The sequence below is a fragment of the Taudactylus pleione genome, unplaced genomic scaffold, assembly GCF_031769625.1.
Source record: "Taudactylus pleione unplaced genomic scaffold, aTauple2 ptg000499l, whole genome shotgun sequence".
In the NCBI taxonomy this organism is placed as follows: domain Eukaryota; kingdom Metazoa; phylum Chordata; class Amphibia; order Anura; family Myobatrachidae; genus Taudactylus; species Taudactylus pleione.
The window spans coordinates 81,087-153,175 of NW_028284901.1; the positions used below are offsets into that span (position 1 = coordinate 81,087).

Here is a 72,089-nt window from a genome sequence, read left to right on the forward strand (position 1 = left end):
AAAATGGCCCAAATGTACCTGTCATATAACGAAAAATAAATAAAATAAAAAGATAATAAAACAAAAAGATAAAAAAAAAAAATGGGAAGTAAAACCAAAACACGTAAAACAGAAGACAAAAACACATATAGAGAATATAGAACCCAAAAGACCCAGTATATCGGGCCTTAGTAGTTGCCGCGAAAAAACATTACGGCAAAATAGTTAACATGTGGGGGAGGACTGTGTCATTCCTCATCCCTGAGACCTATTATAAAACATAGTATAACAAAGACCAATAAATCACATTTACCATCCCTCTCTTGTCCTAAATACAGAAAAATAATCATAGTAAAAAACTGTAATTTTAAAGGATGAAGGGGAGAGGGAGGAATCTATGGTCATAATTCTGAAAAACATTTACTTTAAGCAAAACATTAATCTGAAATTGTAAGGATGCAACAAACCTTACACCGGGAACACTCACATCGTATAAAATGCAGCAGAGAATGTTCACTTTAATGAACCAAAGCTAAATATACAAAAATAATAATGTTCTTGAGGAAGGAACTTAATTGTAGCAAATGCTAAAATGTTCCGAAATGGCCCAATGTTGAACCGCTCTTGGCCAGTAGGAAACCAGGAAATATTGAAAAAGTCCTAAAAGACCAAAATGACCAAAACGACACTGCCTCATCCCACTCGAGACCATTCCGGTTGTAGAAGGGGACCCTGGGAGGATGTTGGGATCGAGACAGGTATTTCCCATTCAGCCAGTAATTTGGCGCCAGCTTCCAAGGAGGAGATAATAAACGTGGAGCCATCCTTTCGCACCAAAAGCTTTACCGGGAAACCCCATCTATATTGAATATCATTATCCCAGAGTGCTTTCGTGAGAGGTTGGAACGTTCTTCGCTTATTAATAGTGTGGACCGAGAGATCAGGAAATAATTGAAGGTTATTAAGAACTTCCGTATCCTCCGATTCACGGGCAGCCCTTAATATATCTTCTTTGATGTGGAAGAAATGAAGCCGTAGAAGGACATCTCTAGAAGAACCTGCCGGAGCTGATCGGGGCTAAGGTAGGCGGTGGATGCGATCGATCAGCAAATCACGAGCTTCCACGGAGGGCAACAATTTTTGAAGGATATTCAAAGCAAAGTTCTGGAGGTCGGCATTAATTATGGACTCCGGGATGCCTCTGATTTTAATATTATTCCTCCTGGATCTATCCTCGAGGTCCGCCAATTTATCTTTAACAGCAACCAACTCCGTTAAGACAGAGTTATAGGATGTCAGCAGGTCATTGTGGGAGGAAACTAATTCTTGCATCTTAGTCTCCAAGTTATTCGTGTGATCCCCGATACCGGTCACTTCACTGGTCAGCTGTTTAATGGAGACTTGAAAGTCGGAGGTAAGGTCCGTAAGGAATGCCTGAAGCATTTGATGGAGTGTACGGACTGTCAGCGGAGTATCAGTAGTTAGATCAAGAGAATCTGCAGGGCTAGGAGTGGGAGTGGCTTTGGTTTTCAGTGAAGATCTTTCCGCAGACAATGAATCGGCGGTTTTCTGGGGTACAAATTTGATTGGAGGCGCAAGAGTGGCTAGCTTACTCCGTTTGTTAGGCATGATGGCTTCTTCGGTAATTAAGTATAAACGATGATGAAAAGGCAAATGGTTTCCGTTGCGGTCAGTGCATTAAGTAAACATGAACTGTAGAGGTCTCATAGGGATGGAAAATAGATATCACTGAAAAAACATGGCAAAGTAGAATATTTGTACCTTGCTGGTAGAGGAGTGTTGAGGAAACATTTATTCACCCTCAAATAGCCATATCATATTTTGGTAAGGCAGCCATGTAGACTGCATGGAGAAGTGGTGAAGACAAGGCAGGATATGTGCTGCTTGCAGGTGAGCAGTAACTGGGATGCCCAGATCCAAGATGGCACCCACCGCTTCCCAGGGAGATCTCCAGCAGCCACCAAGTCCAGCAGCCCCTGAGAGGGAAGGAATCAGCCCAGCAGGTCGACAGGCAAGCGTGAAGGCTGTGTCAGGTAAGACCTCTATGCAGAGGAGCAAGGCGGCGTCTGCGGGAGTGACGTCACCCGGGTATCCGCCGGGCTCCAAACCTGAATGCGGCCTCTGATCGGCAGGTAGGCCGCGAACCACCGGGGGTCACAGCGCAGCAACAGAGTCAGCGAGGACTCAGGGAACACGGAGGGCCACGCAGGGGGAATTCGGAGCCTCCAGGGAGGGAGTCAACCAGTCGGCGGTCACAGCTTCAGCCGCACTCGGGACCCGGGCAAGGCTCCAAACTCAAGGCAGCGGCTTCTGGGCGGCAGGTAGGCCACAATCCACCGGGGATCACAGCGGCCACAGGGGAGAAGGAGATCCAGGCAGGAGGGCAGCAGGAACCCCCAGTCATACAGGAGCGCAGCGCTGGTCATAAAATAATAGGATAAAAAGCACTTTTATATGTTAATTATCAGGAGCTCCAGCAAGGCACGTCTGTGCTGAAAGACCATCAGGCCACGCCCTCAGCTGTCCATTTTTTAAGAGTGTTTTCCCAAAATTTACCATACTGAGAATATCTGAGATACATATTATAATATCTAAGTCTATAAGGACTGGTATGGGAAAATGAAAAAATAGTCTGCAAAGGGTCAGGTGTCTCAGCGTTGGACATAGGTTTGGGCATAGAATTAATGAAATGTCTAATTTGCAAATACATGAAGAAATGTCTGTCTACTAACTCATACTTATTTTTTAATTCAGAAAAAGACATCAAGACTCCCCCCGGATCAAAAACATCTCTGATCGATACAATGCCAGCCTCTTTCCATCTCTTATATACATAATTTTGCAGGCCTGGATTAAAAGCTGGATTTCCCCAAAAGGTCATAAACCTGGAGGAGCAAGTATTTCTTTGTAATTTGATATTGGTGTACCTCCAGGAATGATATGTAGTAAAAAATAAAGTACTGAAAAATATCTGTGCTGGAATGTCTTTTTTGGGTGAGTGAAGTAGTGCCCCCGGGGAGAAAGGGAAAAATAGTTCTACTTCTAGGTCAAAATTTACAAATATAGATCTACACCAAAACCAATCCAAAATATATCTAAAATGTGATGCTCTACTAAATGATTGTAAATTGGGTAAATTTACCCCACCTTCAGAGTGGGGCAGCTGCATCTTAGAATAAGCTATTCTTGGTTTTTTACTATTCCATGGAAATTTTGAGAATAAAGAGTCCACATGGGAAGCATCTTTCTTTGTGAGGTCCAAAGGAAGCATCTGCAACAAATATGCTAGTTTGGGAAAGGCAATACTTTTAATCACAGTAGTTCTGCTTAACAAAGACAAGGGCAAATTCATCCAACCAGACAATATCTTAGAAATGGTTGATAATACAGGTCTAAAGTTAGCCGTGTATAAATCTATTAATAACCTAGCAATCTGAATTCCCAGGTATGTGAGAGTAGTTGTGACCACTGGAAACAGGGAAAGTATTGGGTGCAAATCAAATCCTGTTACATCTCCTGATAAGGGAAGCATTTCAGATATAGTATAATTTACTTTATAACCAGCAAACTTCCCAAAATCTTCAATTAAAGAGACAATTACTGGAATAGATTCACTAGGCTTAGATATTAGTAGAAGCATGTCACCTGCGAACAGTGCCATCTTAGCCTCTACCTTCCCCACCATAATACCAGTAAAAAGTGAGGATTCTCGTAGAGCAATCGCCAGGGGTTCCAAAGCTAGTGCAAAAAGTAGGGGCGACAGTGGGCGACCCTGGCGTGTACCCCTCTTTATATAGAACGGTGAGGACAGATATCCATTATTCATTACCTGTGTCATAGGATCTGAGTATAGATTAGCTATTAATTGAGTGAACTCCGCCGGTTCCCCAAACCTTCGCAATAACTCAAGTAGGTGGTCCCACATGATTAAATCAAACGCCTTTTCGGAATCAGTTGATAGTATTACATTGGCATGGTGAGAACCAGTGAATTCCACCCATTGCATAACTGAAAATACCTTCCTAATGTTTGCAACAGACTGGTGGCCGTGGATGAATCCAGTTTGATCAGCGTGGATGATGGATGGTAGGACTAATTTAAGTTTATTTGCTAGTAACTTTGTGAAGATCTTATAGTCCGTGTTTAATAATGATATCGGACGGTATGAACTGGGGAGTTCTGGATCCCGACCTGGTTTTGGTAGAACTCTGATGGTGGCAGAATTTAAATTTTGTGGAGGACTATTACCCATTAGAATTGAATTATATATTACCATAAGGGTTTCAGAAATTTTTGAGTAGAGAATCTTATAGTAATCATTAGAATAGCCAACAGGACCTGGGGCTTTATCATTTTTTAGAGAAGAAATGATTGCTATTATTTCATCTGTGGTTACTGGTTTTATCAAAGATAGAGCCTGATCTGTGGACATAGCCGGTACATGCAAGTTGGACCAAAAAGCTGTTTTTTTTACTCATCCAGGACCGGATCAGAATATAGTTGAGAGTAAAATGATTTAAGAATTGCTATCATCTCTGCATTGGATCTGACCAATGTACCGTCATCTTTTTTTAAGGCTTTAATAATTGTAGGGGAGTGATGTCCTTTTATTAAGTTAGATAATAATCTACTTGATTTATTCCCATGGGTATAATATCTCGATTCTTTACTGAAAGTATATTTAGACTCCATAGAGGATAAAACATTGTCAAACTGGGCTTTTTGAAGATAATATGATTGTTTGGATATCAGATTAGGATTACTTTTAAAATCTTGGTATGCAGATGTAAATTTTGCCTGGGATTCCAAGTAATCTGATCCTATTTGTTTTTCTCTATGTTTGCAATAAGATAAAATAGCACCTCTCATCACAGGTTTGGAGGCCTGCCAAAAGAGGAACGGGTCAGTATGTTCACAATCTGAGTTATTAAGTTTAAAATCACTCCATGTGGACTCCAACATATTACGAAACTTAATAGAACTAGACAAGTAAGATGGAAAACGCCACTGGCGGATAGGATCCCTATCTGTAGTACCCAATATCGGTATCCAACACAAAGCGTGATCCGATATATGTATTGGTTCTATTTTAGAGTTTATTACTCTGGAGAACAAATGGTTGGAGATCAATAAGTAATCGATGCGGGAGAGAGTGCCATGAGCCGCAGATAAGCATGTAAAATCCTTCTCCACTGGATGGCATACCCTCCACACATCTACCAATCCCAGCTGGTCACATACATAGGGCACACCAATCTTTGGGGGGGAAGGTCTTGTTAACATAGTATTTCTGTCTAATACATTTGAGGTAACTAAATTGAAATCTCCTCCAAGAATAAGAGGTGCATCTGAGTACATATGTAATTTAGAAAGAATATGTAGAAAAAATTTCTTGGATTGTGAATTAGCAGCATATATATTACATAGAGTAAATCTAGAATTATTGATTGATATGTCTGCAATAACATATCGGCCACGTGGGTCGGTAGTAGTTGAGTGGACAATTATATTAAGATTTTTGTTTACCAAGATGACTACCCCCCTAGCCTTAGAAGAATATGTGGAGGAGGCTAAGACTGACCATCCCAGCATGTTTAATTTAATCACTTCAGGAGGGAGGAGATGTGTCTCTTGTAAGAAAACAACATCAAGTTTAAGTTTTTTCGCATAAAGGAGGATTTTCTTTCTCTTTATCGGGGAGCTAATCCCACCCACATTCCAGGTACCATAAACAAAACTAGTCATGATGAAATATGGAAGAAGCATAGTAACCACTGAGCCACTTTAATATCATCAGATAGTGAGAACACCATATAGATCGTATCATAAGATAAGCAAGACAAGACACATGAGGATTACTAAAATGAAAAAAAAGGGTGAAGACAAACAAAAAACTGTTAGGGTCAAGAAGTTCCCTAAGATTTGAATACAGACAGATTTTCAATGCATTAGAGCGCAAAAACATCTCTTTAACAATTTAGGTATGCATTTGACATACCCCGGCATTTGAAGACAAATAAATCGTCATACAGCATAACATAATATAACGTTACCATTATACTTATTAGAACTTCCTAGTCTAATTTTAATAAAAAAGATATGTCTAAGAAATTTATAGAGACCTCTAATAATCAGACAGCATAGAAATAAGTCCCCTTACGTTAGCTTTTTGTATTAAATTAGACTTCAAAAACAAATATATGAAGACATATGAAGAAAACTAAACTGCACTTTGACTTCAGCTCACGTGGATGGCTTAATAGATTCATGGGTCAAATGTAGAGGAAGACACCATCTCCTCGGAAATGAATAGATCCACATCAGCAACCAAAGTGAAGTCCTTAAAGGAATCTCCATTAAACAATCGCAGTCTCGCAGGGTAAAGCAGAGCAAATTTGCGATTGGCCTTGTATAAACAGGAACAAAGAGGAGAAAACTCTCTCCTTGCCCGTGTCACCTCTGCAGAATAGTCTTGAAGTTCTCCATGTCAGCGTGAAGCGCTCCAAATGGCATCCTTGTGGAGAAAGTTTAAGCATATGAGGATAATAACACGTGGTCTAGAGTCCTTAGAGTCATGCACTGGGCCAATTCTATGCGCCCTTTCCACTACCATATCAGAACATATATCCGTTATATTCAGTAGTTCCGGTAAGGTCGACGTAAGAAATCGAGACAGTTCTGTGCCCTTAAGGGTTTCGGGTAGGCCAGTGATGCGAAGGTTGTTCATTCGTGATCTATTTTCTAAATCATCAAGTTTACTCAATACTTGGTAATGTGATTTTTGTAGAGAAGCAGTATTGGTTTTTAACTCCTCAACATCGTGGAACATGACTTCCAGTCTATTCTCAGTGGTCTGAAATCTGAGATTTTATGTCCGAGACCGCTTGTGTTAGTTTAGCTGAATGAGTGTCCATTATAGGGCCCATAGCCTCCTGGATCACTTTAACCACTTCTCCATAGGTAACAGGGTTATCTTGATGATCTGAGGCAGGGGAAGTGGGCTGAGATATAGCAGTGCTTGTATCCATGTCTGCAATGGAGCACTGTGTCTCAGAGGCAGAAGCCATGTTGATTTCAGCTCTTCTTTTCTCAGAGCGAGCTCTTTGTTGTTTGGGCTGCCTTTGAGAAGGGCCAGAATGCTCCATCTGATGTTAGAGCCTCAACTCCTTTTAACACTGGGATATCTTGCTGTATTTAAGGTGCTGCTAGTGCAGCTTTATGGATTGGAATACCGGGGTTAATGTAGAGCTCTTTAGGTGCCTATTAATTAGGAGCACTAAGGCTGTTGTGGTAATTAATTAGAGAACTTTCAGATAATATTGTGCTCAAATGCCACTCTGAAAATAGAAGGGGAGCGCTTAGTGAGAAAGTGAGAGTTTGTATAAACTTAAAAAGGCGCCCGGAACTCCTTTCTCCCCAGGGAGTTCCCTCTCTTGAATAACTGTCACCTGTAATGTTGGGACAGGAGCGAGGGCCCGACCGGCGGCATTCTCTCATGTCTCCGCAAGCTGTGGTGAGTAATGAGCGGGGATATAAATCGGCGGCGGGGGATGCGGCAGCTTTTTATCCCGGCGTGTCAGGGAGAAGTCAGAGCCTCAGCACTGGCGTCTCCGCTGCTGCTGGCTCCCAGGGCCCTTTGTCTGGAGGCTAGAGAGGCTGTCTGGCAGGTGAATTATCTGCCCGGGGGTCTTTAATTTGACAGAAAGTGCAGGACTGACCCGGGGAATGGGATAGCATGGCGGCAGGCGCTGTTTGAAGATTAAAAACAGCGGAGCTCCGGCGCCATGCTGCCGTAATCTTCAGCGTCCAAGCCACGCCGCCACAGTCCAGGTTTTAAGGATATCCATACTTGAGTCCAGATAGGTAAATCAAATTGACTAAGCTACTAATTATGTCTCCTGTGCTCAAACATAGATATCCTTAAAACTTAGTATGTAGAGGCGGAGTTTGATAAACTCTGGTATAGTGTGTGCCCATGACTAGACTATATCAGTTTTTCTGTTCTCCAGGAGGTCTATTTAGTAAAGTGAGAGTTTTTAGAAATGGAGATGTTGCCCATAGCAACCAATCAGATTTTAGCTATAACCTTCTAGAATATTGGTGGGCAATAAGCGGCCCCCCAGCTGTTGTAGAACTATACATCCCATCATGCCCTGCCATAGTTTTTCTATTTGGCCATGCTAAAACTGTTGCAAGGCATGCTGGGATTTGTAGTTCAACAACAGCTGAAGAGCCGCTTATTGCCCACCCCTGTTCTAGAAGGTGCTAGTTAAATGTTAAGTAGATTCTGATTGGTTTCTATTGGCAACATCTCCACTTCTAAAATATATATCCCCAGGTCTCAGGAAACAGTGCATGATTCCCATACTCTGTGCTGGATCACAAGTGTATTCATTACTGACTGACTTAACATATTTTAAAATGTACTATTTATTTAACTTGTGATTCTATGAGGAGACCTGGAAAACATGCATTAGGATTACATTTTGGATCAGGTTATTGGCTGCAGCTCATAGTAGAGCAGTGCTCCTCAAATCCAGCCCTCGGGACACACTTACAGTGCATGTTTTCAATATATTCTTGTTGGAGACAGGTGTATTCATTACCAAATGATGTGTTTTGAAAGATCCACAGGTAATTCTAATTATTTCACTTGTGAGACCTGGAAAACATGCACTGTTAGTGTGTCCGTGTATTGAATTTGAGAGGCACTGAGTACAGTAACCTATCCATACCTCAGTAACACTGCTGTGTTGTAAATAGGTGAACCATCTGCAGTTCAAGACATGAGGGGAGGCCATTGAGCAAATGTTCAAGTCCTCTCAGATCCATTCCGATACATGACTATTCATTTTAATTTTTAGTATATATGTAGCTTTATAAGTTTATATGGCATCTGGTTTGTATGTTGACTAGTGCTGTAGTTCGTTTTCACCCTAAAGGCAAACTAGGCACATGCAAATATCAGCACATTTCAGGGGCCATTCTTAAAGTTCTTTTTTATTACCATATCATTTTCATCTTGACACTTGGGGCTATATATATGAAGAAGCGGCTTCTCGGCGGATACAGTTACACACTTGTCTGTGGCAGCTGTTCTCCAACACTCAGTAATGATGCGCACACACGTAGCTATCTGCCAGTGATACGATATCGATGGCAGATCGAAATGCACCCTCCCTGGTATGCTCGATGATCAATATCGATCATCCAGCACACCACCAACTTACCGATGACTGTAGCGACCCGCGATCGTCGATCACAGGTCCCTACAGTAACTTATGTGAAAATAACCATAAGGTTACTGATTGCGCTCTTCCCTTGGTGGATTGGTACTTGTCATTGGACAGGAAACTAATGTGTACAATACTAAATGTCTCTAGACCTGTGTTACTCAATCATGACTATGAGATTCAGTGTTATTTTAAGTTCCTTTCCATTGCTAGTGAGTGTTATTGCATGTATGGGTGTTGTGCTTCTTTGGTTGTTTTGCATGCTATGCATGTCCCACAGTAGTAGAAACCCCCTGTAATTGGTTTTGGTTTTAGTGTTGTTTGGATAGTTTTGGTGGGGGGAATGTGATTTTTGATTACTTAGCTTCTCACATCAGGTGCTTTACGAAACACTATCTTTGGTACATTTGGTAGGATGTCCCCCAAGGTCTCGTCCTGGAGTAATATGTGCCAGTGTTTTTTCAGTACATGTTTGATTTGACTTGCTTGTCTATTGTACTGTGTGATGAAGAGGACTTTGTTTTGCTTATTTGATTCTGTCTTTGATTTATATTCTAGAAGTGGTTCTCTATTTTGTTCCCTCACTTCTTTGTATGCTTGTTGTTCTAGGTCTTTGTTGTAGTTCTTCTCCAGAAATTGTGATCTTACTGTCGTGCTTTGTTTGTCATAGTCTGTTAGCTTTGAACAGTTACGTCTTAGCCTCTTGAACTGCCCAACTGGTATGTTATTCAACCAGTTGGGGTGGTGTTCACTTGAGGCTAAGATCATACTGTTCACATCAACTGTTTTGCGGAACGTGTTTGTCTGGATTTTGTTGTTCTCGATAAAGATGTTTAAGTCTAGGAACTCTACTAGGGATTTGCTATATTTGGTGGGGAATACAAGGTTGTTTTCATTGTCATTGACGTATGTAATGAAGTTTGTGAGTGAAATGATGTCTCCTTTCCAAATAAAAAAGACATTGTCTATGAATCTCGTCCATGTAACGAGGTTCGCGTCGAGTTTAGGATGGGACCAGATGTTTTTGTCCTCCCAGTAACTCATAAAGAGATTTGCAAAGCTTGGCGTGAACCTTGTTCTCATAGCGGTTCCCTTGGTCTGTATGTAGAACTCATCGCCGAACCAAAAGTAGTTGTGTGTTAGGATAAAATTTATGCTTTCAATGATGAAGTCTATTTGTTTTTCTTCCATTTCTGGGTCCAAAGTGAGGTAGTGTCTGGTGATCTCTAAACCCTGTTCATGATCTATGATGGAATATAAAGATGCCACATCACAAGTAACTAACCAATAGTCTTCATTCCATTTCATGCTTTTTAGTCAGTTGAGAATGTCTGTTGTGTCTCGGAGGTATGCTCTTTGCGCCTTTAGATATGGTTGTAGGTAGGTATCAAAATATTGTGAGAGGTTGGCGGTGAGTGACTTAATTCCGGATATGATGGGCCTGCTTGGTGGTTGTGTCTGGTCTTTATGAATTTTGAGTAAGTAGTAAAATACAGGAATTACCAAATTTTTTATATTAATGAATTCATGTTCTTGTTTCGTGAGTATTCTTTCAAGAAGTCCCTTTTTAAGTAATCTCTGAAGTACTGACTAAAAATTTTTGGTGGGGTCCTGTTTCAGATTACTATATGTGGTTTCATCGCTAAGTATTCTTAACGCTTCTTTAAGGTAGTCAGCTTTGTCTAGTAGGACTATTCCACCCCATTTGTCTGCTGGTTTGATAATGATGTTTTTGTTCCTTTGTATATGGTTCTCCATGATGTAACTGGGGTAGAATTGATAGGTGGGTTTATGATTGGTGTGTTTGTATATGTCGTTACTTGTTGGTTTGTGTTGGGGGCATGGGTGTCTTAGCAAATAATTATTTGAGGTCCATGTATGTGTCAAACTTGTCCATCTTGGCTGTTGGTGCGAATTTTAGTTAGAGATGAGCGGTTCGGATTCTGTGGAATCCGAACCGCTCAGAACAGTAGGGATCCGAGTCCACCTGAGCTGAGGCTCGGGTGTTCCTGCCAACTCTGATCCCCACTGCGAGCCAGACGTCTGCGTCCTGACATGGGATCTTGCAAGAGTGCTGAACTCTCGCGAGAGGCAAGAGTTCGCCTCTACATAAGGTGCCGAGTCCCGCGACTCAGCGCCATTTGTCCTGCACACTCCGATAGTGCGCTACTCTGCAACTGGGCTGAGGGGGCACCGAGTGGCTAGATCACTAGCATTGATCACTGAGTGGCTGTATAAGGGGACACACACTGATGCTGCATTATACTCTGCTAAGTGGCTGCGCTGGCAAAAGTGACTGTGTATGTAAGGGGGCACACTGCATGCTGATGTATGCTGCACTATACTCTGCTGATTAAGTGCGGTGTCCAGAGACTCACAAGTGGAGGTGACTGTTTAAGGGGGCACACTGACTACAAGAAGTGGCTGTGTGTAAAAAAAATAAAAAATAGCCCTCTGTGTATAACAAATACAAGCACCATGACATTGTGGGCCATAGCCCTCTGTGTATAACAAATACAACCACCTTGACTGTGGGCCATAGCCCACTGTGTATAACAAATACAAGCACCGTGACTTTGTTGGCCATAGCCCTCTGTGTATAAAAAATACAAGCACTGTGACTTTGTGGGCCATAGCCCTCTGTGTATAACAAATAGAAGTACCGTGACTGTGGGCCATAGCCCTCTGTGTATAACAAATACAAGCACCGTGACTTTGTGGGCCATAGCCCTCTGTGTATAACAAATACAAGCACCATGAATGTGGGCCATAGCCCTCTGTGTATAACAAATACAAGCACCGTGACTTTGTGGGCCCAAAAATACAAGCACCGTGACTTTGTGGGCCAAGCTCTTTCATCAATTGATATCAATGATTCAAAGGAGATCACAGTTAGATCCTAGGTGCTATACTTAAATAAGCAGTGTCAAAGCAGCTACCCATTAATGTCAGATAGTGCATAACTAAAATGTTCTATTACCAATAGGACCTCAGTGCCCAGATACTGGATACTGCCACTGTTTGCTGTTTTTACTCTTCACTCCAGTATTCCCCCACAAGCTTGCCATACCCCACTAGCTCGGTTCAGTACAGGGAGTGTGTGTGCAGGGGGGTGGGTGCTATGACATACACTTTTTACGGGCGCCATGGTCCCAACTCTGGTAACAACTGATGCAGTGTTGGGCAGCCGACCAGGCAGCACTCTGGGTCAGCGGAGCCAGGACTGCCTAGTTCTATGCATAGGAGACTAAATAACTGCTGGCGTAACTGCGTACTGTGGTAGTGGAGAGCCCACTGCTACTGGTCACACACGCGACCTCTGCTAAATATATGTAGGAGGGGCCTGCCTGTGCCTCCCACTTGGGCAAACCTAACAGCCCTTGTTTGTAAAGGGGGACAGGGCTCAGAGGCAAACGCAGAATTTCTACAGAGGGGCTTTCAAATGCCTGATTTTTAGCATGTTACCACTAAGAGGGCATAATCAGCACTGAAAACCAGCTATAACAGGCATCATACGAATATACGGAATTAAATAATTCTTCCATATACAGCCAGGACAAACAGCTTCAGTAATCAATTCAATGTAAAAAGTAGAGTCATCCTGTCTGAGCTGAATCTTTTTATTACATATGTGGGCTCTATTACAGATCATTTGAGCAAGTTGGGGAATCTGGGGGAGGGCAGAAAAAGAAACATGTACTGCCGTGGACATAGATGCACAGATTGGTCTCTTTATGTACTGGATAGGGTATTATTCAGTATTAATAATTGATCCTATAGATGGGCTATATCAGTGCACCCCGAACAGTACATGTTTTCCAGGTCACCTTGTCGGTGCTCAACTATATTCATTACTGGCTTTCCAATTTATTTACTACTTGCTGCACCACTATATTCATTACATGTTTTCCAGATCCCCTAGTCGATGCACCACGTTATTTATTACTGGCTGTCCAATTTATTTACTACCGGCTGCACAACCATATTCATTGCATGTTTTCCAGATCTCCTAGTAACACATTTTAAAAGATCAACAGGGACTGAAGTGTGCCAGTTAGTTAATTAGTGACATTACTAAGGGGATCCTAATTTTGTATGGTCCCTTATACTATGGGGCACAAATAGGGCAGACTGTGGAACCTGGGAGGATTTCCTGCCGCGCCTAGAGCAGGCAGGAGCAGCCCCCCAGTATTAAGATGGCGGCCGCACTCGGGGCAAAGCCATACCCCCTTCGCCCTTCGCCACCCCAATAGCGGGTGCCCAACGGCCCGCAGGCCGCTCACTGAACCAAACCAGCGGAGCAGCCAATGCTGCCTGCCTCTGGTTAAACAAAATAGAGACGGAGCCAGCGGCAACATGCTGAGCCGCGCTCCGTCTCACAGCACAGGCGGGGCCGAAGTTTCGGGCCTCGGCTCTGCTAAGGCGCGCGGCCACGCCGGGCACCATGTGGAGGCAGCATCGGAGGCGGTGGATACCGCCAGTTGCCTCCGTACAGCAAAGATAAAGGTCAAGAACGACAGCCACGGCCATAGCTGCGGCCCTGCCCTACTGCACAAGCGCTGCCTCAGGCCCTGTCCACGATAAGCGCGGCGGCCTGCTCGGGGGGGGGAGAGAAAGAGCTGGGCAGCATGGGAGCCTGCTGTTTTAGCCCAGCAGCACACATAGCGGGCAGTGTTAACAGGAGTGATGGGGGGACATTATGAAGGGCAAGAGGGAGAGACCAGGAAGGAATCCCAGGGGTATAGAAGATTGAGGGAAAGCATGGAAGAAAAGGGAAAAGAATGAAAGTATAGGGTAAGAGAACAAAAGAATAGCTGGAGGGTAGAGAACAGGAGAAAGAGAAAAGGAAAAAAGGAGATAAATACAGGAGATTCACATCACACATTGTACTTCCCTGTCCTGGAAAAAAACTGTAACAAAGAGGCAGATTTGCATACATCACTCCATTATATACTCTTAGACCACTCCCCATGAAAGATTTATTGGCTGCATAAGACCAGCTACACTTAAAGTGGCAATAACCAACACGTTATTAAACTGGCAACACTCAAAACACTTGTGGTTTAATGTCCCTTAGGCTTAAATTGACAGCCTTCGGTCTTACTTAGGTTAGTATGGAGGTAGTTGTGTGGGTGGCTGTGTAATATCTCCTCACAGGTGCTGACTGACCCTCAATCAAGGTGACAAGTATTACAATGGTGAGTATACACTCCGTGTGTGTGTCCTGTCCTTGTCCCCTTCCTTCCGGTATCAGTGATCCTTGCACACCCACATTTCACCCTCAGTGCACAAGTACTATTAGGTGATACCTGGGTGGCTGAGGCACCAGTGCTTGTGATGACCGTTTATCCTCCCGGTGAAGGTCACCATCACCCGTGACTATTCCCTTGCTTGTCACCCTAAAGGACGAAACGCGCTGAATAGTTAATTCTATTCTTTTTTTCCTTAGTGACAACGGCCGGAGGTCCCTACTGATGGTCTTCAATGGCGCCTAGGAGGAGGACCCTACTAGGGACACTATGACAGTGAGCACCTGTCAGGGATCTTCTCTCCCCGAGTTCTAACATTTCAATAATAAATATTCTATTAAATACTTACAGACATAAGAAATAAAACTTATTGAAGCACCAATAGCACAATGCATGTCAGTATCACCACTGTGTAATATAATTCTCACATATATAATGGTGGACACACCCCATAATATTATTTAGGTATTTGAACTACAAAAATAAAACATAATCAATATTTTGGAAAACTGGGTCCATTTAAGGATCACTCAGTGACCAGACTTACCATCAGTGTTCCCCCTGAGATAAGTAACACACGGCCTGATTCATTACAATTGCTATTGCGATCGTAGCTGCAATTACGCACGGAGACCCACTGCGAAAATATGCTAATGTTTGCAATCACAATCCCGTTACAGCCTAACATAAGGACGCCCACTTCACCTTATTCACATCCGTAACACATTGCAAGTCTTCAAAACCATCGGTAACATCGAGCACCATCGGAACCTAACACACAATTACAGGTCTGACTCAGAATTTGCTAACCTCATCGCATGCAATGTAACCTCAGGCTGTGTCATACTTGCCGACAATCAGCTACCTCCTTCCGGGATGGAGCTGATTGTCGGCTAACAGGGGGGGTCATGTCCGGACAGCTGTGACACGTTTGGTGGTGGAGCCGAGAGCGGGGCTGTGCGATCGCACCATCATGGCCCCGCCCCCTCTTCACAATGCCATTATTTTCAGCACTGTGAAGCAGGGACAGGGCCACGATGACGCGATTCAGCACGAATCGTGTCAACAGTCTCCCCGCTGTGGGGATTTCTAGTGTATTCTGGGGGGGAGGTCGGGAGGGTTGGGGAATGTCGGGATGCTTGCCTGCCTTTCTGGGGGGCCGGGAGCAGCACCTGATATTCGGGAGGCTCCTGGCCAAATCAGGAGGGTAGGCAAGCCTGAGCTGTGTACAGGGCTGCCATCAGAAATCGTGGGGAGAGAATAGGCAGGGCCCCCACCAAGGAGGGGGGGGGAGAGTTGGCAGAGGTGGGTGGAGCTACACCAGAGGGTCGGACACCAATTTGCGTAAACCAATTTGAAAAGCAGTAAAGCAGCATATATATATATATATATATATATATATATATATATATAAAAGAGAGTCACGAGTGGCACTCACAGGTCTTAGTAGCAATAGTAGTAAATAAAGAGACACTACTCCATATACTTATTTACTACAATTGCTACTAAGACCTGTGAGGAGGGGGCAGGACAGGGAAGGCTGGTAGGACTAGGGAGAAGCACAGGGCAAAGAAGAATGGCAGGGACAGCTTTCTGGACTGGGGGGTGAGTAGTATGGTACCTTTTTTCGATTTTTTTTCAACTGGCTGCGCTGGTGCAGCCAGCCAACCAGAGTCAGCGCTGAGTGCAGAGAGAGGGAGGGGCCGGGGTGGCTTTAGTAGTAGCGCTGCATCCGTGCATCGGCATTTCCAATATGGCGTGACTGTGAGCCAATCACAGCTTGCGGACCAGCAGCCAATCAGGAGCGGCTGCTCCTGATTGGCTGCCGGTCCGCGAGCTCCGGCTGGCTCGCGGCGGCACAATAAATGACAAGCAGCCGGCAGTGTTGTATTTCCATTGAACAGGGCTGCAAGTGCAGGACTGCAGCACCCGGGACCCCTCTCTTTCCGCTGTCTCCGGGCCCGGGACTCGAGGCCTGCCAGTCCCCCCCTGATTTCGGCCCTGGCTTTGTATGGCATCGCAGTGGCTAATTTATGCAGTTGTGATCTATGATGAATCAGGCCCAATATAGGGGTACAAATTCAAAAGATTTAGTACACCCACATGTTTCCAGTTCTTAGTGAAGTGCTTGCAGTTTATTGTCTCATTGTACAAGTTTTAATCTACATTTTTTACTCATAGTCATTCTTTCTACCATGGAAATCACATAGAGGGCCTGATTCAGAGCTGCGATTTTGCATGGGTCGCAATTGCAGAAATATGCTAATGTCTCCAAACCTTGCACAAGCATAGAGACGCTCACTGCTGCCTTCTCATATGCATCCGATGTCTCACACCAGCATAAACATCGGTAACATCGATGTAGATCGGGCAGCCATGCAGCATAGGTGGCAAGTCTGACCTGTCTCAAACACAGCGACTGACACACAGAGAGCTCTCATGCTGCGAAGGAGATCGCAATGGCTTATTTATGCACACCCATGAAATGGCATTTAAACGGTCAGACACACCTGCATATGCCTAGTCGCCCCCCCGTTACCTCCCCAAATGCTGACTACCTGTCACTCACTCTGCGATTGACTCCTCTGTGCGAGCGCAGTCACAAAATAATCTATGCACATGCACAGTGCAGCTTACATGCATGTGCGATGGTAAACAATCGCTCAATCTGCATAAATATCAGCATGGCGTACATCTCTGTATAAGGCTCAGAGTTCGGGAAGTTCTTTCCAACACTGCTGCTGAAGTTCTCACAAATGTATTGAGCTTATTGGTTAGTTGTTTTTACCCTTCTGTGCAGTTTATCCCAAGCCAGCTCAATTGGGTTTAACAGGCTGATTCAGCCTTGGGAATATAGTAAGATATAGCAAGTAACTGTGCACCTTGGTAAAACCATGCTGCACTGCAGGTCGGGCAGATGTAAAATGTGCAGATAGATTTAGATTTGGGAGGGATGAGCCCAAACTGTCATCTAAGTTGCAGTGTAAAAATAAAGTTGTGCAGTATTTGTGGGCTACATGCAAAAGCAGCCAGTATTTACCACACAAAATATATGTAATACTATTTGCACCCCTTACATTGTAACATGGTTTGTCCAGGTTCACAGTTACTTGCTATATCTTACTCTATTCCCAAAGCTGAATCAGGCCCTAAGTCTGGAGACTGTGCTGTCCATTCCATGATATGAAGCCTACCGTCTAATTCTTTTCCTCGGAAGGCAGTTCTGACATAGGGGGAGATGTACTAAGCTCTGGAAAGTGATAAATTGGAGAGTGATAAACTACCAGCCAGTCAGCTCCTGTCATGGTTACAGGCTGTGTTTGAAAAATGACAGTTAGGAGCTGATTGGTTAGTAGTTTATCACTCTCCAATTTATCACTTTCCAGAGCTTAGTACATCTGCCCCATAGCCTGGACATATGTTTCAGGTTAATGTTATAGGATGAACTCTTGACCAATTAGATGCAGAGCAGTGGGTATTGCATGGCACTGCAAAATGCTGAGGTCACCCTTTTGGTTCCAGGTGACAGTAACTTCATGCAAGTTGCTGGCTTCGGTTCCAGCAAAAGAGTCCCAGACGATCTCGCTTCCTACTCTGGTGTGTTTCAGCCTGAAATTTAAAAAGGTCAATGCTTTTACTACAAAACATGGAGAGCTTTGCTATTAAAAGCATTGGCCTTTTAAATATTTGGCTAAAACATGTGTGGAAGTGGTGGCTATTACAAGCCAACGCTTAGTAAATAAACCCCACATATTGATAAACCATCCTTTTGTCTACTCGATAGTGTACAAAACCCTGCATGATGAGCCAAAGATTTAAAGTTTGGATTCATCAGCCCAAAAGACCTTCTCCCAGTCTTCAGTAGTGCACTGACTGTGCATCATGGCCCAGGCAAGTCTCTTTGTCATTGCTGCAGAACAGCTGTAAGGTCTTAGGGCCTGATTCAGAGCCGGACGCAATTAGCGCTCGCTCGTTCAGAAAAAGGGGATGGCTATTCAAATGAACCGTTCGCTCCTTGCGGTCTGTTGACGCCTCCATGTCTGAATGAGCGAACAAAACATGCAGACGTTTATTTGAAAAATACGCCCCCTGGCCGCTCGCATCATACGTCATGTCCGCTATATATTAGATTAATCGAGTACATTGAACAGCGTATGAACTGCTCGCTATTCTTGTGGATGGTTTTTCCTACCACTATATTGCGAGCAGTTCTGACTATAAAACAACCAACTGACGTGGTCAATGACGCTGCTGTATTAATTATGCACACCCATAAAACGCCCGTTTTGACCTTTAAGCACGCCTGCGTTCTGATCTCCACTCCCCGTTTTCAAGCACCTTCCCCTGTTATCACCCACATATGCCTCATTCTGTCACTCAAAATAGCAGGCATTCGCTATATAGCGAACAAACAATTTTCGGCCGCACTGACTGGTTCACGCATGCAGGGCTGCCATCAGATATTGTGGGGCCCAGGACTGACAAAATAGGCAGGGCCCCTGTGCCCCCCCTCCCGCTACTGCTAGGTCTAATTGATTATGACTTACCTTATCGCCTTGTGCTTCTTCCTTCTGGCTTCTTCTCCTCCAGGGCTGGCTGGCGCTGCTCCTCACATGCCGTGGCTCATCTGACATCTCCCATCCAGTGGCGTGATGTCATGCACCCCAACGCCAAAGGAAAAGAAAATTTATTAAACAAGTGCAGGGGCAAATACAGGATTTTCTGAGGGAGAGGGAGGGGGTTTCTAATAAAATAATTAAAATAAAATAAATATATATATATATATATATATATACTGTGTGTATATATATATATATATATATATAGTTAAACACACACATACACATATAATATATGCAGCATAACACACATGTACATGTATATATAACACATATACATATATCCACGCTAACATAGGTACATACACATACATCCACACAAACATACATACACATATGTACACTCTAACACATACAGATATACATACGCATATATACACACTAACACATACCGAAATACATACCCATATATACACACTAACACAGACATATACAGTACATACACATTTATACACACTAACACATAGACATATACAGTACATACACATATATACACACTAACACATAGACATATACAGTACATACACACTAACACAGACATATACAGTACATACCCATATATACACACTAACACAGACATATACAGTACATACACACTAACACATATACAGTACATACCCATATATACACACTAACACAGATATATACAGTACATACACATATATACACACTAACACATAGACATATACAGTATATACCGATATATACACACTAACACAGACATATACAGTACATACACATATATACACACTAACACAGACATATACAGTACATACCCATATATACACACAAACACAGACATATACAGTACACATACACGTATATACACACTAACACATAGACATATACAGTACATACACATATATACACACTAACACAGACATATACAGTACATACACATATATACACACTAGCACATAGACATATACAGTACATACACACTAACACAGACAAACACAAAAATATTTATTACTTACAATTCTGCACAGCACCTGGTTGCTAATGGGTGGCTGGCATCTTGCATTATTAGGCCCCGCCCCCAAGGAATGACGCGATTCGCGGGTGTTCGGGGGGCGGGGTTTGACACTGGCTCCGCACCCATTTCAAGCCGACTGAAGGGGGAAGTAGGGGAATCGTGAAGGAAGGGGTTTCTCAGGTTGGTAGCAGTGCCCCACTCCCTTTTCACTCAAGGGGGTAGTGCGGGCACTGCGGGGGACTATGCAGCAGTTGCAGGAGCAGCACTGGACCCCCTCCCTTTCTGCCAGGGTCCGGGCCCGGGACTCGAGTACCGGCAGTCCCCCCCTGATGGCGGCCCTGCGCGCATGCGTATTAAAAACCCTACGCATGCGCAGATGGGCGAACATCGCTCAGAATGAGCGTACTGCCGCTTACGAGCGGCTCTGAATCAGGCCCTTAGCCCATTGCTTGTTCCCTGAAAAAGGTGTTTTCTTATAACTGTAACATTTACACAGTTTTGGCTAAGCTAAACTCTTTTCCATATCCTCTAACAGCTCAGGGCTTCCCTGTGTAAGGTTATTAACTGGACTTGAATTGCAAAAAAAAGTCAATAAAAACTGAAAAAATGGGGGTGTTGTAAATCTTTTGACCCCTAGTGTAGATATTAAAGTATCTTGGCCAAATGTAATAGCCTGCGATTTACAGGAGCCGGCACAATTCTGGTGAGATAGTCACTAGGTTTAAAGCTGATATTGCCTTTAAACTAATTATCACTTTAAATGTAAAGACTATCTCGCCGGAATCATGGCGGCTTCCACAATTCGCTTGCAATTACATTTGGCCCTTATTTGCAACACCCCTAATATGAGAAAAAGGGGCTGATTCTAAATTTGGAGCAAAGTCAACTAAAACAAAGCCAGTAACTTTGCACCTGGACAAACCATGTTACAATGCAAAGGTACAAATGCATGTATTTTATTAAACTCCCTAATGGTTGATATGTGCACTATACCTTACAGACTTAAAACGACTAAAAACGTATCTAAAAATAAACACACGGACAACAACAGTTGGATTTAAAATTAAAGGTCAATTTTATTTGACAACAGATTATTAATAATTAATAATAATTAATTAAATATTGAATTTGGGCTATCGAATTAGACCATTAGATCTTGCCAATTGAAATTGATTGTGAGCTTAAAGTTAGTATGGTGGTGGACAACAAAGAACGGACACTCCCACAAAAACAGGCAGACCAAACACATCACTCGTTAGAGTTCAACTCTCCAGAAAAAGCACACCCAGACGGGCTGTGTCATTTCCCTGTAGGACATTTTGGCCTATAATTGAACAAGGAGAGCGCACCCATCTAACTTGTATAACGACTAAAAACACACTACCGTTCTTTCCGCCACAACACTCATAGCAAACAAACATGCAAAAACAAAAACATTATTTCCAGAAACAAAGAGGCTGAATCTACTGTATGCATATCAGACCGAATATACCAGCAAGGCCACACCCCCTAGGAACCCTATAGGCTAATTCTAATGTCTGACACTAACAACAACATTCTCATAGGTATACTGCTATCACAACCACGGGGTTTAACCTGGCTCAGTCAGATTGCACCTGCCTTACGCTGTCCTTCTGAATGCAGGGTAAATAATGGCTGATTTAGCATGTAGCCTACAATGCTGGGCAGCTTTATTTTTACACTTCAAATTAGAGTTCAGATAGGACACGCCCCTCCCAAAATTAAATATCTCTGCATATTATAAATCCGCCCCACCTGCAGTACAATATGGTTTGTCCTGGTGCAAAGTGATTCCTTTTTTCTTTGCATTGCACCCAACTCTGAAACAGCCCCAGAAAGTTTTTGAGATATCTCAGGAATAAAAATACAGTAGTTTTTATTTCATAATTTCCTATCTTTTTGACACTAAGGCCCCCATTTCCAAACGAGTTTTATAATCAAAACGAGTGATAAGTTTCACTGTGTATGATAAATGGTGCTCCAGCCAATCAGCTCCCTCCCAACTGTCATTTTTCTAACAGATGACAGTTGGGAGCTGATTGGCTGGAGCACCATTTATCATACACAGTGACATTTATCACTCATTTTGGTGATAAAACTCGTTAGTAAATGAGGCCCTAAGATTGCTCTATTATTATATTTTGCTAAATTTTAATAATTTTGTATATAATTTTACTGATATAAAATAAAAGCTGAATGTAACCTGTGGATCACACTATAGCAGCCCATTTTTATTGTTTTTTACAAGCAGACAGGTATCACCTGACCCTGATAGGCTAAATAAGTACAGTAATTACATATGAGATTTGGGTGACACATTGGACCCCAAAGATTCCCATCACAGTGCTTGGGACAGGGCCCACCAGTAATTTATATAAACATGGTTGTATTATAGGCACTGTGGGTAACAGGCAGTGACACTGGGCCTACAGCAGCTGGTGATGTCACAAAGCTTTATGATGTCAGAGAGCTGTTGGCTCAGTTGCTTACCTGCACAAGATACGTTTGTGTGTTTTCACCTATTGCAGTGTGAAGGCGATTTTATTCGTGCTTAGCGAATTTTTCTTTATTTTTCTTGATTTATCTTGATATGAGATCAAGAAAGAGGAAAAGGCGACCAGATAACAACAGGTCTCCTATTAAGGAGTGTAGTAGGAGTAATAAGGAGGATATCTGTGTGGGAAGAGGAGATTCTCCCAATATCACAGAGGGAGGAGATATTGAGGTGAGAGAGGACCATCAGTGTAAGAACAACAGGAACCAGGCTAGAACATCAAAGCAGCCAGGTAAGGCCCCTAATAAGAGGCCCAAGGTAGACAACACCATCAGCAAGAGATCAGCTGTAAAGAGACCCTTAGACAAGACCGGGGACACTGGCTGCAATAAGAAAAAGAAGAAGGAGCTGAGACATGACAGCCCAGGAGAGGGACCCAGTGCTCCCATCATAGAGCTCACAGCTCGGAGGGGCAATAAGAGAACTCACAAAAGTGAAGACCCAGACCATCAAAAGAAATTTAAAAAGGGAACAGCAGGTAAAAAGCCTTTTGCTTGAAAACACTAATAAGGGAGAGATGTATCAAATTGTCTAACAATAAAAAGCTTTAAAATGACAGAAGCTGATTGGTTGCTATAGGTTTGATACATCTCCCCCCACATGTAATGTAATAGAGAAGTAAGTGAGGTGTAGGTTAGTACTTACGTGCAATACGGTGACGTCATGTTCTCACCTCTCACCACCATTCACGTCCTTTCCCTATCACCTAACTCTGCAACATCTTTATTACTTGTTATTACTATTCTGCAGCACCTGTGACTGTTACATTGTCCTATCCAATGCTGGCAGCTATTCCCTATTCATGTATTTCATTTCTCTTACACCCCAACAACATATAATTAGGCAACATAACAATATTCTTACCAGATACTATATAATACAGGGTATAAATACTTTCTATGATATAATTATCTCAAACCTTTAAATTAAATATTGCCAAATATCTATGTTTATATCAGTCAATAAATGTGATTTCTCTTTATGCCACAAGGTGTAAGTGGGACCCCTCCAGCCAGCCCCCTGGAAACAGCCGCTGCCTCTCATATATTGGAATGTTTGATCTACCACAGTATTATTGGAGAGGGCGGTTTCGGGAAGGTAAGTGATTAGTACATATTTGGTGACTTACCTGTAAACAATGCAGCAAATATATCTTAAGAACTTTGCTTTAATAACTATATAATATAATTAGGAATGTGCGCAGGACCATTTTTGACGGATTTGGATTTGGTTCTAATTCGTCGTCTTGCTTTGGATTTGGATTTGGATTTTTTTACAAAATTTGACAAACAAAAGCTAAAATCACATAAATTGGGCTTTTTTTTCTTCCTAGAGTATTATTAACCTAAATAACCTTGATTTCCAGTCATTTACAGTCAATTTAGACCACCTCACAGTTTAAATTATAGTTTTCACCATTATTGGCCAAAGGTTGCAGTGATCTGACTGGTTACCAAGCGACAAAGCAGCGGCGCAGACACCACAGTATAAAGCACATCAATAACAGATTGCCACACAGCAGTGGCAGAAATGAAAAGTAGTGCACCCACCCAGTGGGGTACGGCCAGCAGAATCACAGTACTTGTTTACAAAGTGGGCTACGGCCTTAGGAGTCACAGTGCACAATCTTATTCACATTACACAGCACATAGTGCCCCTGATTCACATTACACCATAAAGTAGTGTCTCTTATTTATGTTACGACACAGTAGTGCCCCTTTTACACAATGCCCACAGTAGTGACCCTTTTACACAATGCCCACAGGAGTGCTCCTTTTACATAATGCCCACAGGAGTGCTCCTTTTACACAATGCCAACAGTAGTGACCCTTTTACACAATGCCCACAGTAGTGACCCTTATACACAAAGCCCACAGTAGTGACCCTTTTACACAATGCCCACAGTAGTGACCATTTTACACAATGTCCACAGTAATGACCCTTATACACAAAGCCCAAAGTAGTAATGCCCCTTATACAATGCCCACAGTAGTAGTGCCACTTATACAATGCCCACAGCAGTGGTGTCCCTTACACAATGCCCCTAGTAGTGGTGCCCCCTATGCAGTCCCCTTCATAGGAGGGCTCCCTATGCAGTGCCCCCAGTAGTAGTATGCCCCCCAGTAGCAGTGCCCCCAGTAGAATGCCCCCCAGTAGTAGTGCCCCCATTAGCAGTGCCCCCAGTAGTAGTGCCCCCATTAGCAGGCCCCCAGTAGTATGCCCCCCAGTAGTAGTGCCCCCAGTAGTAGTATGCCACCCAGTAGCAGTGCCCCCATTAGCAGGCCCCCATTAGCAGGCCCCCAGTGTAGTGCCCCCAGTAGCAGTATGCCCCCAGTAACAGTGCCCCCATTAGCATGCCCCCAGTAGTATGCCCCAAGAAGCAGTGCCCCCAGTAGTAGCATGCCCCCCTAGTAGCAGTGCACCCCATTAGCAGGCACCCAGTAGTAGTACCCCCCAGTAGTATGCCCCCCATTAGCAGGCCCCCAGTAGTAATGCCCCCAGTAGCATGCCCTAGTAGTATGCCCCCCAGTAGTAGTGCCCCCATTAGCAGGCCCCCAGTAGTAGTGCCCCCATTAGCATGCCCCCAGTAGTGGTGCCCCCAGTAGTAGTGCCCCATTAGCAGGCCCCCAATAGTAGTGCCCACAGTAGTAGTATGCCCCCCAGTAGCAGTGCCCCCATTAGCAGGCCCCCAGTAGTAGTGCCCCCATTAGCATGCCCCAGTAGCAGGCCCCAGTAACAGTGCCCCCAGTAGCAGTGCCCCCAGTAGCAAGCCCCAATAGTAGTATGCCCCAAAGTAGTAGTGCCCCCATTAGCAGTTCCTCAGTAGTAGTGCCCCCATTAGCAGGCCCCCAGTAGTATGCCTCCAGTAGTAGTATGCCCTCTAGTAGTAGTGCCCCCATTAGCATTCCCCCAGTAGTATGCCCCATAGTAGTATGCCCTCCATAGCAGGCCCCCAGCAGTAGTCCCCCATAAGCATGCCCCCAGTAGTAGTATGCCCCCCAGTATCAGTGACCCCATTAGCATGCCCCCAGTAGTATGCCCCCCAGTAGTAGTGCCCCCAGTAGTAGGCCCCCAGTAGTAGTGCCCCCATTAGCAGGCCCCCAGTAGTACTTACCTGAATCCCCGCTCCTGTCTCCGTACACTCTGCTCTACTCTGTTACGCGTGGAGGGAGGCGGAAGACGGAGCTCATGAGTGAGCTCCAACCGTCTCCCTCCGTGCAGCAGCCAATAAGAGTCTGCCTGACTCTCATTGGCTGCTTTTACAAACACACAGCTGCCGCTGGCGGCTGTGTGTTTGTGTCTGTGTAGGGCAGACAGCTATCACAGTGGTCTGCCCTACACTAGAGGAGCCCTGACGTTGGATTCTCTCGCGAGAATCCAACATCAGGAGGCTGCGGCTCGGCCTCTAACGGGGATCTGAGTCAGGCAGGGAACACTTGAACAGGGTTCGGGTGGACTCGGATCCCCTATGTTCAGAGCGATTTGGATTCCACAGAATCTTTACCGCTCATATCTAAATATAATTATCATTACATGCACATAGGTGTTTACATTGGGAGCTCTCCATTAAAAATACAATGGGGCCTATGTAAATAGGCAAATATAGAGGATACAGTGGCACATTCCCACACTCACCTCCATATATGGTTTTGGACTGTTGCTTAGAACAGCTGACAGGGGCGTGGCCAGTGTAGGTGTCAGGGCGGAGCTAGGTCACACATGCATGGCAATGATATTAGTTATTATCATACAGCCTGTTGTACCACTCCCTGCTCTGAAATCCTCTGTTACCTCTGAGGTGCTAGGGGACAGTTCTGCTCTGCGTTTTAACAGAGCTGAGATATAGTACATGTAATAGGCCAATGTTAGATATGGCATACTTCCCAACATTTGTGACTGGAGATGCGCGCCCGAAAAGGGGGCATTACGAGATGGTAAAGGAGGTGTGGCCTAATGGCACACCCCCATTTACATCACTAAAAGGCGTGCCCAGCATCTCCGAGATGCTGGGCTGCCCCCGGATGCTGTGAATAGATGCTGTGCTCTGCATATCCGCTGCTCTGCTATGCAGAGCAGTGGTGTATGCTTCCCCCAACTTCCCCCTACCGCTGGACACTGCGGCCCGCGGGTGGGACAGTGGGACAGTCCCAGAAAAACCGGACTGTCCCGCTGAATGCAGGACAGTTGGGAGGTATGGATATGGTGCTGTCTGCTCAAAACTGGGGCTCCATTGTTCTTACATTTTGTTGCCCAGAACAGTCACCAAATAACCTCACTTCAATGTCCTGTTTGTGTACAGGCTATTACAGAGACTATAGGGGCTGAGAAGCTGGTGATGGTTGGTATCTCAGGAACAAGTGAAGACCCACAAGGATCTACTAGATGGGGAGATTGGGCTTTCTGTAATAAATGTTGGGCACAAAAGATCTACAATCCTGGGCTCAGGGAAGACGCTCATCCCCTGTACTTTCCATACGGGGTGATGGGACATTCTCACCTTGCTGTTATCAATTTATCTTGCTGTCTCCTGTTTGTACAATGATCTTTGGGAGTGTCAGCCAGGCAGGTTCCACAGCTAAATAACATTGCAAATTTCTTCTAACTCTTATACCCTATCCCACCAAAAACCCAGCTGTGAGCACTGAGCACAGAGTAAGCACGGGTCAGAGCCAGGTTTTACCCCTTTTACACCAGCAGCTGGACCTGAGTTATATCCCAGGTCCGGCATTACAGTGGACTTTTGAAGCTGATGTATTCTCCAAGCGTTACTGAAGCCAGGCCAACCCCTGGTTTGAGGAATGACCCGGGTCATCGTGACTCTGGTCATGCTGTTTATAGTGGACCGATACTCAGTTCCTTTCTGATATCAACTCTGGTCGTGACCTGGGTTAGATTCCTCGGTCACTTGACTTGGGTTATTTTTCCAGGACCATTTTCCACTCAGCAGTGACCTGGATCGACCCGGCAATAACCAGGGTTATTGCAGCAGTGGGAAAGGGGTATTCATACCAGTAAAATTATCTGTCTCATGCAGGTACTGCTGGCATCCCACCCCAACAGCAGAGAGCAGCTGGCAGTAAAACTGGTGAAGAAGAGGACACTATTCAGGGGCAAGAACCCTATATTTATAGAGCGGGACATCCTGCAAGTCACTGGCAACAGCACTTTCTTCACCCATGGCTATGCAGCATCCCAGACCCCGGTAAGAGTCTCTGTATCTGTCATAATTGTAACTAACTTCTGAATATCACAGCTTCTGTAATATAAGACAATTATTTTACCATTACTGGACCCCCGCATAATTCCAATGGCACATATTGTATGACGCATTATTCTGACACAGAGGTTTATTATCCTAATTCTGTACATTTGTGTAGTATCTGGGATCCTTCATCCCGTGCTCCTCACTGTCCAGCACTGACTCAATCACTTACCCCGTGTCCTGTGGGCATTATATATGTAGAGGCCCATCTCAGACAGAAGATGGGCTGTATACAGCGTATACATTGGGCTCATTCACATCACTAGTGGTGACTGAGTATTACTGATTATAATCTGCTGTGTGTCAGAGTAATGTCCATAATGTAACTTATATCATACTCTCTGATTCCTATACAGGAACACATCATATTCATCATGGAGTACCTGAGTGGGGGAGATCTATACCAGCTAATAGAGAAGAGTGCCCCATTAGGTGATGCCACTAGCAGGTAAGAAAGAACGTGGGTATATTATAACTATTATTATTATTATTGATATGACAAATAGTAACATCAGTGTTTCCATCCCTGCACCTGGGCTGCAGTAGGACCCGGCCTATGCGGCCTAACAAATCCAGGCTGGGCCTTTATAGGTGTCCATGGTGACAGGTCTGTGTATAATACAGAGTCTCCTGGACACAGGGGCTCCATTGTGTTACTCAGCTATACAAAGAGCATGGGCGGGATGCATCAAGGGCAGAAATGTGGTCGAAAATGTGCATTTCTCATATGCACCTAGCCTCGGAGGGCGCGGTGGGTAACGACATCTTCCTGTTGGGATTATCAATAGGAGCCCATGGGCTTCTCTCAGCAGAGTGCTGAGAGAGGTTTCCAATTGAATCCTTCCCAGCATCCTCCACAGCACATGCCAGAGGGGCTTCTGGGTCAAAGACCCGAATGTCCCTCCTTCGCAAAGGGATGCTCGTACCGACAGAGCGGTCCTTTGCGGTGATCGTCATGCATACCAGCTATACCAACACCAGCATGCATGCGATGACCGGTGGAATGCATCGCGAGTGCAATGCATCATGCATCCCGCCCCATGTGTGATAATAATATGTCACGTGTCACTCTTATACTCTGATACTATATCAGGGGGAATGTACTATCTCATTATTGGTCATTTTACTTTAAAAATATTTGCTATTAATATTTATGTTCTTTCTTCCTCATCAGATTTTTAACAGCAGAAATCCTTTGTGGGCTCCAATTCCTCCACTCAAGGGGCATTATCCATAGGTAACTCATTATTTCTAATGATCACATACAGTAACCCCCTATATGCAGTTACAGTATAGCTATTATGTTGCTGGGGGTCAGGCTATAGAGAAATGTCGCTGCCCTTTTTTTGCAAATGGGGGATCATTCATTCTTGAGTTACATGATATGTAGGGCGAGGTTCTTGTGACTGCTTCACACACCCTCTTATCTCCCTCTTTATCCAACCGCATACATAGGGGCCTATTTATCATAGATTTCCCCTGAAAATACAATTTTTTAGGTGGTACCTGCAAATATTAAGTAACCCCTGAATGTATGTATAGGGAATCTCAGCACATATTGGGGATATCTGCTGCAATCCCCCAGTTTAATCACAAAAGCAGCCCCCATAGGTTTCTATAGGTTTATATGGGGGCTGCATACTGTATATGCCGATTTTACCAAGCTCTGGAATGTGAAGTATTCTGGAGCTTGGCCCCAGTAGCTAACACCATCTTCAGATAGTTATTGGGAAAGGGATCCATAGGATGTCTGCACGGCAATGGCTGCCACTATAGATATAGATAAGAAATTATGTTTATTAGGTCTAAAAGCTGATAACTAATAAATAGGCCCCATAGTGACTCTATGCAGCTGTCAGTCACAGTGATTGCCTCCCTACAGTCACCATGTTTTATACCACTGATCCCTTTTTCCCACTGTGTCGCTGACATGGTTCTTATTGTGTCTCTGGGAATCTTTCTCTGTAACAAACAAAGTTGTACAGCTGGTAGCTGTCTGACAGGCAGAACTTACACTCATTCTCCTCACAGGGACATCAAACCAGAGAATGTGCTCCTGGATGCTGTTGGCCATGCCAAAATTGGTGATTTTGGCCTCGCAGTTAAAAACACCAATGGCCAGAAGATATCAGGAGCTGCTGGGACGGTGGGTTACATGGCCCCTGAGGTGAGTAACAGATTAATTGGCTACAGGCTTCTCATACTGTATCTCCATTTCACTATTAATCGGACAACATCTTGGTTCTTAATGATATCTAAACACAGGGTCTTAGTCAGGGATGGATGCAGGGTCTGAGTCAGGGATGGACGCAGGGCCTGAGTCAGGGATGGATGCAGGGTCTGAGTCAGGGATGGACGCAGGGCCTGAGTCAGGGATGGATGCAGGGTCTGAGTCAGGGATGGATGCAGGGTCTGAGTCAGGGATGGACGCTGGGTCTGAGTCAGGGATGGACGCAGGGTCTGAGTCAGGGCCTAAGCCAGCATTGTGTGGTATTGCACAGCTGCAGGGAATTAGCTGTGCAATACCGTACAGCTGATATACTAATGCAGCAGGAAGCGTCTTGTGTACATAGAGGCCTCATGACAGCATCGCATATACAATTGCTGTGCCCTAAGATGCAGCATCAGATGTTCTTCAAGACAACCTGCAATCTGAGTAACCCTGAGGTTACTCAGATTGCCCCTAGCAGCTGCGTAGTCGAGGCCAGGAAGTTTGTGTTGGAAGACGCAGACCCTGGCCTCAACACTCTTACAATAATGGGACAAGACATGGAGGCTAGCTCCACCCACTCCCCACCCCCAAATGGCCGCAGCCTGTGAATCAGGCTCTAGCTTTGGGGAACTGTGAGAGATCTTGCAGTAGAGACTGGCGCCTGTGTAGTACAGATCCTGCTCATGCACCAGTTTTCTAACATCGCAATAGTACACATACCATCGGGTTTGCATATTACTTTGAATCAGGACCGCAATGCAGATGTTTGCGCAATTGAGCAATTATCGGAATCTGAGCATGTATCAAGTTCCATTACCGCCAGCTGTCTGAGCGACTATTTTCTTGCAGTGTGATTGACAGGCCGGGAACATTTGGGGGGAGTAAAGGGGGAGGCATTTGGTGGACATTTTGGGTACATGTCGCTGTCTGTGATCCCGTACGCAGAAAAATGGTTCTCAGTTGCCGTGGACACTCTGTGTGACAATAGGGTTACTCAGGACTCCTATAATCGACTGATCTATGACTAATGCTGGGTCTTTGTACAGTCACTTGGATTTGTGAAGTCACCGGTGGGCGGCTCAATACAAATCTAGGTGACTGTGACATTTGCATATTCTTGCACAGTCGCTGTGTACACATTTGCAGCACGATTAGGGTCCATCTCTGAATCAGGTTATAGTCCAGAAGAATATTTTCAAGAGGAAGAGAAGTGACACAAAATTATATAAGTACAGACTAATATATCCAAGTAAGCAATGTTACATAGGGGCTGATGCAGAGGTGGCAGCTGTTGCATTCGTACTGTAACTGAGATTTCAGATGCAGCGGACTTGTGAAAATATGTTAATGACTCAGCCGCTGTCTTGTGTACAGAGATGCCCACCGGCTGGCGTCTCGGACCCGCCGCTTACATACAATAGCCCCAACATCGGTCCCAGAATTGAACTTCTGAGCAACCCTACGGTGTCTCATAATGTCCGTCTCAACTAAGAGGCCGGGCCCAGTCCATCTGCAAACAAATGCGCAGAGACTGACTAGGAGGGGCCCAGAATACGGTGGTGACATGCCTGTGTTTTTGTATCTTCACACCCGTTACCTCCCCCCATCGTTACTAATCAATCACAGTATGTGGAAAAAAATCGCTGCACTGCATTCACCTCTGTATTAGGCCCATAGTCACATAGGGGTGTAATTATTAGGTAGTGAAGTGGAGTTTTTGGCCAGAGAAAGAGGCTATCACTGCTTCTTCCTATATAAGATGTCATATTGCATATCACTGTGATATGCGGCAACATGGTGTGGGAACATTGTTATTTATGAATAGACCCAAGCATTGCAATGTTCACTTAGCATAATTATGTAGAGATGAAAAAAGGGAAGAGGGCCCTGCTCTCACGATCTTATGATCTATAGGGGATATGGGTGGACACAATAGGGGGCAGAGGGTAAAGTAGAGATGGGCAGAGACTATAGAGGTAGTAGGGAGGGTAGTAGGGTAGAATGAAAACAATACATGTAAAGTCTGGGAAGCAGGTGAAAGACTAATGGAGTGAGGGAGGGAGTTCCAGAGGTTAGGAGAGGCCCAGGAGAAGTCCTGACTGTGAGAGTGGGAAGTGGTGATCAGGGAGATTAGCAGAGAGATGAGGGTGGGAGGAAGCATGTGAGGAGATGAGGCTGGAGATGTAGGGAGGAGAGGTGTGGGTGAGAGCTTAGTAGATGAGTGAGTTTACATTAATAAAAACCTTTTACCAAAGAGTAAAAGCCTATACCAGGAATGATTCAGTAACAATATATAGTAAGCAGTACAGTGTATGAATGGCTTCCACAGGGTATTCATTCCCCAAATGAGTCTTATGACCTTGTGGTACATTCAGTCAGGGAGCTCTCACCCCTCTTGATGTTCCCACTTCCATATTTAAATAGCTTCCAAAAAGATGGCCAAGCTGTCCTTCCTCTGCAGTCCCCCAGGTGTACTTCTGCACGCTGCAGCTTATCCAGCGCTTCCTGTGACATAAGCGGCTGAAAGTATCAGTAGCTTCCCTGTCACTTGTGTCTTCTGTCTTCCATCATTCACAGAAGATTCCACTGACGAGTAATGCTGCCAAGTCTCTCCACCCACTAATGTGCCAGCATCACGCTGCAGCTCCATGTATACCAACTGCTGACTACTCTACTGGGCACCACAGCTTTATGTACATGATCATATTTCTATATAACAGTAACCATTGCACTTTCTCCATATTTATTGCTGTGATTGCCTCATTTGCCTCGGTGTTTGCTTTGGCTCTCTAGTATAATATACACGGTCATTATTTATCATAACAGTTATTTTAATTTAGTAATTGATTTCCCTCATATAAACCCTCAGCTGAATGCTGTCTGTGTAATTGCCTGTATATGTTCATTGATATTCTTCCTTCCATCAGATGTTTCATTGTGCACAAAAAGGAGAGCTGTCAGCATAACCCGGTGCCTCCTGCCAGGTTGGACAATGTACTAATCATCTGTTTCTCCATCATGTTTTTACAGATGCTTAGAAAGAAGCCGTATGATGCCATGGCAGACATTTTTTCCTTGGGTGTCATGGTATTTGAGATGGCCACAGGAGACCAACCCTTTTACTGTGGTGAAGAGTCTGTTGAGGTTATAAAATCTGTCCTCAATGATAACCCAGTCTACCCAAAGGAACTCAGTCCTGGCATCAGTAACATCCTAAAGCGAGTGAGTATGCAGTATACAGGCTTATCACAGGGTCAGGAGATTATACTGTCACAGGGGAAATAAGGCACAGGTCTGAGAACATACATTAATACTAATGAATACACTCCCAGCAAATGTACAGCCATGGCCAAATGGTTTGATTGACACAAGTATTGGTTTTCACAAAGTTTGCTGCTTCTGTGTTTTTGTCAGATGTTACTATGGTATACTGAAGTAAAATTACAAGCATTTCATAAGTGTCAGGCTTTTATTGGCAATTACATTAAGTTTATTTATGCAATGAGTCAATATTTGCAGTGCTGACCCTTCTTTTTCAAGACCTCTGCAATTCGCCCTGGCATGCTGTCAATCAACTTCTGGGCCACATACTGACTGATGGCCGCCCATTCTTGCCTAATCAATGCTTGGAGTTTGTCAGAATTTGTGGGTTTTTGTTTGTCCACCCGCCTCTTGAGGATTGACCAAAAGTTCTCAATGGGATTAAGGTCTGGGGAGCAGGGCTGTAACTAGGGCTCCGCAGGACAAGCGGCAATGTTCAGGCCTGTTAATTTTCTGTTTATTATCATTCTCACTTCTAGCTTCCTCTTATTTCATCCAAGCATTTTCTGGCCTACCCCATCTCTTCCCTGGTCCTTTCCCATGAGGCCTTTCCCCTTTTTTTGGGTGCGTTATGTCCCTATTTGAAAAATGGGGGGTGCTAATGTCCTTTCTGGCTCAGGGCACCAAAAAGTCTAGTTACAGCTCTGCTGGGGAGTTTCCTGGCCATGGACCTGTTCCCCTAGCCACTTAGTTATCACTTTTGCCTTATGGCAAGGTGCTCCATCATGCTGGAAAAGGCATTGTTTGACACCAAACTGTTCTTGGGAGAAGTTGCTCTTGGAGGATGTTTTGGTACCATTCTTTATTCATGGCTGTGCTCTTAGGCAAAATTGTGAGTGAGCCCACTCCCTTGGCTGAGAAGCAACCCCACACATGAATGGCCTCAGGATGCTTTACTGTTGGCATGACACAGGACTGAAGGTAGTGCTCACCTTTCCTTCTCCAGACAAGTGATTTTCCAGATGCCCTAAACAATCTGAAAGGGGATTCATCAGAGAAAATAACTTTACCCCAGTCCTCAGCAGTCAATCCCTGTACCTTTTGCAGAATATCAGTCTGTCCCTGATGTTTTTTCTAGAGAGAAGTGGCTTCTTTGCTGCACTTCTTGACACCAGGCCATCCTTCAAAAGTCATCGCCTCACTGTGCGTTAATATGCACTCACATCTGCCTGCTGCCATTCCTGAGCAAGCTCTGCACTGTTGGTGCCCCAATCCCGCTGCATCAACTTTAGGAGACGGTCCTGGTGCATGCTGGACTTTCTTGGGCACACCGAAGCCTTCTTCACAACTATTGAACCTCTCTCCTTGAAGTTCTTCATGATCCGATAAATGGTTGATTTAGGTGCAATCTTACTAGCAGCAGTATCCTTGCCTGTGAAGCCCTTTTTGTACAAAGCAATGATGACTGCACGTGTTTCCTTGCAGGTAACCATGGTTAACAGAGGAAGAATAATGATTTCAAGCACCACCCTCCTTTTAAAGCTTCCAGTCTGTTAATTCTAACTCAATCAGCATCACCTGTGTTAACGAGAGAATCACTGATATGTCGCCAGCTGGTCCTTTTGTGGCAGGGGTGAAATGCTGTGGAAATTTTGGCCCTCATTCAGAGCCGCTCGTTAGCGGCAGTACGCTCGTTCCGAGCGATGTTTGCACATCTGCGCATGCGTACGCTTTTTAGTACGCATGCGCGAACCAGTCAGTGCGGCCGAAAATCATTTGTACGCTATATAGCGAGTGCCTGCTATTTTGAGTGACAGAATGAGGCGTATGTGGGTGGTAACAGGGGAAGGTGGTTGAAAATGGGGAGTGGAGATCCGAACGCAGGCGTGCTTAAAGGTCAAAACGGGCATTTTATGGGTGTGTATATTTAAAACAGCAGCGTCATTGACCACGTCACTGGATTATTTTAGAGCCAGAACTGCTCGCAAATTTGTGGTAGCAAACACCAACCACAAGAATAGCGAGCAGTTCATACGCTGGTCGATGTACTCGATTAATCTAATAAATAGCGGACATGACGTAGGATGCGTGCGGCCAGGGGGCGTTTTTAACAAATAAACAAGCGTATGTTTTGCTCGTTCGTTCAGACTTAGAGGTGTGAACAGACTGCAATGTGCGTACGGATCATTTGAATAGCCACCCCTTGTTTTTAAACGAACGACCGCAAATAGCGAACGGCTCTGAATGAGGGCCTTTGTTTTTGGGATTAAGGAGCTCATTCAGACCCACTTGCTAAGATGCAAACGTTCGCTGCTGCCGATGGTATGCAGTGTGTATGCATTGCAGTGCGCATACCTTAGCGAAAGCTCACAATGTGTTTGCTCACTGCGCATAGACAGCCCAGCAGAGTGAGTGACAGGGGAAGCAGTTTGTAGGTGGTAACAGGGGCTGGCCATTAAAAACAAGGGAGTGGAGGTGCAAACACAGGCATGCCTGAGCATCTCAACTACATTTTAGTAGTGTGCATAATTATAAGACAGCATCATAGTACACGTCACCTGGCTTGTATTTACACAGAAGTGCTCGCAGTGCTTGCGGCAGGGTATGGTCATGTACCGATGGTTGGATACACTTCCTGGGCATGATGTGCACAAGTGAGGATCTTAAGACAGGCTGGGGGATGTCTGCATACACTATGTGATCGCTCTCTAAAGCTGCATACACACACAACGATTTTTTTAATGATTATCGTTAAACGATATCGTTTAACAAAAATTGATGGCAAAAATCGTTCACTTTCTGAGTCAAACGATGAACGATTATCGTTCATGCGCGTTCACGTTTGTAGTTTGTCGTTCAGTCAGACTTGTCAACTCAACGATTTTCATTAAGGGAATATGCAAAAATCGTTTGTAGTTCATAAAAATCGTTCATGACACTTAGTAAATGAACAACTTTAGTAAACGATTTTAGTACATTTTTCAAGGGAAAAAATCATTTACTCAAATCGTTCATTAAAAAAATCGTTGTGTGTGTATGCAGCTTAAGAAATACTGGGCGTGCAAATGCATTGCTGTGCGATTGCACTGCCTACGCAATTTGCATACACATCTAGCGAGCGGCTCTGAATCAGCTCTTAAGTTCATTGTCATGGCAAAGAGGGACTTTGCAATTAATTGCAAATCATCTGATCACTCTTCATGACATTCTGGAGTATATGCAAAAACTGAAGCAGCAGACTTTGTGAAAACCAATACGTGTGTCATTCTCAAAACTTTTGGCCATGGCTGTAGTTGTAAGACAAAATGTAATATTTTATACATGTCATCCTGAGAATAAAGTAGCATAAGGAAAAGGTATGACATTGGTCAGCTAGTGCTTATCTACCATTAACACTCTATACTTTTCTGTTTATTCCTTTGATAGTTCCTATGCAAATCCCCAGAAAGAAGGCAGCGACTATATATTAACATCAAAGATCATCAGTTTTTCTGGCCCATTAACTGGGAAGACCTGGAGGCTGGCAGGATATGTCCCCCATTCATAATGCCGCCGGTAAGTATATGTACAATATAGGAATGTACACAATATGTGCTCCATCATACAGTCCTATTATCTCATAGACAATGCTGGTGATCAGGAGAGATGAATGTTATAGTACAAATGGTCACACAAATGCCAATCTAGAGGGACAATGGACCTGATTCATTACAGATCGCAACTGCAACAGTGTATGCAGATCGGCCGATGGTGCGTACTGCGCATGCACTGCACGAGTTAGCATTGCGATCACACTGCGTTCACCTTCACAGATAGGAATCCATCGCAGAGTGAGTGACAGGCCGCGAGCATTTGGGGATGGTGGCGGGGGAGTGGTTGGTGAAACGCAGGCGTGTCTGTCCATTTTCATGGGCGTGCATAAATTAGCCACTGCAACGACATACACAGCTTGTGCACACACTGCGTGCGATGAGGTTAGCAATTTCTGAGTAAGGTCAACCCTGCTGTAATTGTGCGTGAGGGGCCGATGTTACTCGGTAGCAGTAGGCATCTCTATGCTGGCTGTGTGATGGCATTGAGATAACATTCATTAGCATATTCTCGCAGCGGACAAGTACATGCAATCTCTTACTTGTCATCCTTGCTGGATCAGGCCCACAGTATGGCTAAATGACTGCAGTAAAAATGTTGTGGCCAAATGCAGAATATGGAGAATATTTTGTAGAATGTTTTTGAAATTCAATTGTAAACACATGGACAGTATATGTTTATTATCAGCCGTATATGTTACTTTCAGCCAATTTATTGCAATCGGTGGCAAATGCAGAATTTCTAGAGGGAGTTTAGAAATCCTTGATTTTGAGCGAGTGTGGCCAGTCCATGGAGAGGGCATCATTAGCACTTACACTGTGTCATACAAAGGGCCTGATTCAGCAAGGATCGTAACTGCGAATGCAATAGCGATTATGCACGCAGACTCACTGCGATAGTAGTATGCTAATCCATTGCGATCACTATGCCATCGCAGAACATAAGGACGCCCACTTTACCTTACACACATACATATGTACTGTTTAGTACGACTGCAAAACCATCTGTACTATTGAGTATCATCGCAGCCTCACGCACACTTGCACAAGCTCTGACCTTACTCAGGAATTGCTAACTTCAGCTTACGCTATGAGGCCTCAGGCTGCATACGGCATTGCAGTGGATAATTTTTACACGCCCAGGCAACGGCGTTCCAACGCACTGGCACGCCTGTGTTTCGCCAACCACCTCGCGTGACCACCCACAAACGGCACTTTCTATCAATCACTCTGCAATGGATCTGCATAGTCACTGCGATCGCAGTGTTCAGTTCACACACTGCGTTCCATGCGCAGAATGCAACGATCGGTCGATTGCGTAAGTAATCTCAGATGCGATCGGTAGTGAATCAGGCCCAAAGTACTGTGTGTGTCATAATTCTGACATATAAAGGGCCAGCAAACATAGTTAACCCATTAGATGTGGCAGTAGGGCCATCCTGCCTGAGCTGAATGTTTTTATTTCAGATGTGGGCACAATTCCAGAGTATTGGAGCAAGTCCAGGAGTCTAGGCGAGCAGCAGAAGAACCTAGCACTGCCCTGGGCATATATGTACACATTAGTTTCCTTGTGCACTTGATTAATGATCCCTATAGATGGTCTGTAGTAGTGCACCCCTTAGTGCATGTTTTCCAGATCTCCTAGTTGGTGCACAGGTGTATTTATTTCTGGCTGACACATTAAAAGATCCACAGATGGTGCTGACCATTTCTGATACTGAGAAGAACATGCAACACTAGTATAATTCTATTAGTTTACTATTTCTATTGTGGTCATGGTGTGGGCTGGAGAGGGGCAACCAAAAAAACCCTTGCATTTGCCTATGGCAATATTCTTCCTTTCACATGCAACATGCATTGATATTGTAGAAGGGTAAATCCAAACTACAATGTAATTATACAGCAACCCAAAGTCAGTGAGGCATCTAGTTACCATTATAAATATATCTGCCACCTAATGTGCAGGTTACAGTATTATCTAATATTAATATACTGATTGCTTATATAATCACACAACATACAGGTATAGCATAATATTAGTAAGCAGAGTTTGCACATTACCTAATTATTTTTCATTATGACACAGTGACAAAGAGCCCAATTACTGTGTATTTATTTTGTGTTTACATGATGGATCTGATTTGTCTCCTGTTCCTAGACCCCAGTTACCACCTGTGAACATCATAAACTGGATGACTTGGTACCACCTCAAGCATCACGGGAGCCACCAATATCTAAGGTGGAGGAGCGCCGGTTCCGTGGATTCTCGTTTGTAAGTGACCGGTGGAGAACCATGGACAACCAGTGATCGGCATAACATCCTGCCTGGTTCCATCACAGCAATTTTCACCTGCTGATTAACATCAAATACAGCAATACCATCTGCTGAATACCAACAATATAACAATAACACCTGCTGATTAACAACAATACAGCAATAACACCTGCTGATTAACAACAATACAGTAGTAACATCTGCTGATTATCAACAATACAGTAGTAACACCTGCTGTTTACCAACAATCACAGTAGTAACATCTGCTGTTTACCAATAATCACAGTAGTAACATTTGCTGTTTACCAACAATCACAGTAGTAACATCTGCTGTTTACCAATAATCACAGTAGTAACATCTGCTGTGTCCTCAAGTCTGTAGCAGCATTATTTCTTGCACCTGGATAATCTCGGCATTCCATAAAACTGGCATGTTAGTTGCAGCAGCAGTTCCTCTGTACTTCAAAACTTGGGACAGCAGAGGTAATATTTTTATATACAATCAACTCTATTACAGTATTTGACTAAATTATAACATTTAGATTGTAGAATGATTTGCTGTGTACACAACTCTGTATTTGCTGAGGTCCACCAGTCACCAGCATCTCTACACCCTAATCACACCATGTACAGGATGTGTATAATGGTGCACACCCCAACACAATATACCACATTATAGTGACACTGATGTATCTATGGTCAATATTCCAACAAAATTACTAATAGGAAATAAATGTTCAGTATTATCAGATTACAGAATACATTATTTACCCTAATTCAATGACTGGCTACTCGTACTCATAAATCACAGATATAAACAAGCCTATAATCTAGTCCCATGTAATAAATTGTCTGCTCGACAGATGTAAGATAGAGAGAGAAGAACTGTAAATATATATTACTACATTGTACATAAGACCTTTCCATACTATGGGCTAAAGTTACTAAGAGTCAGTTTTGGTTGATTTTGCATTCTTGTGCATTTTGCTGTCTTGTGTGCAAAGTGGAGATTTACTAAAGTAAAAAAACGACGCAAAACCAACCAGAAATCTGACTTTACAACAGTTTAGAACATTGGACCAACAAATGATACTTTCACATAGACGACTATAGAAACTGAAGATTTACTAACAGTCGGTTTTGAAATTGACCATTAGCCGTCCACAAACCGACTGAAAAACCTGAACTACTAATAGTATAATAAGTGACAGGTGGGGTAGTATAATGAGGGATAACTGTACTTAGTTGTGGCTAGAGGTAAGTGTGAGGGTCAGTATAATGAGGAATCACTGTACTTAGTTATGGCTGGATGTAAGTGTGAGGGGCAGTATAATGAGGGATAACTGTACTTAGTTATGGCTGGAGGTAAGTGTGAGGGTCAGTATAATGAGGAATCACTGTACTTAGTTATGGCTGGAAGTAAGTGTGAGGGGCAGTATAATGACTGATCACTGTACTTAGTTATGGCTGGAGGTAAGTGTGAGGGGCAGTATAATGAGGGATCATTGTGCTTAGTTATGGCTGGAGGTAAGTGTGAGGGGCAGTATAATGAGGGATCATTGTACTTGGTTGTGGCTGGAGGTAAGTGTGAGAGGCATTATAATGAGGGATCATTGTACTTAGTTGTGGCTGGAGGTAAGTGTGAGGGGCAGCATAATGAGTGACCACTGATGGTAAGTGTTAGAAGCAGTATAATGAGGGATCACTGTACTTAGTTATGGCTGGATGTAAGTGTGAGGGGCAGTATAATGAGGGATCACTGTTGGTAAGTGTGAGAAGCAGTATAATGAGGGATCACTGTACTTAGTTGTGGCTGGAGGTAAGTGTGAGGGGCAGGATAATGAGTGATCACTGGTGGTAAGTACGAGAAGCAGTATAATGAGGGATCACTGTACTTAGTTATGGCTGGATGTAAGTGTGAGGGGCAGTATAATGAGGGATCACTGATGGTAAGTGTGAGAAGCAGTATAATGAGGGATCACTGTACTTAGTTATGGCTGGATGTAAGTGTGAGGGGCAATATAATGAGGGATCACTGATGGTAAGTGTGAGAAGCAGTATAATGAGGGATCACTGTACTTAGTTATGGCTGGATGTAAGTGTGAGGGTCAGTATAATGAGGGATCACTGTACTTATTATGGCTGAAGGTAAGTGTGAGGGGCAGTATAATGAGGGATCACTGTACTTATGGCTGGAGGTAAGTGTGAGGGGCAGTATAATGAGGGATAATGGTACATGGTTATGAATGGGGGTAAGAGGGCAGGTATAAAGCACTGTTAATGGTTCATGGAGTCATCTTTCAAAAATTATTGGGTTTTGCTTATGCCCCCTGTATGAATGAGAAATGCCATACATAGTGTGATGTTCTGGGGTATTCTGCTCAGTAGTGTGGTCAGTGGTACAGTATTTGGGTGCTAAAAGAAGAGTCACCATACAGCTTTTCCATGTTTAAATAAACTAATGATTTAATGTCAGTCTCAGAGTAGCCCCATATAAACATGACTGATTTATAACAAAACGATCCTGCCTTCATCTTGCAGAGCAGAGGAGCATTTGGCAGCGGAGAATGACGTCGGGTCTACATGGGAACAGGAGTCACAGAAGAGTCTACTATAAATGGGGAGTCTGGCCTGGACAGGAAACCTATAGTGATCACTGCAATAAGTCCTGGCTCACACTGACACACTCACACAGACTACAGACACACACACTGACACAGACACACACACACTGACACAGACTACAGACACACACACTGACAAAGACACAGACACACACACTGACAAAGACTACACTGACACATACCTCTCACTTAAAAACACAAATAAATACAGCTCTGGCATCATTACACCCCACATGTTATACACAGACCTGCAGTGCAGCTCGAGTCCAGGAGAGACTGCCGGCAGTAAGATCAGATCTCTGTCACCCGGCAGCAGCTCCCTCTCAGCCTCTCACAATGCTGGTGCTGCCATGTGAACTGCCTAGGAGGGACTGTGCGCTGCTGCTGCAGCTCCCCCTACAGCCAGCACAGTATGACAGCAGGCACAGTTGCCTGAGCTTCTCTTTAAAAAAAAAAAAAATAGTTCAGCTGCGCAGCGATGGAGCAGCTGGCAGGGGGGGTTTCTAGGTACTCAGAAACCCCCCTGCGTGCGCGGGTGCGCACCCACCACAGGCCAGACCCAATTTCCACCAGCTTCTGCTTTATATACTGTGTGAGCTGCTGATATTTGCACTATGTCCAGTTATTATAATAAAAAAATGATATTCTCTATGGTGTAATGACTATCTGTCCATGATTAATGCCCATTTCTTTGTTATCACCCATAAATGTGACCTTCTGAGGACATAGCACTGATTTCCGGATGTAGTTTATATCCTGGCGGTCCAGATGACAGTGCTCAGAATGCCGGTGCCAGAATCCTGACACCAGCATCCCGACCGCCAGAATCCTACTGGTAAGTATTGGGGTTAGGGGGAGGGTTAGACGCTAGGGGAAGGGTTAGAATTAGGCTGTGGGGAAGGTTAGAATTAGGCTGTGGGGGGAGGGTTTGGTTTAGGCTACGGGGAGGGAGGGCTAGGTTTAGGGATAGAGGCAGGGTTAGGATACATACCAACAGTTGTCGGTTTCCTAACCCTGTCGGGATGCTGGCATTGGGATTGTGACTGCCGGTATCCTGAGCAGGGCTGCCAACAGCTCTGCCGGGCCCAGGTATAGGGAGGGGGCATGGCCTACTGGGGAGGTGTGGCCAGACCCCCTCCATCCCCCAAAAAAGACTACATTTGCTGCGCACGTACTGCATAGGATGGGCAGGTGTTAGGGGGTGGGGGCGCAATTGTTCCCCACTCCCGCATATAATACAGGAAGGGAGGTCTGACTAACGCATGGAGAGAGGACTCCCTAGCCCAGCAAACATCGTGACAGCAGCGTGTGTGCTGGGGAGAGGCTGCTTCAGTAGCAGTCAGTCCCCTCTCTCTGCTGTCCATAAGTTGATGGCAGCAACGGCAGCTTTGACGGGGTGGGGGGCGGGCTGCAGGACCCGGGTCCCCACCGGGCCCCTTCAACAGGCCCGGGCTTGGGTAAAAGAGATGATGGCGCTGGGGGCAATCTGTATAAATATGTGTGAAATAGACAGAAATTAATAGAAATCACTATTTAATAATATTGAAAAGTACATGGAGTGCATATATTACTACACACATGTACCATCATCTATAAACCTGAATATCCAAGCTGTATTAGAACATGCCCTATTTTCATATTATCACAGAAGTTAATAACTGTTATAGTTAGTCATATTTCTCTCTCAGATTGATCAAACAACAGATTCAGTAATTTCTTAGGACAACCATTAATATCGGGGATGATTTAGGAGAGGAGAGGGCCCGTGTGCAGCCCACAGGCGGGCCTCCTCTTCTCCGGCAGTATAGTAGACTCTGGCTTTCTACAACGTGATGATGTCACCTGGAAAATGGCTGCCACGCCATTTTCCCAGTGATTTCAGTATACAGAACCGACCGATGTGGAACTCTGGAAAAGTAATTATAATAATTATATGAGTGCATGGTGTGCAGTGTAGGCCCCCCAGGATTGTGGTGCCTGTGTGTACCCTTCTCACAAGAACATATGGACCCCTGCACATTTAGTTACCTTCTGTTCTGCCGATAGCTCATTAGTACCTAAATTTAGTCCTCAGCTTTTCAGTTTCCACTTTTCGAGCTACTAGAATCTGTTGACCTCAAATTCCTTACATGGAAAACAGACTTCATTTTAGCTTTATGCTCAGCATTATGTCTGGATTGGGAGCTCCCCCATCTTTTCCTTGAAGTAGAGACCCTACCTGAGTAGACTTTATTTTCTGACCTACTTTTACTCCTGTGCAATTGTTTTTCCAAGTCTTCCCCTCTTCCTTCCTTTTTAATTGACATTATGTCATCGTCAACATTGTAAATGTTGACACCCCTTCTATGTCGACACTCTGAACATATACCACCCTAACCCTAATTGCATCCTATTCCTAACCCTAATTGCAGCCTATATTTAACCTTAATTTCAGCCTATTCCTAACCCTAATGGCAGTTTATACATAACTCTAATTGCAGCCTAACCCTTTTTGCAGCTTATCCATAACCCAAATTGCAGCCTAACCATAATTGCAGTTTATAACGCTATTTTCAGCCTAACCCTAATTGCAATTTATCCGTAACTCTAATTGCAGCCTAACCCTAATTGCAGCATATCCATAACTCTAATTGCAGCCTAACCCTAATTGAAGCTTATCCATAACCGTAATTGCAGCCTAACCGTAATTGCAGCTCATCCATAACCCTATTTTTTTTTTTTAAATGGTGGCTTTGGTGTAAGCCAGATGTAATAGATTTTCAATCTCAATTACCTGACAAACCCAGTAGTGATTCTGGTGCAGAAATGTACTACATGTGTAAAAAGTCAATACGCGTAAAGAGCTCACTGTGGGCCTGAGTAAGAGTCGTACGCAAATTGGCTGCATCTGCAAGTTTTCGCACTGCGGATGTGTCCGAGGCGGGCATATGTACCTCTGTGGACCTGCAGGCTATTTAGCCACATCTCCACTTCTGGCTAAATGGGTGTAACTGGGTGACAATGAACCCCTGTGGTCCAGTTCTTCTACTGGGGGGGTGCAAGAGGTGTGGACTGTGTTGTGTGCAGTGTGCCGGCTCCCTCACAATGTCAGGAGCCGAGTGCTGCACTTAATACTACAGTGCAGCACTCGGCTTCTGTCACTGAGGGGGAGTCTGTACTTTGGTGTCACCCCGGGTGACATCCGTGTGCGGCCCGTACCCCTCTTGTGACGCCACTCGTGTCTGTGCACCTATAATGAAGAGTGCTACTCTCACAAACGGATGTATAGGGCTGTCTAGTTACATACTGTACAGTAGATGAAGCAAACTCTGAATACAGGCAAAGATCCCCAAATGTTTTAGAGCACGAAATGTGGGCTAATTGCTCACCCCTATCTCCTACTTACTTACTCTACAGGAATGGTCGGGATACTCACTCATTTTGGGGAACTGTCCTGGCCTCCTAAGAGGTATAACTACTAAAGTGTGGGTTTTAGAAGTGGTGTTGTTGCACATAGCAACCAATCAGCTTCTAGCCTTTATCTTCTAGAAGATGCTAGATAAATAAGTAGAATCTGATTGGTTGCTATGGGCAACAACTCCACTTCTAATAACCCGCACTTTAGTAAATATACCCCTTTAGAGTGCTAGCCACTTTCCTGAATGCTGCCCATTTCCTGAGTGAAGTGGGCAGTCCGGGAGCTTGATGACGCAATTTATTGCGAATCACATTATCCTGGTCCTGCTCACATTGTAAAATATTACATAACGTGACTTTATACCGCGGGGTGATGAGCAACAATGACGCAATTGTGACGCCGTGCCCACCTTCACACCTGCACCTCACATCTGGTTGCCCCCTACGGGATTCTCCCGAATTCTTTGTATTGAAAGTAGGTAAGTTTGCCCCATGATTCTGTGCAAAAATGTAGACCTGAATAAATGAAGCTCCTCAGTGGGGTGAGAGCCGTAAGAAATGAAATTTTTAAATTTGATCACACCAAATATTACACGATGATGGATTCTCATTTTAGGTCATAGAAATCTTTGGCGCCTTGGACATTATTGGAGAAGCCGACCATACCAATATATCTTACCACTCTCCCATCCCGTGTTGAGTGCTTCAATTATTGAATACATTTTTGTGGAGGAACATGGGCTGAGTTCATTGCAAGTCTGTCTGACAAGCATTACTTGCGTTTTTTTGTACTGCACGTGCGCTGGAACCAATCGTACACAAGTATGGATCATACAGAGTCATACACGATCCAGTTGCATCTCCACTTGCAGCTGGTGGGGAGTAACTGGATTGCAACGGGGTGTAGGCAAAATTTGGAGGGGGATCGTCAACAGAATAGCAGGATATGTAGAGCATACATGCCTACTCTCCCGGAAGTCACCGTTTTTTTGGGTACCCCCCTGCACCCTCGGTAGAGTAGGCATTTCTCCCGCATTCCTGCCCACTTCCTAGTGAAGTGGGCAGAATGGGGAGAATTTCTACGGCGATCGCGGGTCCCCATGTATGGGGCGGGGCTTAATAGAATCTTGTCATTTGGCTCCACCCCGTATTTAAATATGCGTGCATCACAGCAATTTACCGTGAGGGAGCGGGGCTTAATGATGCGGACCGTCATGTCCCCAACCCCCATTGCCACCCAGCTGCTTCTACTCCCCGGCAAGTATGATGTAGAGTTGTGTGTAAGCGTAATTATAACTGTTTTCAGACAGATCTCCACCAGTCAAGAGATGGTATAAGTGCACACTGATAACGATGATGGCGGTGAACCAGGCACATGGATAGCTGTGGTCCAGACGCAGATGTATACAAATTTGCATATGAACGAATGTACCCATCTAGGGCCCGGTTCAGAGATGGTGTTTCAATCACAGCTGCGATTTTGTATACTGCGAAGGTGCGATTGTTTGTGAAATAACACCCTCCTCTAAAAGTACTGAGATCTCTCCTCTAACAGTACTGAGATCCCTCCTCCAACAGTACTGAGATCCCTCCTTTAACAGTACTAAGATCCCTCCTTTAACAGTACTGAGACCCTCCTCTAACAGTATTGAGATCCCTCCTCTAACAGTACTGAGATCCCTCCTCTAACAGTACTGAGATCCCTCTAACAGTACTGAGACCCTCCTCTAACATTACAGAGATCCTTACTCGAACAGTTCTGAGATCCCTTCTCTAACAGTACTGAGATCCCTCCTCTAACAGTACTGAGATCCCTCTAACAGTACTGAGATCCCTCCTCTAACAGTACTGAGATCTCTCCTTTAACAGTACTGAGATCCCTCCTTATGGTCTTGCAGCATTGCCATCTAGACTGAGACGCTGGTGCCATCTTAACGGTACTGAGATCCCTCCTCTAATAGTACTGAGATGCCTCCTCTAACAGTACTGAGATCTCACCTCTAACAGTACTGAGATCCCTCCTCTAACAGTACTGAGATCTCTCCTCTAACCGTACTGAGATCTCTCCTCTAACCGTACTGAGATCTCTCCTCTAACAGTACTGAGATCCCTCCTCTAACGGTACTGAGATCCTTCCTCTAACAGTACTGAGATCCCTCCTATAATGGTACTGAGATCTTTCCTCTAACATTACTGAAATCCCTCCTCTAACGGTTCTGAGATGCCTCCTCTAACGGTTCTGAGATGCCTCCTCTAACGGAACTGAGATCTCTCGTCTAACAGTATTGATATTCCTCCTCTAACAGTACTGAGATCTCTCCTCTAACAGTACTGAGATCTCTCCTCTAACAGTACTGAGATCCCTCCTCTAACAGTACTGAGATCTATCCTCTAACAGTACTGAGATCTCTCCTCTAACAGTACTGAGATGCCTCCTCTAACGGTACTGAGATCCTTCCTCTAACAGTACTGAGATCCCTCCTCTAATGGTACTGAGATCTTTCCTCTAACATTACTGAGATTCCTCTTCTAATGGTACTGAGATCCCTCCTCTAATGGTACTGAGATGCCTCCTCTAACGGTACTGAGATCTCTACTCTAACGGTACTGAGATCCCTCCTCTAACAGTACTGAGATCCCTCCTCTAACAGTACGGAGATCCCTCCTCTAACAGTACTGAGATCCCTCCTCTAACAGTACTGAGATCCCTCCTCTAACAGTACTGAGATCTCTCCTCTAACAGTACTGACATCCCTCGTCTAACAGTACTGAGATCCTTACTCTAACAGTACTGAGATCCCTCCTCTAACGGTACTGAGATCCTTCCTCTAACGGTACTGAGATCCCTCCTCTAAAAGTACTGAGATCCCTCCTCTAATGGTACTGAGATCCCTCCTCTAACAGTACTGAGACGCCCACTGGAGTAAACGCAAAGAGCACTGTGTACACATTCGCAACCTGTACACAAGATCTCCGATAATAGCCATTGTGCACAACCTTATGGTCATGCAGCATGGCCATCTAGACTGAGACGCTGGTGCCATCTTAACGGTACTGAGATCCCTCCTCTAACAGTACTGAGATGCCTCCGCTAACAGTACTGAGATCTCTCCTCTAACAGTACTGAGATCCCTCCTCTAACAGTACTGAGATCTCTCCTCTAACCGTACTGAGATCTCTCCTCTAACAGTACTGAGATCCCTCCTCTAACGGTACTGAGATCCTTCCTCTAACAGTACTGAGATCCCTCCTATAATGGTACTGAGATCTTTCCTCTAACATTACTGAAATCCCTCTTCTAATGGTACTGAGATCCCTCCTCTAACGGTTTTGAGATGCCTCCTCTAACGGTTCTGAGATGCCTCCTCTAACAGTACTGAGATCTCTCCTCTAACAGTACTGAGATCCCTCCTCTAACAGTACTGAGATCTCTCCTCTAACAGTACCGAGATCCCTCCTCTAATAGTACTGACATCCTTCCTCTAACAGTACAGAGATCCCTCCTCTAACAGTACTGAGATCCCTCCTCTAACAGTACTGAGATGCCTCCTCTAACAGTACTGAGATCTATCCTCTAACAGTACTGAGATCCCCCCTCTAACAGTACTGAGATCTCTCCTCTAACAGTACTGAGATCTCTCAGCTAACAGTACTGAGATCCCTCCTCTAACGGGACTGAGATCCTTCCTTTAACAGTACTGAGATCCCTCCTCTAATGGTACTGAGATCCTTCCTCTAACAGAACTGAGATCCCTCCTCTAACAGTACTGAGATCCGTCCTCTAATGGTACTGAGATCCCTCCTCTAACAGTACTGAGATCCCTCCTCTCACAGTACTGAGATCTCTCCTCTCACAGTACTGATATCTCTCCTCTAACAGTACTGAGATCCCTCCTCTAACGGGACTGAGATCCTTCCTTTTACAGTACTGAGATCCCTCCTCTAATGGTACTGAGATCCTTCCTCTAACAGTAATGAGATCCCTCCTCTAACAGTACTGAGACCCTCCTCTAACATTACTGAGATCTTTATTCTAACAGTACTGAGATCCCTCCTCTAACAGTACTGAGATCCCTCCTCTAACATTACTGAGATCCCTCCTCTAACAGTACTGAGATCCCTCCTCTAACAGTACTGAGATCCGTCCTCTAATGGTACTGAGATCCCTCCTCTAACAGTACTGAGATCCCTCCTCTCACAGTACTGAGATCTCTCCTCTCACAGTACTGATATCTCTCCTCTAACAGTACTGAGATCCCTCCTCTAACGGGACTGAGATCCTTCCTTTTACAGTACTGAGATCCCTCCTCTAATGGTACTGAGATCCTTCCTCTAACAGTAATGAGATCCCTCCTCTAACAGTACTGAGACCCTCCTCTAACATTACTGAGATCTCTCTAACATTACTGAGATCCCTCCTCTAATGGTACTGAGGTCCATCCTCTAACAGTACTGAGATGCCTCCTCTAACAGTACTGAGATCTCTCTAATAGTACTGAGATCCCCCTCTAACAGTACTGAGATCTCTCCTCTAACAGTACTGAGATACTTCCTCTAACAGTACTGAGATCCCTCCTCTTACAGTACTGAGATCCCTCCTCTAACAGTACAGAGATCCCTCCTCTAACAGTACTGAGATCTTTCCTCTAACATTACTGAGATCCCTCTTCTAATGGTACTGAGATGCCTCCTCTAATGGTACTGAGATGCCTCCTCTAATGGTACTGAGTTCTCTCCTTTAACAGTACTGAGATCTCTCCTCTAACAGTACTGAGATCCTTCCTCTAACAGTCCTGAGATCCCTCCTCTAACAGTACTGAGATCCCTCCTCTAACAGTACTGAGATCTCTCCTCTAACAGTACTGAGATACCTCCTCTAACAGTACTGAGATCTCTCCTCTAACAGTACTGAGATCTCTCCTCTAACAGTACTGAGATCCCTCCTCTAACGGTACTGAGATCCTTCCTCTAACAGTACTGAAATCCCTCTTCTAATGGTACTGAGATCCCTCCTCTAACGGTTCTGAGATGCCTCCTCTAACGGTTCTGAGATGCATCCTCTAACAGTACTGAGATCTCTCCTCTAACAGTACTGAGATTACTCCTCTAACAGTACTGAGATCTCTCCTCTAACAGTACCGAGATCCCTCCTCTAATAGTACTGACATCCTTCCTCTAACAGTACTGAGATCCCTCCTCTAACAGTACTGAGATCCCTCCTCTAACAGTACTGAGATGCCTCCTCTAACAGTACTGAGATCTCTCCTCTAACAGTACTGAGATCCCCCCTCTAACAGTACTGAGATCTCTCCTCTAACAGTACTGAGATCTCTCCGCTAACAGTACTGAGATCCCTCCTCTAACGGGACTGAGATCCTTCCTTTAACAGTACTGAGATCCCTCCTCTAATGGTACTGAGATCCTTCCTCTAATAGTACTGAGATCCCTCCTCTAACAGTACTGAGATCCGTCCTCTAATGGTACTGAGATCCCTCCTCTAACAGTACTGAGATCCCTCCTCTCACAGTACTGAGATCTCTCCTCTCACAGTACTGATATCTCTCCTCTAACAGTACTGAGATCCCTCCTCTAACGGGACTGAGATCCTTCCTTTTACAGTACTGAGATCCCTCCTCTAATGGTACTGAGATCCTTCCTCTAACAGTAATGAGATCCCTCCTCTAACAGTACTGAGACCCTCCTCTAACATTACTGAGATCTTTACTCTAACAGTACTGAGATCCCTCCTCTAACAGTACTGAGACCCCTCCTCTAACATTACTGAGATCCCTCCTCTAACAGTACTGAGATCCCTCCTCTAACATTACTGAGATCTCTCTAACATTACTGAAATCCCTCCTCTAATGGTACTGAGATCCATTTTCTAACAGTACTGAGATGCCTCCTCTAACAGTACTGAGATCTCTCTAATAGTACTGAGATCCCCCTCTAACAGTACTGAGATCTCTCCTCTAACAGTACTGAGATCCTTCCTCTAGCAGTACTGAGATCCCTCCTCTAACAGTACTGAGATCCCTCCTCTAACAGTACAGAGATCCCTCCTCTAACAGTACTGAGATCTTTCCTCTAACATTACTGAGATCCCTCTTCTAATGGTACTGAGATGCCTCCTCTAATGGTACTGAGATGCCTCCTCTAATGGTACTGAGATCTCTCCTTTAACAGTACTGAGATCTCTCCTCTAACAGTACTGAGATCTCTCCTCTAACAGTACTGAGATCCTTCCTCTAACAGTACTGAGATCCCTCCTCTAACAGTATTGAGATCCCTCCTCTAACAGTACTGAGATCTCTCCTCTAACAGTACTGAGATACCTCCTCTAACAGTACTGAGATCTCTCCTCTAACAGTACTGAGATCTCTCCTCTAACAGTACTGACATCCCTCGTCTAACAGTACTGAGATCCTTACTCTAACAGTACTGAGATCCCTCCTCTAACGGTACTGAGATCCTTCCTCTAACGGTACTGAGATCCGTCCTCTAAAAGTACTGAGATCCCTCCTCTAATGGTACTGAGATCCCTCCTCTAACAGTACTGAGACGCCCACTGGAGTAAACGCAAAGAGCACTGTGTACACATTCGCAACCTGTACACAAGATCTCCGATAATAGCCCTTGTGCACAACCTTATGGTCATGCAGCATGGCCATCTAGACTGAGACGCTGGTGCCATCTTAATGGTACTGAGATCCCTCCTCTAACAGTACTGAGATGCCTCCTCTAACAGTACTGAGATCTCTCCTCTAACAGTACTGAGATCCCTCCTCTAACAGTACTGAGATCTCTCCTCTAACCGTACTATCTCTCCTCTAACAGTACTGAGATCCCTCCTCTAACGGTACTGAGATCATTCCTCTAACAGTACTGAGATCCCTCCTATAATGGTACTGAGATCTCTCCTCTAACAGTACTGAGATGCCTCCTCTAACGGTACTGAGATCCTTCCTCTAACAGTACTGAAATCCCTCCTCTAATGGTACTGAGATCTTTATTCTAACATTACTAAGATCCCTCTTCTAACGGTACTGAGATCCCTCCTCTAATGGTACTGAGATGCCTCCTCTAACGTACTGAGATCCTTCCTCTAACGGTACTGAGATCCGTCCTCTAAAAGTACTGAGATCCCTCCTCTAATGGTACTGAGATCCCTCCTCTAACAGTACTGAGACGCCCACTGGAGTAAACGCAAAGAGCACTGTGTACATATTCGCAACCTGTACACAAGATCTCCGATAATAGCCCTTGTGCACAACCTTATGGTCATGCAGCATGGCCATCTAGACTGAGACGCTGGTGCCATCTTAACGGTACTGAGATCCCTCCTCTAACAGTACTGAGATGCCTCCTCTAACAGTACTGAGATCTCTCCAATAACAGTACTGAGATCCCTCCTCTAACAGTACTGAGATCTCTCCTCTAACTGTACTGAGATCTCTCCTCTAACAGTACTGAGATCCCTCCACTAACGGTACTGAGATCCTTCCTCTAACAGTACTGAGATCCCTCCTATAATGGTACTGAGATCTTTCCCCTAACATTACTGAAATCCCTCTTCTAATGGTACTGAGATCCCTCCTCTAACGGTTCTGAGATGCCACCTCTAATGGTTCTGAGATGCCTCCTCTAACGGTACTGAGATCTCTCCTCTAACGGTACTGAGATCCCTCCTCTAACAGTACTGAGATCTCTCCTCTAACAGTACTGAGATCCCTCCTCTAACAGTACTGAGATCTATCCTCTAACAGTACTGAGATCTCTCCTCTAACAGTACTGAGATGCCTCCTCTAATGGTACTGAGATTCTTCCTCTAACAGTACTGAGATCCCTCCTCTAATGGTACTGAGATCTTTCCTCTAACATTACTGAGATCCCTCTTCTAACGGTACTGAGATCCCTCCTCTAATGGTACTGAGATGCCTCCTCTAACGGTACTGAGATCTCTCCTCTAACGGTACTGAGATCCCTCCTCTAACAGTACTGAGATCCCTCCTCTAACAGTACTGAGATCCTTCCTCTAACAGTACTGAGATCCCTCCTCTAACAGTACTGAGATCCCTCCTCTAACAGTACTGAGATCTCTCCTCTAACAGTACTGAGATCTCTCCTCTAACAGTACTGAGATCTCTCCTCTAACAGTACTGACATCCCTCGTCTAACAGTACTGAGATCCTTACTCTAACAGTACTGAGATCCCTCCTCTAATGGTACTGAGATCCTTCCTCTAACGGTACTGAGATCCCTCCTCTAAAAGTACTGAGATCCCTCCTCTAATGGTACTGAGATCCCTCCTCTAACAGTCCTGAGACGCCCACTGGAGTAAACGCAAAGAGCACTGTGTACACATTCGCAACCTGTACACAAGATCTCTGATAATAGCCCTTGTGCACAACCTTATGGTCATGCAGCATGGCCATCTAGACTGAGACGCTAGTGCCATCTTAACGGTACTGAGATCCCTCCTCTAACAGTACTGAGATGCCTCCGCTAACAGTACTGAGATCTCTCCTCTAACAGTACTGAGATCCCTCCTCTAACAGTACTGAGATCTCTCCTCTAACAGTACCGAGATCCTTTCTCTAATAGTACTGACATCCTTTCTCTAACAGTACTGAGATCCCTCCTCTAACAGTACTGAGATCCCTCCTCTAACAGTACTGAGATGCCTCCTATAACAGTACTGAAATCTCTCCTCTAACAGTACTGAGATCCCCCCTCTAACAGTACTGAGATCTCTCCTCTAACAGTACTGAGATCTCTCCGCTAACAGTACTGAGATCCCTCCTCTAACGGGACTGAGATCCTTCCTTTAACAGTACTGAGATCCCTCCTATAATGGTACTGAGATCCTTCCTCTAACAGTACTGAGATCCCTCCTCTAACAGTACTGAGATCCGTCCTCTAATGGTACTGAGATCCCTCCTCTAACAGTACTGAGATCCCTCCTCTCACAGTACTGAGATCTCTCCTCTCACAGTACTGATATCTCTCCTCTAACAGTACTGAGATCCCTCCTCTAACGGGACTGAGATCCTTCCTTTTACAGTACTGAGATCCCTCCTCTAATGGTACTGAGATCCTTCCTCTAACAGTAATGAGATCCCTCCTCTAACAGTACTGAGACCCTCCTCTAACATTACTGAGATCTTTACTCTAACAGTACTGAGATCCCTCCTCTAACAGTACTCAGATCCCTCCTCTAACATTACTGAGATCCCTTCTCTAACAGTACTGAGATCTCTCCTCTAACAGTACTGAGATCCCTCCTCTAACATTACTGAGATCTCTCTAACATTACTGAGATCCCTCCTCTAATGGTACTGAGATCCATCCTCTAACAGTACTGAGATGCCTCCTCTAACAGTACTGAGATCTCTCTAATAGTACTGAGATCCCCCTCTAACAGTACTGAGATCTCTCCTCTAACAGTACTGAGATCCTTCCTCTAACAGTACTGAGATCCCTCCTCTAACAGTACTGAGATCCCTCCTCTAACAGTACAGAGATCCCTCCTCTAACAGTACTGAGATCTTTCCTCTAACATTACTGAGATCCCTCTTCTAATGGTACTGAGATGCCTCCTCTAATGGTACTGAGATGCCTCCTCTAATGGTACTGAGATCTCTCCTTTAACAGTACTGAGATCTCTCCTCTAACAGTACTGAGATCCTTCCTCTAACAGTACTGAGATCCCTCCTCTAACAGTACTGAGATCATTTCTCTAACAGTACTGAGATCCCTCCTATAATGGTACTGAGATCTTTCCTCTAACATTACTGAAATCCCTCTTCTAATGGTACTGAGATCCCTCCTCTAACAGTTCTGAGATGCCTCCTCTAATGGTTCTGAGATGCCTCCTCTAACGGTACTGAGATCTCTCCTCTAACGGTACTGAGATCCGTCCTCTAACAGTACTGAGATCTCTCCTCTAACAGTACTTAGATCCCTCCTCTAACAGTACTGAGATCTATCCTCTAACAGTACTGAGATCTCTCCTCTAACAGTACTGAGATGCCTCCTCTAACGGTACTGAGATCCTTCCTCTAACGGTACTGAGATCCGTCCTCTAAAAGTACTGAGATCCCTCCTCTAATGGTACTGAGATCCCTCCTCTAACAGTACTGAGACGCCCACTGGAGTAAACGCAAAGAGCACTGTGTACACATTCGCAACCTGTACACAAGATCTCCGATAATAGCCCTTGTGCACAACCTTATGGTCATGCAGCATGGCCATCTAGACTGAGACGCTGGTGCCATCTTAATGGTACTGAGATCCCTCCTCTAACAGTACTGAGATGCCTCCTCTAACAGTACTGAGATCTCTCCTCTAACAGTACTGAGATCCCTCCTCTAACAGTACTGAGATCTCTCCTCTAACCGTACTATCTCTCCTCTAACAGTACTGAGATCCCTCCTCTAATGGTACTGAGATCATTCCTCTAACAGTACTGAGATCCCTCCTATAATGGTACTGAGATCATTCCTCTAACATTACTGAAATCCCTCTTCTAATGGTACTGAGATCCCTCCTCTAACGGTTCTGAGATGCCTCCTCTAATGGTTCTGAGATGCCTCCTCTAACGGTACTGAGATCTCTCCTCTAACGGTACTGAGATCCCTCCTCTAACAGTACTGAGATCTCTCCTCTAACAGTACTGAGATCCCTCCTCTAACAGTACTGAGATCTATCCTCTAACAGTACTGAGATCTCTCCTCTAACAGTACTGAGATGCCTCCTCTAACGGTACTGAGATCCTTCCTCTAACAGTACTGAAATCCCTCCTCTAATGGTACTGAGATCTTTATTCTAACATTACTGAGATCCCTCTTCTAACAGTACTGAGATCTCTCCTCTAACAGTACTGAGATGCCTCCTCTAATGGTTCTGAGATGCCTCCTCTAACGGTACTGAGATCCCTCCTCTAATGGTACTGAGATGCCTCCTCTAATGGTACTGAGATCCTTCCTCTAACGGTACTGAGATCCGTCCTCTAAAAGTACTGAGATCCCTCCTCTAATGGTACTGAGATCCCTCCTCTAACAGTACTGAGACGCCCACTGGAGTAAACGCAAAGAGCACTGTGTACATATTCGCAACCTGTACACAAGATCTCCGATAATAGCCCTTGTGCACAACCTTATGGTCATGCAGCATGGCCATCTAGACTGAGACGCTGGTGCCGTCTTAACGGTACTGAGATCTCTCCAATAACAGTACTGAGATCCCTCCTCTAACAGTACTGAGATCTCTAATCTAACCGTACTGAGATCTCTCCCCTAACGGTACTGAGATCTCTCCTCTAACGGTACTGAGATCCTTCCTCTAACAGTACTGAGATCACTCCTATAATGGTACTGAGATCTTTCCCCTAACATTACTGAAATCCCTCTTCTAATGGTACTGAGATCCCTCCTCTAACGGTTCTGAGATGCCACCTCTAATGGTTCTGAGATGCCTCCTCTAACGGTACTGAGATCTCTCCTCTAACGGTACTGAGATCCCTCCTCTAACAGTACTGAGATCTCTCCTCTAACAGTACTGAGATCCCTCCTCTAACAGTACTGAGATCTATCCTCTAACAGTACTGAGATCTCTCCTCTAACAGTACTGAGATGCCTCCTCTAATGGTACTGAGATCCTTCCTCTAACAGAACTGAGATCCCTCCTCTAATGGTACTGAGATCTTTCCTCTAACATTACAGAGATCCTTCCTCTAACAGTACTGAGATCCCTCCTCTAACAGTACTGAGATCCCTCCTCTAACAGTACTGAGATCTCTCCTCTAACAGTACTGAGATCTCTCCTCTAACAGTACTGAGATCTCTCCTCTAACAGTACTGACATCCCTCGTCTAACAGTACTGAGATCCTTACTCTAACAGTACTGAGATCCCTCCTCTAACGGTACTGAGATCCTTCCTCTAACGGTACTGAGATCCCTCCTCTAAAAGTACTGAGATCCCTCCTCTAATGGTACTAAGATCCCTCCTCTAACAGTCCTGAGACGCCCACTGGAGTAAACGCAAAGAGCACTGTGTACACATTCGCAACCTGTACACAAGATCTCCGATAATAGCCCTTGTGCACAACCTTATGGTCATGCAGCATGGCCATCTAGACTGAGACGCTGGTGCCATCTTAACGGTACTGAGATCCCTCCTCTAACAGTACTGAGATGCCTCCGCTAACAGTACTGAGATCTCTCCTCTAACAGTACTGAGATCCCTCCTCTAACAGTACTGAGATCTCTCCTCTAACCGTACTGAGATCTCTCCTCTAACAGTACTGAGATCCCTCTTCTAATGGTACTGAGATCCCTCCTCTAACGGTTCTGAGATGCCTCCTATAATGGTACTGAGATCTTTCCTCTAACATTACTGAAATCGCTCTTCTAATGGTACTGAGATCCCTCCTCTAACGGTTCTGAGATGCCTCCTCTAACGGTTCTGAGATGCATCCTCTAACAGTACTGAGATCTCTCCTCTAACAGTACTGAGATCCCTCCTCTAACAGTACTGAGATCTCTCCTCTAACAGAACTGAGATCCTTCCTCTAATAGTACTGACATCCTTCCTCTAACAGTACTGAGATCCCTCCTCTAACAGTACTGAGATCCCTCCTCTAACAGTACTGAGATGCCTCCTCTAACAGTACTGAGATTTCTCCTCTAACAGTACTGAGATCCCCCCTCTAACAGTACTGAGATCTCTCCTCTAACAGTACTGAGATCTCTCCGCTAACAGTACTGAGATCCCTCCTCTAACGGGACTGAGATCCTTCCTTTAACAGTACTGAGATCCCTCCTCTAATGGTACTGAGATCCTTCCTCTCACAGTACTGATATCTCTCCTCTAACAGTACTGAGATCCCTCCTCTAACGGGACTGAGATCCTTCCTTTTACAGTACTGAGATCCCTCCTCTAATGGTACTGAGATCCTTCCTCTAACAGTAATGAGATCCCTCCTCTCACAATACTGAGACCCTCCTCTAACATTACTGAGATCTTTACTCTAACAGTACTGAGATCCCTCCTCTAACAGTACTGAGATCCCTCCTCTAACATTACTGAGATCCCTCCTCTAACAGTACTGAGATCTCTCCTCTAACAGTACTGAGATCCCTCCTCTAACATTACTGAGATCTCTCTAACATTACTGAGATCCCTCCTCTAATGGTACTGAGATCCATCCTCTAACAGTACTGAGATGCCTCCTCTAACAGTACTGAGATCTCTCTAATAGTACTGAGATCCCCCTCTAACAGTACTGAGATCTCTCCTCTAACAGTACTGAGATCCTTCCTCTAACAGTACTGAGATCCCTCCTCTAACAGTACTGAGATCCCTCCTCTAACAGTACAGAGATCCCTCCTCTAACAGTACTGAGATCTTTCCTCTAACATTACTGAGATCCCTCTTCTAATGGTACTGAGATGCCTCCTCTAATGGTACTGAGATGCCTCCTCTAATGGTACTGAGATCTCTCCTTTAACAGTACTGAGATCTCTCCTCTAACAGTACTGAGATCCTTCCTCTAACAGTACTGAGATCCCTCCTCTAACAGTATTGAGATCCCTCCTCTAACAGTACTGAGATCTCTCCTCTAACAGTACTGAGATACCTCCTCTAACAGTACTGAGATCTCTCCTCTAACAGTACTGAGATCTCTCCTCTAACAGTACTGACATCCCTCGTCTAACAGTACTGAGATCCTTACTCTAACAGTACTGAGATCCCTCCTCTAACGGTACTGAGATCCTTCCTCTAACGGTACTGAGATCCGTCCTCTAAAAGTACTGAGATCCCTCCTCTAATGGTACTGAGATCCCTCCTCTAACAGTACTGAGAGGCCCACTGGAGTAAACGCAAAGAGCACTGTGTACACATTCGCAACCTGTACACAAGATCTCCGATAATAGCCCTTGTGCACAACCTTATGGTCATGCAGCATGGCCATCTAGACTGAGACGCTGGTGCCATCTAAACGGTACTTAGATCCCTCCTCTAACAGTACTGAGATGCCTCCTCTAACAGTACTGAGATCTCTCCTCTAACAGTACTGAGATCCCTCCTCTAACAGTACTGAGATCTCTCCTCTAACAGTACTGAGATCCCTCCTCTAACGGTACTGAGATCATTCCTCTAACAGTACTGAGATCCCTCCTATAATGGTACTGAGATCTCTCCTCTAACATTACTGAAATCCCTCTTCTAATGGTACTGAGATCCCTCCTCTAACAGTTCTGAGATGCCTCCTCTAATGGTTCTGAGATGCCTCCTCTAACGGTACTGAGATCTCTCCTCTAACGGTACTGAGATCCGTCCTCTAACAGTACTGAGATCTCTCCTCTAACAGTACTTAGATCCCTCCTCTAACAGTACTGAGATCTATCCTCTAACAGTACTGAGATCTCTCCTCTAACAGTACTGAGATGCCTCCTCTAACGGTACTGAGATCCTTCCTCTAACGGTACTGAGATCCGTCCTCTAAAAGTACTGAGATCCCTCCTCTAATGGTACTGAGATCCCTCCTCTAACAGTACTGAGACGCCCACTGGAGTAAACGCAAAGAGCACTGTGTACACATTCGCAACCTGTACACAAGATCTCCGATAATAGCCCTTGTGCACAACCTTATGGTCATGCAGCATGGCCATCTAGACTGAGACGCTGGTGCCATCTTAATGGTACTGAGATCCCTCCTCTAACAGTACTGAGATGCCTCCTCTAACATTACTGAGATCTCTCCTCTAACAGTACTGAGATCCCTCCTCTAACAGTACTGAGATCTCTCCTCTAACCGTACTATCTCTCCTCTAACAGTACTGAGATCCCTCCTCTAATGGTACTGAGATCATTCCTCTAACATTACTGAAATCCCTCTTCTAATGGTACTGAGATCCCTCCTCTAACGGTTCTGAGATGCCTCCTCTAATGGTTCTGAGATGCCTCCTCTAATGGTACTGAGATCTCTCCTCTAACGGTACTGAGATCCCTCCTCTAACAGTACTGAGATCTCTCCTCTAACAGTACTGAGATCCCTCCTCTAACAGTACTGAGATCTATCCTCTAACAGTACTGAGATCTCTCCTCTAACAGTACTGAGATGCCTCCTCTAACGGTACTGAGATCCTTCCTCTAACAGTACTGAAATCCCTCCTCTAATGGTACTGAGATCTTTATTCTAACATTACTGAGATCCCTCTTCTAACAGTACTGAGATCTCTCCTCTAACAGTACTGAGATGCCTCCTCTAATGGTTCTGAGATGCCTCCTCTAATGGTACTGAGATCCCTCCTCTAATGGTACTGAGATGCCTCCTCTAACGGTACTGAGATCCTTCCTCTAACGGTACTGAGATCCGTCCTCTAAAAGTACTGAGATCCCTCCTCTAATGGTACTGAGATCCCTCCTCTAACAGTACTGAGACGCCCACTGGAGTAAACGCAAAGAGCACTGTGTACATATTCGCAACCTGTACACAAGATCTCCGATAATAGCCCTTGTGCACAACCTTATGGTCATGCAGCATGGCCATCTAGACTGAGACGCTGGTGCCGTCTTAACGGTACTGAGATCTCTCCAATAACAGTACTGAGATCCCTCCTCTAACAGTACTGAGATCTCTCCTCTAACCGTACTGAGATCTCTCCCCTAACGGTACTGAGATCCCTCCTCTAATGGTACTGAGATCCTTCCTCTAACAGTACTGAGATCACTCCTATAATGGTACTGAGATCTTTCCCCTAACATTACTGAAATCCCTCTTCTAATGGTACTGAGATCCCTCCTCTAACGGTTCTGAGATGCCACCTCTAATGGTTCTGAGATGCCTCCTCTAACGGTACTGAGATCTCTCCTCTAACGGTACTGAGATCCCTCCTCTAACAGTACTGAGATCTCTCCTCTAACAGTACTGAGATCCCTCCTCTAACAGTACTGAGATCTATCCTCTAACAGTACTGAGATCTCTCCTCTAACAGTACTGAGATGCCTCCTCTAATGGTACTGAGATCCTTCCTCTAACAGAACTGAGATCCCTCCTCTAATGGTACTGAGATATTTCCTCTAACATTACAGAGATCCTTCCTCTAACAGTACTGAGATCCCTCCTCTAACAGTACTGAGATCCCTCCTCTAACAGTACTGAGATCTCTCCTCTAACAGTACTGAGATCTCTCCTCTAACAGTACTGAGATCTCTCCTCTAACAGTACTGACATCCCTCGTCTAACAGTACTGAGATCCTTACTCTAACAGTACTGAGATCCCTCCTCTAACGGTACTGAGATCCTTCCTCTAACGGTACTGAGATCCCTCCTCTAAAAGTACTGAGATCCCTCCTCTAATGGTACTAAGATCCCTCCTCTAACAGTCCTGAGACGCCCACTGGAGTAAACGCAAACAGCACTGTGTACACATTCGCAACCTGTACACAAGATCTCCGATAATAGCCCTTGTGCACAACCTTATGGTCATGCAGCATGGCCATCTAGACTGAGACGCTGGTGCCATCTTAACGGTACTGAGATCCCTCCTCTAACAGTACTGAGATGCCTCCGCTAACAGTACTGAGATCTCTCCTCTAACAGTACTGAGATCCCTCCTCTAACAGTACTGAGATCTCTCCTCTAACCGTACTGAGATCTCTCCTCTAACAGTACTGAGATCCCTCTTCTAATGGTACTGAGATCCCTCCTCTAACGGTTCTGAGATGCCTCCTATAATGGTACTGAGATCTTTCCTCTAACATTACTGAAATCGCTCTTCTAATGGTACTGAGATCCCTCCTCTAACAGTTCTGAGATGCCTCCTCTAATGGTTCTGAGATGCCTCCTCTAACGGTACTGAGATCTCTCCTCTAACGGTACTGAGATCCGTCCTCTAACAGTACTGAGATCTCTCCTCTAACAGTACTTAGATCCCTCCTCTAACAGTACTGAGATCTATCCTCTAACAGTACTGAGATCTCTCCTCTAACAGTACTGAGATGCCTCCTCTAACGGTACTGAGATCCTTCCTCTAACGGTACTGAGATCCGTCCTCTAAAAGTACTGAGATCCCTCCTCTAATGGTACTGAGATCCCTCCTCTAACAGTACTGAGACGCCCACTGGAGTAAACGCAAAGAGCACTGTGTACACATTCGCAACCTGTACACAAGATCTCCGATAATAGCCCTTGTGCACAACCTTATGGTCATGCAGCATGGCCATCTAGACTGAGACGCTGGTGCCATCTTAATGGTACTGAGATCCCTCCTCTAACAGTACTGAGATGCCTCCTCTAACATTACTGAGATCTCTCCTCTAACAGTACTGAGATCCCTCCTCTAACAGTACTGAGATCTCTCCTCTAACCGTACTATCTCTCCTCTAACAGTACTGAGATCCCTCCTCTAATGGTACTGAGATCATTCCTCTAACATTACTGAAATCCCTCTTCTAATGGTACTGAGATCCCTCCTCTAACGGTTCTGAGATGCCTCCTCTAATGGTTCTGAGATGCCTCCTCTAACGGTACTGAGATCTCTCCTCTAACGGTACTGAGATCCCTCCTCTAACAGTACTGAGATCTCTCCTCTAACAGTACTGAGATCCCTCCTCTAACAGTACTGAGATCTATCCTCTAACAGTACTGAGATCTCTCCTCTAACAGTACTGAGATGCCTCCTCTAACGGTACTGAGATCCTTCCTCTAACAGTACTGAAATCCCTCCTCTAATGGTACTGAGATCTTTATTCTAACATTACTGAGATCCCTCTTCTAACAGTACTGAGATCTCTCCTCTAACAGTACTGAGATGCCTCCTCTAATGGTTCTGAGATGCCTCCTCTAATGGTACTGAGATCCCTCCTCTAATGGTACTGAGATGCCTCCTCTAACGGTACTGAGATCCTTCCTCTAACGGTACTGAGATCCGTCCTCTAAAAGTACTGAGATCCCTCCTCTAATGGTACTGAGATCCCTCCTCTAACAGTACTGAGACGCCCACTGGAGTAAACGCAAAGAGCACTGTGTACATATTCGCAACCTGTACACAAGATCTCCGATAATAGCCCTTGTGCACAACCTTATGGTCATGCAGCATGGCCATCTAGACTGAGACGCTGGTGCCGTCTTAACGGTACTGAGATCTCTCCAATAACAGTACTGAGATCCCTCCTCTAACAGTACTGAGATCTCTCCTCTAACCGTACTGAGATCTCTCCCCTAACGGTACTGAGATCCCTCCTCTAACGGTACTGAGATCCTTCCTCTAACAGTACTGAGATCACTCCTATAATGGTACTGAGATCTTTCCCCTAACATTACTGAAATCCCTCTTCTAATGGTACTGAGATCCCTCCTCTAACGGTTCTGAGATGCCACCTCTAATGGTTCTGAGATGCCTCCTCTAACGGTACTGAGATCTCTCCTCTAACGGTACTGAGATCCCTCCTCTAACAGTACTGAGATCTCTCCTCTAACAGTACTGAGATCCCTCCTCTAACAGTACTGAGATCTATCCTCTAACAGTACTGAGATCTCTCCTCTAACAGTACTGAGATGCCTCCTCTAATGGTACTGAGATCCTTCCTCTAACAGAACTGAGATCCCTCCTCTAATGGTACTGAGATATTTCCTGTAACATTACAGAGATCCTTCCTCTAACAGTACTGAGATCCCTCCTCTAACAGTACTGAGATCCCTCCTCTAACAGTACTGAGATCTCTCCTCTAACAGTACTGAGATCTCTCCTCTAACAGTACTGAGATCTCTCCTCTAACAGTACTGACATCCCTCGTCTAACAGTACTGAGATCCTTACTCTAACAGTACTGAGATCCCTCCTCTAACGGTACTGAGATCCTTCCTCTAACGGTACTGAGATCCCTCCTCTAAAAGTACTGAGATCCCTCCTCTAATGGTACTAAGATCCCTCCTCTAACAGTCCTGAGACGCCCACTGGAGTAAACGCAAAGAGCACTGTGTACACATTCGCAACCTGTACACAAGATCTCCGATAATAGCCCTTGTGCACAACCTTATGGTCATGCAGCATGGCCATCTAGACTGAGACGCTGGTGCCATCTTAATGGTACTGAGATCCCTCCTCTAACAGTACTGAGATGCCTCCGCTAACAGTACTGAGATCTCTCCTCTAACAGTACTGAGATCCCTCCTCTAACAGTACTGAGATCTCTCCTCTAACCGTACTGAGATCTCTCCTCTAACAGTACTGAGATCCCTCTTCTAATGGTACTGAGATCCCTCCTCTAACGGTTCTGAGATGCCTCCTATAATGGTACTGAGATCTTTCCTCTAACATTACTGAAATCGCTCTTCTAATGGTACTGAGATCCCTCCTCTAACGGTTCTGAGATGCCTCCTCTAACGGTTCTGAGATGCATCCTCTAACAGTACTGAGATCTCTCCTCTAACAGTACTGAGATCCCTCCTCTAACAGTACTGAGATCTCTCCTCTAACAGTACTGAGATCCTTCCTCTAATAGTACTGACATCCTTCCTCTAACAGTACTGAGATCCCTCCTCTAACAGTACTGAGATCCCTCCTCTAACAGTACTGAGATGCCTCCTCTAACAGTACTGAGATCTCTCCTCTAACAGTACTGAGATCCCCCCTCTAACAGTACTGAGATCTCTCCTCTAACAGTACTGAGATCTCTCCGCTAACAGTACTGAGATCCCTCCTCTAACGGGACTGAGATCCTTCCTTTAACAGTACTGAGATCCCTCCTCTAATGGTACTGAGATCCTTCCTCTCACAGTACTGATATCTCTCCTCTAACAGTACTGAGATCCCTCCTCTAACGGGACTGAGATCCTTCCTTTTACAGTACTGAGATCCCTCCTCTAATGGTACTGAGATCCTTCCTCTAACAGTAATGAGATCCCTCCTCTCAGTACTGAGACCCTCCTCTAACATTACTGAGATCTTTACTCTAACAGTACTGAGATCCCTCCTCTAACAGTACTGAGATCCCTCCTCTAACATTACTGAGATCCCTCCTCTAACAGTACTGAGATCTCTCCTCTAACAGTACTGAGATCCCTCCTCTAACATTACTGAGATCTCTCTAACATTACTGAGATCCCTCCTCTAATGGTACTGAGATCCATCCTCTAACAGTACTGAGATGCCTCCTCTAACAGTACTGAGATCTCTCTAATAGTACTGAGATCCCCCTCTAACAGTACTGAGATCTCTCCTCTAACAGTACTGAGATCCTTCCTCTAACAGTACTGAGATCCCTCCTCTAACAGTACTGAGATCCCTCCTCTAACAGTACAGAGATCCCTCCTCTAACAGTACTGAGATCTTTCCTCTAACATTACTGAGATCCCTCTTCTAATGGTACTGAGATGCCTCCTCTAATGGTACTGAGATGCCTCCTCTAATGGTACTGAGATCTCTCCTTTAACAGTACTGAGATCTCTCCTCTAACAGTACTGAGATCCTTCCTCTAACAGTACTGAGATCCCTCCTCTAACAGTATTGAGATCCCTCCTCTAACAGTACTGAGATCTCTCCTCTAACAGTACTGAGATACCTCCTCTAACAGTACTGAGATCTCTCCTCTAACAGTACTGAAATCTCTCCTCTAACAGTACTGACATCCCTCGTCTAACAGTACTGAGATCCTTACTCTAACAGTACTGAGATCCCTCCTCTAACGGTACTGAGATCCTTCCTCTAACGGTACTGAGATCCGTCCTCTAAAACTACTGAGATCCCTCCTCTAATGGTACTGAGATCCCTCCTCTAACAGTACTGAGAGGCCCACTGGAGTAAACGCAAAGAGCACTGTGTACACATTCGCAACCTGTACACAAGATCTCCGATAATAGCCCTTGTGCACAACCTTATGGTCATGCAGCATGGCCATCTAGACTGAGACGCTGGTGCCATCTAAACGGTACTTAGATCCCTCCTCTAACAGTACTGAGATGCCTCCTCTAACAGTACTGAGATCTCTCCTCTAACAGTACTGAGATCCCTCCTCTAACAGTACTGAGATCTCTCCTCTAACAGTACTGAGATCCCTCCTCTAACTGTACTGAGATCATTCCTCTAACAGTACTGAGATCCCTCCTATAATGGTACTGAGATCATTCCTCTAACATTACTGAAATCCCTCTTCTAATGGTACTGAGATCCCTCCTCTAACGGTTCTGAGATGCCTCCTCTAATGGTTCTGAGATGCCTCCTCTAACGGTACTGAGATCTCTCCTCTAACGGTACTGAGATCCCTCCTCTAACAGTACTGAGATCTCTCCTCTAACAGTACTTAGATCCCTCCTTTAACAGTACTGAGATCTATCCTCTAACAGTACTGAGATGCCTCCTCTAACGGTACTGAGATCCTTCCTCTAACAGTACTGAGATCCCTCCTCTAATGGTACTGAGATCTTTCCTCTAACATTACTGAGATCCCTCTTCTAACGGTACTGAGATCCCTCCTCTAAAGGTACTGAGATGCCTCCTCTAACGGTACTGAGATCTCTCCTCTAACGGTACTGAGATCCCTCCTCTAACAGTACTGAGATCCCTCCTCTAACAGTACTGAGATCCTTTCTCTAACAGTACTGAGATCCCTCCTCTAACAGTACTGAGATCCCTCCTCTAACAGTACTGAGATCTCTCCTCTAACAGTACTGAGATCCCTCCTCTAACAGTACTGAGATCTCTCCTCTAACAGTACTGAGATCTCTCCTCTAACAGTACTGACATCCCTCGTCTAACAGTACTGAGATCCTTACTCTAACAGTACTGAGATCCATCCTCTAACGGTACTGAGATCCTTCCTCTAACGGTACTGAGATCCCTCCTCTAAAAGTACTGAGATCCCTCCTCTAATGGTACTGAGATCCCTCCTCTAACAGTCCTGAGACACCCACTGGAGTAAACGCAAAGAGCACTGTGTACACATTCGCAACCTGTACACAAGATCTCCGATAATAGCCCTTGTGCACAACCTTATGGTCATGCAGCATGGCCATCTAGACTGAGACGCTGGTGCCATATTAACGGTACTGAGATCCCTCCTCTAACAGTACTGAGATGCCTCCGCTAACAATACTGAGATCTCTCCTCTAACAGTACTGAGATCCCTCCTCTAACAGTACTGAGATCTCTCCTCTAACCGGACTGAGATCTCTCCTCTAACAGTACTGAGATCCCTCCTCTAACGGTACTGAGATCCTTCCTCTAACAGTACTGAGATCCCTCCTATAATGGTACTGAGATCTTTCCTCTAACATTACTGAAATCCCTCTTCTAATGGTACTGAGATCCCTCCTCTAACGGTTCTGAGATGCCTCCTCTAACGGTTCTGAGAAGCCTCCTCTAACAGTACTGAGATCTCTCCTCTAACAGTACTGAGATCCCTCCTCTAACAGTAGTGAGATCTCTCCTCTAACAGTACCGAGATCCCTCCTCTAATAGTACTGACATCCTTCCTCTAACAGTACTGAGATCCCTCCTCTAACAGTACTGAGATCCCTCCTCTAACAGTACTGAGATGCCTCCTCTAACAGTACTGAGATCTCTCCTCTAACAGTACTGAGATCCCCCCTCTAACAGTACTGAGATCTCTCCTCTAACAGTACTGAGATCCCTTCTCTAACGGGACTGAGATCCTTCCTTTAACAGTACTGAGATCCCTCCTCTAATGGTACTGAGATCCTTCCTCTAACAGTACTGAGATCCCTCCTCTAACAGTACTGAGATCCGTCCTCTAATGGTACTGAGATCCCTCCTCTAACAGTACTGAGATCCCTCCTCTCACAGTACTGAGATCTCTCCTCTCACAGTACTGATATCTCTCCTCTAACAGTACTGAGATCTCTCCTCTAATGGGACTGAGATCCTTCCTTTTACAGTACTGAGATCCCTCCTCTAATGGTACTGAGATCCTTCCTCTAACAGTAAGGAGATCCCTCCTCTAACAGTACTGAGACCCTCCTCTAACATTACTGAGATCTTTACTCTAACAGTACTGAGATCCCTCCTCTAATGGTACTGAGATCCTTCCTCTCACAGTACTGATATCTCTCCTCTAACAGTACTGAGATCCCTCCTCTAACGGGACTGAGATCCTTTTTTTACAGTACTGAGATCCCTCCTCTAATGGTACTGAGATCCTTCCTCTAACAGTAATGAGATCCCTCCTCTAACAGTACTGAGATCTCTCCTCTAACAGTACTGAGATCCCTCCTCTAACATTACTGAGATCTTTACTCTAACAGTACTGAGATCCCTCCTCTAACAGTACTGAGATCCCTCCTCTAACATTACTGAGATCCCTCCTCTAACAGTACTGAGATCTCTCCTCTAACAGTACTGAGATCCCTCCTCTAACATTACTGAGATCTCTCTAACATTACTGAGATCCCTCCTCTAATGGTACTGAGATCCATCCTCTAACAGTACTGAGATGCCTCCTCTAACAGTACTGAGATCTCTCTAATAGTACTGAGATCCCCCTCTAACAGTACTGAGATCTCTCCTCTAACAGTACTGAGATCCTTCCTCTAACAGTACTGAGATCCCTCCTCTAACAGTACTGAGATCCCTCCTCTAACAGTACAGAGATCCCTCCTCTAACAGTACTGAGATCTTTCCTCTAACATTACTGAGATCCCTCTTCTAATGGTACTGAGATGCCTCCTCTAATGGTACTGAGATGCCTCCTCTAATGGTACTGAGATTTCTCCTTTAACAGTACTGAGATCTCTCCTCTAACAGTACTGAGATCCTTCCTCTAACAGTACTGAGATCCCTCCTCTAACAGTATTGAGATCCCTCCTCTAACAGTACTGAGATCTCTCCTCTAACAGTACTGAGATACCTCCTCTAACAGTACTGAGATCTCTCCTCTAACAGTACTGAGATCTCTCCTCTAACAGTACTGACATCCCTCGTCTAACAGTACTGAGATCCTTACTCTAACAGTACTGAGATCCCTCCTCTAACGGTACTGAGATCCTTCCTCTAACGGTACTGAGATCCGTCCTCTAAAAGTACTGAGATCCCTCCTCTAATGGTACTGAGATCCCTCCTCTAACAGTACTGAGAGGCCCACTGGAGTAAACGCAAAGAGCACTGTGTACACATTCGCAACCTGTACACAAGATCTCCGATAATAGCCCTTGTGCACAACCTTATGGTCATGCAGCATGGCCATCTAGACTGAGATGCTGGTGCCATCTAAACGGTACTTAGATCCCTCCTCTAACAGTACTGAGATGCCTCCTCTAACAGTACTGAGATCTCTCCTCTAACAGTACTGAGATCCCTCCTCTAACAGTACTGAGATCTCTCCTCTAACAGTACTGAGATCCCTCCTCTAACTGTACTGAGATCATTCCTCTAACAGTACTGAGATCCCTCCTATAATGGTACTGAGATCTTTCCTCTAACATTACTGAAATCCCTCTTCTAATGGTACTGAGATCCCTCCTCTAACGGTTCTGAGATGCCTCCTCTAATGGTTCTGAGATGCCTCCTCTAACGGTACTGAGATCTCTCCTCTAACGGTACTGAGATCCCTCCTCTAACAGTACTGAGATCTCTCCTCTAACAGTACTTAGATCCCTCCTTTAACAGTACTGAGATCTATCCTCTAACAGTACTGAGATGCCTCCTCTAACGGTACTGAGATCCTTCCTCTAACAGTACTGAGATCCCTCCTCTAATGGTACTGAGATCTTTCCTCTAACATTACTGAGATCCCTCTTCTAACGGTACTGAGATCCCTCCTCTAAAGGTACTGAGATGCCTCCTCTAACGGTACTGAGATCTCTCCTCTAACGGTACTGAGATCCCTCCTCTAACAGTACTGAGATCCCTCCTCTAACAGTACTGAGATCCTTTCTCTAACAGTACTGAGATCCCTCCTCTAACAGTACTGAGATCCCTCCTCTAACAGTACTGAGATCTCTCCTCTAACAGTACTGAGATCCCTCCTCTAACAGTACTGAGATCTCTCCTCTAACAGTACTGAGATCTCTCCTCTAACAGTACTGACATCCCTCGTCTAACAGTACTGAGATCCTTACTCTAACAGTACTGAGATCCATCCTCTAACGGTACTGAGATCCTTCCTCTAACGGTACTGAGATCCCTCCTCTAAAAGTACTGAGATCCCTCCTCTAATGGTACTGAGATCCCTCCTCTAACAGTCCTGAGACACCCACTGGAGTAAACGCAAAGAGCACTGTGTACACATTCGCAACCTGTACACAAGATCTCCGATAATAGCCCTTGTGCACAACCTTATGGTCATGCAGCATGGCCATCTAGACTGAGACGCTGGTGCCATATTAACGGTACTGAGATCCCTCCTCTAACAGTACTGAGATGCCTCCGCTAACAGTACTGAGATCTCTCCTCTAACAGTACTGAGATCCCTCCTCTAACAGTACTGAGATCTCTCCTCTAACCGGACTGAGATCTCTCCTCTAACAGTACTGAGATCCCTCCTCTAACGGTACTGAGATCCTTCCTCTAACAGTACTGAGATCCCTCCTATAATGGTACTGAGATCTTTCCTCTAACATTACTGAAATCCCTCTTCTAATGGTACTGAGATCCCTCCTCTAACGGTTCTGAGATGCCTCCTCTAACGGTTCTGAGAAGCCTCCTCTAACAGTACTGAGATCTCTCCTCTAACAGTACTGAGATCCCTCCTCTAACAGTACTGAGATGCCTCCTCTAACAGTACTGAGATCTCTCCTCTAACAGTACTGAGATCCCTCCTCTAACAGTACTGAGATCTCTCCTCTAACAGTACTGAGATCCCTCCTCTAACTGTACTGAGATCATTCCTCTAACAGTACTGAGATCCCTCCTATAATGGTACTGAGATCTTTCCTCTAACATTACTGAAATCCCTCTTCTAATGGTACTGAGATCCCTCCTCTAACGGTTCTGAGATGCCTCCTCTAATGGTTCTGAGATGCCTCCTCTAACGGTACTGAGATCTCTCCTCTAACGGTACTGAGATCCCTCCTCTAACAGTACTGAGATCTCTCCTCTAACAGTACTTAGATCCCTCCTTTAACAGTACTGAGATCTATCCTCTAACAGTACTGAGATGCCTCCTCTAACGGTACTGAGATCCTTCCTCTAACAGTACTGAGATCCCTCCTCTAATGGTACTGAGATCTTTCCTCTAACATTACTGAGATCCCTCTTCTAACGGTACTGAGATCCCTCCTCTAAAGGTACTGAGATGCCTCCTCTAACGGTACTGAGATCTCTCCTCTAACGGTACTGAGATCCCTCCTCTAACAGTACTGAGATCCCTCCTCTAACAGTACTGAGATCCTTTCTCTAACAGTACTGAGATCCCTCCTCTAACAGTACTGAGATCCCTCCTCTAACAGTACTGAGATCTCTCCTCTAACAGTACTGAGATCCCTCCTCTAACAGTACTGAGATCTCTCCTCTAACAGTACTGAGATCTCTCCTCTAACAGTACTGACATCCCTCGTCTAACAGTACTGAGATCCTTACTCTAACAGTACTGAGATCCATCCTCTAACGGTACTGAGATCCTTCCTCTAACGGTACTGAGATCCCTCCTCTAAAAGTACTGAGATCCCTCCTCTAATGGTACTGAGATCCCTCCTCTAACAGTCCTGAGACACCCACTGGAGTAAACGCAAAGAGCACTGTGTACACATTCGCAACCTGTACACAAGATCTCCGATAATAGCCCTTGTGCACAACCTTATGGTCATGCAGCATGGCCATCTAGACTGAGACGCTGGTGCCATATTAACGGTACTG

General features: G+C 44.8%; 1 protein-coding gene across 1 annotated transcript; it reads left to right on the plus strand.

Moving 5' to 3' along the window:
• Window positions 1–28,289: 28,289 nt before the first annotated feature.
• Window positions 28,290–39,286, plus strand: LOC148501850 (protein kinase C theta type-like). Its single transcript, XM_088449888.1, has 5 exons — window positions 28,290–28,363; window positions 29,947–30,082; window positions 33,158–33,349; window positions 36,815–36,943; window positions 39,137–39,286. The coding sequence occupies exons 1-5, from the start codon at window positions 28,290–28,292 to the stop codon at window positions 39,284–39,286; spliced, it is 681 nt and encodes a 226-aa protein (XP_088306014.1).
• The last annotated feature ends 32,803 nt before the right edge of the window (window positions 39,287–72,089 follow it).

Excerpts from the sequence above, each read along its gene's own strand:
- LOC148501850 (XM_088449888.1), top strand. The coding sequence starts at position 28,290 with ATGGAGTACCTGAGTGGGGGAGATCTATACCAGCTAATAGAGAAGAGT. Across the intron at positions 28,364-29,946 it reads TTAGGTGATGCCACTAGCAG|GGACATCAAACCAGAGAATG; the intron begins GTAAGAAAGAAC and ends TTCTCCTCACAG. Across the intron at positions 30,083-33,157 it reads TGGGTTACATGGCCCCTGAG|ATGCTTAGAAAGAAGCCGTA; the intron begins GTGAGTAACAGA and ends ATGTTTTTACAG.